At 39.3% G+C, this 66238-nt stretch overlaps 3 protein-coding genes across 3 annotated transcripts; 2 read left to right on the forward strand and 1 right to left on the reverse strand.

Moving 5' to 3' along the window:
- Positions 1 to 2486: 2486 nt before the first annotated feature.
- Positions 2487 to 8523, forward strand: RBM11 (RNA binding motif protein 11). Its single transcript, XM_088539367.1, has 6 exons — positions 2487 to 2612; positions 3108 to 3168; positions 5563 to 5706; positions 6602 to 6680; positions 7769 to 7862; positions 8163 to 8523. Exons 1-6 carry the CDS (start codon positions 2487 to 2489, stop codon positions 8490 to 8492), a joined length of 834 nt encoding a protein of 277 aa, XP_088395493.1. The 3' UTR covers positions 8493 to 8523.
- A 2381-nt stretch (positions 8524 to 10904) lies between these two features.
- LOC104580975 (ATP-binding cassette sub-family C member 1) lies at positions 10905 to 42184 on the forward strand. Its single transcript, XM_088539330.1, has 28 exons — positions 10905 to 10958; positions 12811 to 12872; positions 14299 to 14440; positions 15172 to 15329; positions 16168 to 16345; positions 17722 to 17976; positions 19164 to 19229; positions 19852 to 19989; positions 21581 to 21727; positions 22447 to 22531; positions 22647 to 22713; positions 24176 to 24302; positions 25342 to 25518; positions 26013 to 26180; positions 27156 to 27342; positions 28213 to 28282; positions 29086 to 29146; positions 30174 to 30393; positions 30878 to 31032; positions 32126 to 32281; positions 33270 to 33469; positions 34308 to 34434; positions 35008 to 35109; positions 36016 to 36159; positions 37742 to 37900; positions 40243 to 40409; positions 41347 to 41541; positions 42019 to 42184. The coding sequence occupies exons 1-28, from the start codon at positions 10905 to 10907 to the stop codon at positions 42128 to 42130; spliced, it is 3879 nt and encodes a 1292-aa protein (XP_088395456.1). The 3' UTR covers positions 42131 to 42184.
- A 4112-nt stretch (positions 42185 to 46296) lies between these two features.
- Positions 46297 to 52910, reverse strand: HSPA13 (heat shock protein family A (Hsp70) member 13). The gene is made up of 5 exons (XM_088539364.1): positions 52864 to 52910; positions 51792 to 52132; positions 49606 to 49819; positions 49095 to 49262; positions 46297 to 47586 (listed from the first exon to the last, which is right to left on the reverse strand). Exons 1-5 carry the CDS (start codon positions 52886 to 52888, stop codon positions 46916 to 46918), a joined length of 1419 nt encoding a protein of 472 aa, XP_088395490.1. The 5' UTR covers positions 52889 to 52910; the 3' UTR covers positions 46297 to 46915.
- Between the last annotated feature and the right edge of the window lie 13328 nt (positions 52911 to 66238).

A 66238-nucleotide genomic window follows, 5' to 3' on the forward strand; every position in this document is an offset into this window, starting at 1 on the left:
TGCTAGAACCAGTAATGAGATCTACTAAAAGACTTACCACACTTATCAATGAACCAATTACCTGATATTAGAAGAAATTCTTATATTATATATAATTATATTATAATATATAATTACATATAATATCTAATCTAATTATAAATAATATCTAATTATATCTATATAATATATATAATATATATCTAATTATATTATATATAATTCATTAGATATAATTCTTATATCTAATGCTAATACATGCTAGTACCTGTGAATAAGTTGCTCATGCTTGCTTGCTCTTTCACAGCTAAAAAAGGAAAAAAAGAAATTTTAAGTTCCTTGTGGAACTGAAAACCAGTAAGCCCATATCATATATGAAGTACTCTGTCACCTATTTTTATATAGCAACCTATGAAACAAGCATGATTTAAACCCCACTGAAACCAGGATCAGGTAAAAATTTGACTCCTAACTAAATATCTAGAGTTTTTTGTAATCAACCACCTTGTCAAACGAGTACTTAATACCACACTTCAACAAAGGAATTTTGCTCTGTTTAACAATAGAGGCACTTAATGTCCTTTGGAAATTCATAGATCTTGACTGTTAATGCTCAATCTATGGTTTCTACCGACACGCCACTTTCAGGCAGATTCACTGCTGTGTTTGTGAGTTGCACGTACCACTGTCGCACACAAACCGGAGACCCTGAAAGTTTGGGTACTGCCTCTTTGCCGCACGTTAAGATTGTTCTGCCTACTGCTGTTCTCGCAAGGACGAACCAGGGTCATGCTGAAAGTCAAGAGTTACCAGCTCCTGACGTGGCTTGTGCAAACCAGTGGCGGCGGATCACCGCACTGCCTGCTGAGCAGCCTGTGTCCCACCGTGCCCAGAGCCATAGGGGTGACACCCCATGGATGAGCCATGGCTCTTCCGGGGGAGCCCACAGTCCGTGACGAGTTATGGGAAAGAAAACAAACAAACAAGCAAATTAACTAACAAAAAAGAAGTAGGAATAGCCAAGAATTCAGGTTAAAAAAAAAAAAAGGCAAGTTTATTACACTGCAAAGACAAATAAAGGTTACTGTGATTTACAGGCAGCAGAGTGGCAGTGTTACACTTCCGTTCACCTTCCAAAAGGTCCTGGTAGCAAACATGGCTGAGAGGATTTAAGAACTCTTGCATGGTGTTTCCAAAGTCAAGATCAAATCCTTGTGCAAGACTCTTGTTCTTGATATCCTAGTCCGTAGTAATATGCAAATGTGTTATTTACTCTCCCGCCCTTTTCTCTCTACCCTTTAAAATCTTCTAACCCTGGGAAATCCCCCTCTCTTTTTTTTTTTTTCTTTTTCTTAAGAATCAAGTTATATCCTTTTTTCAGAACAAATACTCATTGCCCTCTAACCACCAGCCTTTGAGCACTGCTTCCTTTTAGGCAAGACTCAATTTTAGCAACACAGACTGTTTAAATACGGGAAAACCTTTTAAGGACTACAAAGGAAACAATCCTGACTGGCTAGAAGAAAATTCAATCTAACTGCTTGCTGCACTGAAGCTCATAACTCATGTTAATTGATAATCCCTTCCTGTAAATACATACAAGAAAAAGAAACAGTTTAATACTAGTGTTTAACTGATACTTGATCAGTCAGTAACCAAGCCTCCATTGGAAAACAACAGGCATGGTGGAGATCTTCAAGGTCCGCCTGGACGCAGCCCTGTGCCATGTGCTCTAGGTGACCTTGTGTGTGCAGGTTTGGACTAGATGATCTCTAGAGGTCCCTGCCAACCTCAACCGTTCTGTGATTCTATGATTCTATGGAGGCAAAGCTTAGAAAAGGAGGCATTTATGCTTAGGAAAAACAGTTTATTTGAAAACTATTTACATTGCTGTTAGAAAAATGTCTTCTAGAAATGTGCTTTTTTTTCCAAAATAAAACTTTTAAAATACATATGGAAGGTGCGCATTGGATAGGTGATCCAAGTGACCATGAAGCAGTAGGTGGGAATGCAGGCTAAATTTCAACTTTAAAGACAGGATTCACACTCCAGTTCTTTTAAAAATATCGAGAAAGGTAAAATTTCCAACATTCCGCCTTTGCATTTATTAGTATCTGAGAAAACGCTTTATCATATTGCTGACTACAATCCTGAGTGCCTCGGAGGATTTTGAAGCTTGTCACTGCCAGTGTCAAGCAGCTGCAGTATTCGATTAGCCCACAAGGCGGCAAGCAGAGAATAGCGCTTTTTAGATAGCTTATTTTCATAGTAGATCTGAAACTCAGAAAACGAAAATCTCCTCCCTTTCCCGCCCGCCCCGAGCGCGCGCGGGTCTCCCAGCAAGGCGCCCCGTCGCGTGGCGCGCGTCTCCCAGCAACGCTCCCCGTCGCGCGGCAACGTCTCCCAGCAACGCACCCGGTCGCGCGGCAACGTCTCCCAGCAACGCGCCCCGGCGCGCGGCGCTTTCCGGCCGCGGGGCGGGAGGGGGCCGCCCGCCCGCCGCCGCCATGTCCTCGCCGCGGCGGGCCGGGGCCGGGGCCGGGGCCGGGGCCGGGCAGGCGGAGCGGACCCTCTTCGTGGGCAACCTGGAGAGCCGCGTGCGGGAGGAGATCCTCTACGAGCTCTTCCTGCAGGTGCAGGGAGGGCCGGAGGGACGGGGGGTTCGTTCGCCGGCCTCTCCGTAACGGGCAGCCTGGGCCGTTGGCTTTCCCCTTTTTAATGCTGGGTACTTGAGAGGCTATTAAAATTGTATCTGTCATCTTTGCCGGGGGGGGGAGGGGGGGAAGACTATATTAAATAGCCAGAGCTCCTTTTTTTTTTTTTTTTCTTCTTTTTTTTTCTTTTAATTGGAATTTAAACTGCTCCTTTGGAGGTCGAGTTATGCAAGGAAGAAAGACAACAGCAAAGAGGAAGTGTGTCCTATGCTATCTCTTCTTATGTTGACTACTCTCTCAGACACTTGAAGAAAAAAAAAATTCTTAAATGCCCTTGAAATATAGGAACTTGCTTCAGGGTTGGGCTGACTTAAGATACTGCCTTGGTTTCAGTTCTGATCTCTGACATTTATGGAACCTTTGTTTTTTTCCTGATTTTTTTTTTCTTTCTTTTTTCTCCTGGTCTGATCCTAGACAGTCTTTGTGAAGCTTAAAGTACTCAGACTGGACAGTTCAGCCAACAGGATGGTGACAGGTTTGCTTTCACAAATCTGTTTCGTTCCTACAATCTCAGAATGAAGCTTGCCTCTCTCTGTTTTGTTAGCAAACTAAAAAATACAAAAAAAAATGTTTTCTTCATTTGCTAACCAAAGCTTTTTCTGCTAACTTGTTCTATTCAATTAATTAATCTGGAGGTCATCTTGTTAATTAGGCAAGATTGCAAGGCATGAGTAATATTATACAAATCTTGGCACACAAGTGATAAAAACAGATGGATACTCTTAGAATGCAGTTTTGCATGACTATTCCACATAATCTGCCTCAGTTCATCTAACTGCTTATTTCTGTCCATGTCTTTAGGCCATCTCAGTAACACCTAGCTATTTTCATCTCACTCACACTTCTCTGATTTTTGTGCTGCAACAGCCTGTGCTTCTGTTTGCAGTGTTGTCCATTCTTGGAAAATATACTCTTCAGTCTTCTTAGTACATTGTAGGCTTAAAATGTGCTTCTGAACGCTAGTTTTCTTCCTATCAAATGAGGAGAAAATATTTATGATTATTACTTATTTAAATTATTAATATTTTTATTTGTGAACAGGAAGACTACATATTTAAAAGATTGATCTGCAAAGCACGTGAGTTTGTTGCTTTTAGTTCTTGAAGAACCCGATCTTCTTCACTAGGCAAATAATAATCGGAAGACTAGATATGTCATTTTTATAAAAATGGCAGAGTAGCACAGAACACCAAAAATGTCTTAAACAAAATGTTTATTTTTCTTTGGTGACTCTTTTTAAAAAAAAAAAAATTCAAGATGCGGGGAAAGACAAGACCAACATTTTGAAGATTCCTGCGCAGGGGACTTACTTAGGTTTTACCCACTGCTGTATCGCCTGATCATCTTTCTTCACTGAAAATAAAAATGGTACATTGTTTTCGATCCTTAGTGTTTGTCTGTATTACTGCCCTATTTTCCCCCAGAAGGCTAGGACAAAAGCAAGGAAATGTTGCTCATATTTGAGAAAGAAACATCGTATTTAAAGGAATAGCTTATACTCAGATGGCAAGAGAAATGTATTGCTATCAGATGTTGTTATCACAGATAAAGATCTTTATCATCTTCAGTCTAATAACTTGGAAGAAGAAAGCTCCACGTCATCACTCTAAATGCTCAAAAATGCAGAATAATAAAGTAAATTACTTTCTTCTCTGTGCTTTAAATTTTACATCTGAACATATGCTCTGTATTTATTTTGAAGCTAATTGTTTATGTACATTTTAATTGTTGTAAAGCTGTTAATCCGTAAGTTAAATTGTGTTTTGCCTAAGGTAAACCATGTCTTAACAAATATGAATACTCCATCAGTGATTTAGACATTTGGTAATGCTGTTATCATATTTGCAGGATTACTTTGTAACCTACGCAGGTCAGCAATGAGGTGACATGTTGCATCCTCCTAAATATAACTGTTGGGTCTTACACACTCTTGGCCAGAAGGAAATTTCCTTGGGCCTTCTCTTTTCACGCTGCTAAATCAGCCTTATGGATGTGACTAATTCAGTGACTAATATTCAGCCTTGATAAAAGGAGATCCATCATCTTTTACATGTGTTATGAAAATGACAGTTTCTTTGAAAATAGAGCCAAAAAATATGGAATATCTCTGCTTTAATTTGGCTCTTATAGAAATACTAACCTTGGATTAAAGCATTACAAATGGGTAGTGATGGAACCCATTTCAGTGAAGATATTTCAGGCTAAGTTTCCTTTATTCCCCTCTTTCTTATGAGAAAGCATATGTTGAGATAAATGGTCTCTTGATTCCTTGCAACGCATTAATGTTAGTACTTAACAGAAACTTGTTTTATATGTGTTTAGTGTTTGTTCTGTAAGTACTACTCTGTATTCAGGTTTGCTCTTACAGTTTTGATACTGCTCATTTTAGAAATTTAAACAAGTGAAAAAACAGAAGTTAATGAAGTAGGTCACTTCCAGCCAGTGGTATTATCAGCTTGTGGAGTTATATTAGCAGCATGCAAACCTGTATAGCAGTTGTGCTGACAGCTATGTATGTGCCACAAAGAATGATAATTTAACCTTCCCCATCCATATAGTCATAAAATGGATATATATCCATTATCTATATAGCTCTCATAATTTTGCTTTAGCTGATTATAGAAAAGTAAAGAGGATATAGCTGCATGATTGTAAGAGAGAACAAACACAGAATGATGCTTAGTCCCCTTTTAATAGAGAAAGCTCAGAAATAGAGGTCAGGGTGTGTGGAGACAGACTTTCAAAATTAAGTATTGAAACTTATACTCATCATTATGGAATACGTATTCAAAGCCGAATGAAAAGACACTCTGCGAAGTTCTGTGAGAAAGTAATACAAGTTTCTTTCAGGCTGGACCGTTGACTAAAGTGACCATTTGTAAGGACAAAGAAGGAAAACCTAAGTCTTTTGGATTTGTCTGCTTTAAGCACACCGAATCAGTGCCTTACGCAATAGCTTTGCTGAATGGAATCCGTTTGTATGGAAGACCAATTAAAGTGCAATATCGGCTCGGTAGGTTTAGTAGCTTCAGTAGTTATGTTTGCCTAAGTAGTAGCTAAAATTAAATTCTAGTTATTTGAAAAAAAAAGGTATCATAGAGTTTTTGCATCCTAAACTCTTTTAGAAAGATAATTATTTATAGTACACTTTAGTAGTATACATAGTATACATTACAGTTTGTTCTTTTTAAGAAATGGTAACCTTTCATGGCTTTTGCATAGAGAAAGATTCAAATTTTGTGTTTTCTTTATTTAGAAAGAAGCCATAGGTTGGCTTAGAACAGCCTAACTTATAAGACAGCTCAGGAAGCGCCCTATGGAAAGCATTTACAACTTTGGCATGGCAGTTTTTCATGCCAGGTTACACTTAGGCTGACGATAGGCTTTATACTAAGGCCATAGCAGAGCTTTTAAGCAGGTGGGACTGTAGGGAGAAGAATACAATCAAATTCATATGCTTCATTTTATGTTTATAGAAATAAACTTGCTGTAAAACTAATTATCAAAGCAGTGTTTGCTGCCCAAATATTTAGCACTGATGTTCACAGTGCACACTGGACTACTCATTCCTTAGCAGCTGTGTAGAATAGCTCCTGTTTTCACTTAAAATGGCTGAGATTCCTAAAATCAGAAGCATGTGCCTGCAAATGGGAGGAAATTATTCGGTTTTTATTATTTCAACACCCCTGATTTATGCTTCTGTAAATAGTTTTGAAAAAAAATTATAAATGAACATTTTCATGCATTGAGATGATGTTATAGACTTCTGTCTGCCATAATATGGCACCTTGCCTTTACAGCTACTTTAATACGCTAGCCCACTACTCATGACAGCAGTTTCTGTGTTTTTGACTGGGTAATCAAACAGTCATAACTGAGTAGTTATTATGCTTTCATCTTATTTATAGGGAGTTCACACTCTTCAGAATTAAACAACCCTGCACATGGTTTTGACAACGCTGTTGACACATGTTCATCTTCATATAGGTAACAAATATCACTTGTGAGTTTAACTGCATGATTGCTTTTTAATTGCATTAAAAAGTCAATTGATGTGTTAGAATAAGGTATTGTGTTACAAAGAGTAGCACTATGCTTCAAAAGTACCATGTATAAAGTGAGAAAAAATATCCTTTCTGATATTGTTTATAGGAAAAGAACAAGGTCCTAACACAGGAAAAATCAGAATATAACAAGATACCCAGGGTTCTCTTCAAATGGTTTAAGAGGAAATATTTTTAACGTAACATATTTTAGCATGTTCATATTGCACTCCTTTTTGTCCAAAACACACACATTTAACACAGACACTAATGTGCCTCCATTCTAAGGCGCATTAATTGATTTCTGTTGTCATAATGGATTCTTAATGATTGTACTATATTGTCACAAAAGGTTCTCTTTGATTTTAATGTGTTGTATTTTAAATTTGCAATATGGAATCAATCTGCAGATCCTTCATAAAAACAGCCATAAGGACCCTTTGACTGCATCCAGGGGTTCAAGCAGCATCGGCTTTTCAGTCTTCATTTGTTTTTGCAAGATATAGAAACACGAAAGAATATTGAAGTATAGTGTTTGTACTAGAAATGTTTTGATTGATAGTTCTTAGGGATTAAAATCTGATGATGGAATTGAGCTTTAAAAATACCTGTAATAGTTTATATTCATAATGGTGTGTATTTGCACAAGCAGCTGTCACACATATAAAGGCACAGGCACAAACTACCAAAGGAATTACAAACACCCTAGTTTCAGTATTTTGCAATGCTGCAAATTCAGTATTTTTGTTCACAAGTGTGACTGAACCCTACACAGAAGCTAAACTCCAACAGTCAAATTGGAAACTCTTTTGAGTTTGTGACCTCAAGTGGATGTGAATATTATACACAGACTGAGTCTTAGGATGTATTTTATTTGTTTTACTGTGCTTTTTTTTTCACAGAAATTCAGTTGTTAGTATCTTGATCCTCCTCATGGACGTACTTGTTATATCCCAATAGTTAGATATCAGTGCTACAGTAAGCAGTATTTGGTGAAAGTCTATCCTTTGTTTATTTGTTTGTTTTACCTAGGTATCAAGAGCCTTGTGGAAATCCTCCATTTCCTATTCCTCTTTTTCCAGTGAACAATAATTTACCTCAAGAATACTCAGTCTTTCAAAAAATGGTGAGTTTGTACTAAAAGTTATAAAGGCGGGGAGGGTGGTGGTGCATGGTGGTGCCATCTAATCCCGGTGGTGCCTGGCTTACCCCTTTACTTGGGGCGGGCAGGCACTTACTTGGTACTTAGTTCCAAGTACTCACTTTGGGGTCTGCACATAGGACATACTGTACTAATCAGTAGAAAGTCTTGCTGTCAGAAGAACACTTGGCGTCAGTATTTTTAGATAGACGCTGTAATGCATGGAAATTTAAACTCTTCAAAACCTTCTCTGAACACTATTAACTTTTTTTTTACTTCTCTTAGATGAACCATTTTTTAGGACAGCAGTACACAGTACACAGTCCAGTTGGTCAACAATTTTCTTTCAATCAGATGATTTCACCACTGTCTTCAAATTCATTCATGCCTTCCTGTCAGAATCAAGTTGCAAATTTTAAGCCCGGACAGAATTCTTTCAAGTGGACCCTGCCACACTCAAGTGATTCCAAAGGGTACCAGAATGATGAAAGCACCCTCAAAAGAAAGAGAGAACAGCTAAGTTGTGACAGTGACAGTTGTATTGAGAATGAAAAAAAGAAACAAAGAGAATGTGATCAAAATTACAAGTGCAAAGCCAAGAAGAAAAGCCATTAATACTGTGAAATGGATTCATTCTTTCTGTGTCTTAATTGCATTTGATTTATTTTTTGTGGGGAGGGGAGGAGGAAAGGAGAAATTGTCTCTCATCCTTGTGCTTTGTTAAGAAAAGTAATTTTCAATATTTATAATATTATATTTGAAATGTGCAATACATTAAGTATCCTGACACTGTAGTACTGTTTAAGGTATAGAAAAAAATTTAAGAAGATGAAGTTTTTGTAATAAAGGGAAAAAAGTATTTATTTTTATTTTTCCCCAAAAAATTCCCCATGGAGAATTTTTATTTCACTATTACAGAAATTTAATGGAAATGCATAATTTCAGCCATTCGTGAAGCGCAGGTATCACTTCTGTCGCCAGTGCATGAATCTTGAATGTATTATTGTGAACGGTGTAATTGTCTGAAGGTGTTGATAAAGTCAAAGCAATGAGCAGGACGGAGATTCTGAATGTCACATCAAGGTTTTGTGTTTGGCGCTAAAGCATGAATGGCTATACATTCCCTTCCACCAAATATAAGAGTCTTTACCGATTTAGCCGTGGTGTTATTTATAGTTAGGATCCATAAATATTGTATGTTCACTAGAGCTGATTTTTTTTCCACTAGTAGTTTTGGAGTAAAATAAGGTCACTTTCACGAATTACACGACTTACACATATATCAATACTCAAATGAATTTGTATACTTTAGAACTTCCATAGGTACTGATAAGAACTACATGAATATATGCATCTTTCTGTAAATTTATTTTCTAGTGCTTGTTTGGGAATCGCAGAAATATTAAGGTTGGAAAAGATCATCTAATCCAACCCCCCTAGAGCACGTGGCACAGGATCACTTCCAGGCAGGTGCTGAAGATCTCCAGAGAAGGAGACTCCAGAAGGTCTCTGGGCAGCCTGTTCAGTGCTCTGTCACCGTCCCGGTTAAGAAGTTTTTCCTCATGTTCAAATGGAAGTTCCTGTGCTTCATTTTGTGGCTTGCCTTTTGTCCTAGACAAGGAGGAACACTGAGTATTATTTGTAACAAATGGATGAAAAATGTAACGGAGTATCTCCATTAGAGTTTTAGTTGGTAGCATAAGGGCATGAGTTAAGTAAATTACTGCTGCCTCTTAAGAAGAAAAGTCTTCTACCTGTATAGCAGAGGAAAAAAAAATAAACTTACATGGTGGTGAATCAAGATAGTGAAATGATCTATTCTATATCTTTCATAACATCTAATTCTTCACAGTTACCATCAACACCTGCAGACAGATACAGATGTAATACAAGATCAAATATGATGAAATACTTGTATGATACTATTATACGAGAAAGTGGAACACTTAATTTTCCACTATTTATTACTGCATAAAGTTAGGCCTACCATTTAGATTCCAGAGTGGCTCTCACAGAAAAATGAGTTCAACCATCTCCAGAAGGAGCGTACAAAGTCTTTAAGAAACTCCATCTGCCTGACTCGTTTTCCCTTTTCCCTGTGCCCTTCCACACAAATGACTGCACCTTTTGTCTTTTTTTGTATCTTTTTATGCTTGCAACTTGCTTGGTGCTTGTATCCCACTAGTAACTTTAGCACTATATTATGTAGATATTATCCAACTTCCGATAAAATATATGACTAATATTATACCAGTCAGTTGCGGATTACAGAAGCTGCCAGGATGACAGATAAAGTTAACAAGTGAAATACACGCAATTTCTTTAAACTTGTGTCACGTATTAAAGAAATACAAATATAGCCAAGTAGAGGAAGAATATGTTAACATTATCTTGATTTTGTCTTCACCAGACAAAAGAGAAACCAGATGGACACCCAAACCAGAATTACCTTAGATAAAGAGAAACTTAAGCCCATGATAGTATGTCCTTAACACACTTCCCCACCTGATACGTTCAATAACCTGCTGTGCGCACTTTTATGCTAAAAAATGAATGTCACGTGATCATATGTGTGTACATGATAAAGTAGCAATCCTATTGTAGAGATGATTTTTCTTTGCCACTTTCTTCCTAGTCCTTTTTCTTTTGTTCCCTGTGGGAAGTGTGGGTTTGTAGCACCTCTCAGTACTGGCTGCAATACCCGTCAGTGTGTTAAGAGCACAATTAGGGATGGTGTGAGTGTGACAACAGGGGCGTGTGGGACAACGCCGAACGTACTCTTGTTTACACGCGATCCGAAAATACCCACTAGCGACCACACTGCGGTGCTCCGCTTCAGACAGGAAACCGATATATACTTTTATATGTATTTGTACAGGTTTGTATGGGCTTGGCTACGGCTTTAACGGCCGTTAACAGTCCCCGCGAGCGGCCCTCGCGGGGCGGGGCTCCGCGGCGGCCGCCCCGCCCCCCCGGCGCGACGCGACGCCACGCGAGGCCGAGGCCGAGGCCGCAGCCGCAGCCGCCATGGGCGCCTCCCGCGGGACACGGCGCCGCCTGCACGAGCGCCTGGGCCAGGAGGTGACCTGCGTGGCGGGGCCCGGGGGCGCCGCGGGGATGGTTTCGTTATATTACATTGCATGCAGCCTCGTTGTAAGGGATTCAGGTGTTATTTCACTGCATGGTCAGGGTTACTGGGATGCTCGCGCCTGTCAAGGACTGGGAGAGGTGGAGAGGAGCTGGTGGGACGAGGTTTGATAGGGCTGGATGTGGCAGGGCCTGCTGGCACCTGGAGTGTCACTGTCAACAAATCCAGACCAGCGTGGGTTCCTGTCTAAATAAATATGGTCATAGCATCCCATAAATTGCTTGCTATAAGTGTGCTCAGGCTGTCAAGGACCCATATAGCTGCTACAGGAAAACAAAATTTTCCATCAGAAAGCTGTCAGACAGTGAGGGAGTGCCTACTTTCAATTGGATTTCCCGAAGATTTTTTTTTTTTTTGTCAAAATGTGCTTAAGAAGAAATGTTATGTGTTGCAGGTATGTCCTGGGATACAGACTTTGAATTTATAGGCAGGAGAGAATATTTTTAAGACCAGAGTTTTGTTCAATGCATCTCCCTTTTCTTCTTGCCCAAGCCACCCCCTTTTTGTTTTCTAAGGAAGTTCACACTTTTCTAATGGCAGAAATGGGAGCAAGCCTTGACCAAAGCCACTAGATGGCCATGCCCACACTTCTATTGTTTTCCATTGGTAAAAGTTAATAGTTAAAAAGACTATAACTGTGTATGGATTTAACACTTAGTAATGTACAATGACAGACACATAAAACTGATATCAAAGGTTAAGTTTTTCCATGAAATGCACAGCAAGGTGTGCTTTTTGGTACAGAGACAACCTTGTGTGTGTGTGTGTATGTGTATGTATTTAATTTATTTCTGAAAATATACAGGGTCTGAGCGCACCAATACCATATTTTTTGACAGGTGGGTTTTTATGCCACCTACAGCACAGGTCTGTAAGTGTCTTTCTTAAACACTTAGGTTAGAAATGATTTCAGGGTGATACTGAGTTTCTGAGCCACAGAAATTCCTCCTTGGGTGTGCTGAGGTGTTGGGCGTGGATACAAATTCCCCAGCAAGTGTGGGAGAGTTCATATTTGTTTTCCTCTCTTACACTTATCTCCACTGACAATGTATGAATTGGCAATGACACAGTCTTCATATTCCTCTACCCTTTATATGTACTTTACACATTAGTAGTCCTTCGTATCTTAAATTACCAAGGGAGTTTGCTGTTCTCCCAGTAGCTAGGTTCTCCAGTAAGTAATGAGAGAAAAAAAAATTACTGTCAGGCTTTTAAGGAAGGTTTGCTTATATTGTGTATAATTTACTGTTTGTGTTATCGTACTCTAAAGTATGTGCATACAGTGTAAAGTCAAGCTAAGGTGGTGGTTTATATTCTCTTAGAGAGAGAGACATAGGCTCTTTTATTAAGTCTGGTACCTGCTGTAGGTTCCTCTTGTGCTTCATACCTTGTGTTAGAGAGAAAGAGCCTATTGATAGAGCAGGTAATGAGAAGAGTTGCATGAGCACAGACATTGGGTTGGACTGGATACCAGCAAGGAAGGAGGAGGAAAGGGCAGAAAAGGGCAGGAGGAGGAGACAGTCTGGTGGGGCCAGTGTGAAGAAAAGGATGGTAAATACTGCTGTGAAAAAATATTCCGGTAATTCTGCAGTTTAAAATGCTGAGTAAAATTGTAACTAAAATAAATATATGTAACATAATATCTATTTTTTTTTCATTTTTATTTCCACTAATAACTCATTATTATAGCTCAGAATTAAATAGCTCCCAAGAACTATATTTCCTGTAAAAGACTTTTTGTAAGTCTTTCTAGTAGCTTTGATATTTTTCATTTGTTTTTAACAGAAACACAGCCCTGAAGAAGATGTTTTTGTCTTTAGTAAACTAACGTATTCCTGGTTTAGCAGGTGAGAATTTAATAAACTGTTTGCTAATGTTCACAGATGTTCACTGAATTACAGAGCACACACCTACATTCCATACCTTCCTTCAGACCTGATCTAGAGTCTGAGCCTGCAATTGCTGTTTACTTCCTGTAGCCAAATTAGGCTATCCTTTTTATTTATTATCTATGTTTATAAGTAAGATTATTGTCCCCATATAGAGCCGTAGGTGTTATATAGCAATTTTCTAGATCTGCAGCAACAAATATTCATTAGGGAATCTAAGGCATTTTCCAAGTAGCTGATTTAATGCTTGATCTCCTCCCTTTATGACAGGCCATATGTTCTTGTTACTGTAGATAACCTGTTCGCAAGCACTGCTAAAGTCCTTCTGCTTCTTGGGAATTTTTTCCACCCAAAAATAGGAACTGAAGGTTCGACTGCATCAAGTTAGGCAGCTTCCCTCACTAATGAGTGTTTCAAAACACAATGGTGTTTCAAACAACTTCATTTTTTTGTCTCCTGACCATTACTCATTCTTGCTGCTTTTCAATCAGACACATATACTGAACAATTCAAAAATCCAAAAATGAGGGGAAAAAAAAGTGCTTAAGAGTATTAGAACTACTTCTTACTTCTTGTAGTAGTTCTTCAATTCAGGTATTCAATATAATTAATTTTAGTGAAAAACTGAAAATATTATTTACTATTTACTATTAGTAAACTGAGGCAAAACAGTAGGATTATTCAAGCATTCAGAGTTTCTGCTAAAACTGTGGCCCTACTGATGTTCAAGTTCTCTGTCAGTTTCAAGGAAGATATGATTTTACTAGTTTCATACATTGATAGAGCATAAATATAATTTTTCAGTTTTTCTGCAGAGATTTGGCAGTATGCTGAGTGCAGCACTTTTATATTGCATTTATTTGTTTATTTTCTTTATTTTACAGTGTTCATCTAAAATGTCAAATGTACGCTCTTTCCAGTCACAAGCAAATAAAGATAATGAATTGTTAAATATATACTTTCCTTAACTGCTTGCACTCTAAATGCAAGCAGTTATTATATAATATTATATAATTATATAATAACCTATATCCTCTTTCCTTAGCCTTGAGGTGATTTGAGGCAGCAGTGGGTTTTTGGAATTGAGTTGAACAGAAATCAAAAGAAATACAATATTTTCCTACAAAGAAATGTGGACAGACTCCCAGGTGCAAGGTTTCCTCAGAATTTTCTGTTCAGGGTCTTCTTACTTCAAGTGAATTTCAGTATGCTGACTATACCTAGGTACCCCTATTTAATCTGCAGCCTTTTATAGAATTACATAGATAAGGTTGAGTATAGAGTTCATTTGTATACTATACATGATATCATTAACTTTTTGAGTTAGAATTTCTGCTTTTGTGTGTTGTATTTTATTCTGTCTGAATTAATTGCTTTCTTTTAGGCTAATATCAATAGGCTATAAGAAGCCATTAGAGAGAGATGACCTGTTTGAACTGAATGAAAGTGACTCGCCATACAGTGTGTGTCCTAAGTTTGAAAAGCAATGGAGGAAGGAAATGAAAAAATCAACCACTGGATTAAAGGTAGTGATAATTCTGACAACAGGCATAATTCTTTCCTAAATTTAAGGAGTCTAGATTTTGGAGAAGATTTCTCAAAACTAGTTGTTTATTCAACAGCCCACATTTTATGAGTTATAAAAGCCAATCAGTATTGTAATCATTCTGTTGTGGCTGTATTTTTATTTAAATTGTTTAGATTAAATTATTTCTTAATTGATTAAATTAAACATTGTTTTGGGAGCATCTGGGACCACAGGTTGCATATGAACACAAAGCATATTAGAATAGTAAGTTTAAGACTTTATTGGGAAAACAAGATTCAACCAAAAACTATAATAAGATTTTTTTTTTGCTTGAGTTTTCCTGTCTGATTTCTAAGTAAATCCTTGAAATTTCAGTTACAGTTATTTATTTTTTATTTGTTGTGTTTATTTGTTAAAGTGCACTGTGAGCTCCATAATGTTAGGAAGGTCATGGCAAAGAGGGCTTAACTAACCTGTAAAAGATTGTAGTTCAAGAAGAGTTCAAGAGACTCTTGTAGAGTTTGGCTTTCCAGCATTTCTTTAGTAACTCCGCTTTATTTCTTACATAAAAGCTTTTATTCCATTTCCAGTGTGGGAAATTAAGTTTTTTTTGGATTGCAAGGGCAATGTTTGTTATAGATGGACACTAATCAATTTTTATTTCTGTGTATAGGGAGAGAGAACATAATTTCTTCTCTTATTTCTGTACATATTTTTGTAATTTCACAGGCATCTTGCATGAAAAGAATGCTGTTTAGGAAAACAAGTTCCTCTAAACCATCTTTGGTTTCCCCACTGTGGCAAACATTTAAATTTTTGATGATTAAAGTTGCCTTTCTGAAAGCTACAGCCGATATTCTGGCTTTCATGGGTCCGCAGATAATGAAGTAAGTTTTTTATGATGTGCTTTACTATATTTTCAAAGAGTAACAGAAAAATAATGGTAAAAGATTGCCAATGCCAAAGCCAAGCTTAAGAATTTTGCCAAGATAGTTTTACAATAGTCATCTCTATGTGATTCATCTTCATTACTGAAGGAAAGCTCAAAGAAAAAGAACTTTCTTAGCCAAAGGACTGAGGCAAAAGCAGTAGGAGTTCCACTTCACGGTATTATACTTAAGTATTTAATATACTTAAATGTGAAACAAAATATAAAAACAAATGCAATGCAAAGATATTTATCTTCCCTGCTTTTTTGTGAGTTCTTTTCATCTCTGTTTTTCAACAAAGCCCTTAAATATACAATAATATCTGTAGCTTCATCAGTTAATGGAAAGCCTCAGTGACTGTGTTGTTATATTGCTGGTACCATGCATGGGATGGAATTGATTTTTATAAATCATTGTTGCCAAGGAGGTGTTAAGCATTTCTCAAATACAAATGTGTTTACAATAGCTAATAAACATAATTACTGTTAACCACCATACTATACCAGTTATCAGAGTAATCTTCTACTGTGCTTGGTTACAAAACTGTTAACAATAAAATCTCTAGGAATACCCCTAAAGATCCCCCCACACACACTTTAGGAAGAGAATTTTTAGCTATTTAAGAAAATCTATTACTAGCACAAAAGTAAGAATTTTCTTCCAGATTCTTTCTTGCCCTCTTACCTCTTTCTCTCCCCGGTATAGTAGGTAGATGTGGCATCTCTAACTAGAAATATCTCTCTATATATATGTATGTTTTAACAAGATTTTAACATTTATTTTGTTTCATTTCCAGAGCACTGATAGCACTGAGTGAAAGTCACCCTGGTTCACACAGGAGGGGTTATGGCTATGCTATTGCCCTTTTTTTTGTGGTTCTATCTCAAACTCTCATCCATCAGTTATACCAGCGTCACAACATGCTTACTGCAATCAAAATCAAGACTGCAGTTGTTGGCCTGATATACAAAAAGGTAATTATGTATTCTCCTCCTTTCCCTTCAAATCAGCCAACAAAATAAACCCTCAACTTTAAAAAAGCACTAGATTTATCAGCATGTTCAAAAAACCAAGATGTTTTAGACTGCTGATTACTGGCTAACAGATTGACCTTGTTTGGATGATTTGGAATAATTTGGAATTTCAGCAGTGCTTCTGTTCTAATTCTGCAGTCAGATACTTTGGTCAGGTATCTGTACAGAAAGAATACTAGGAATACATGAAGAAACTGGAATCTTCCTATTGTGACTAGGCCTGACTTCCCCAAATTTATTCAATGAGCTTGGAAAACTTTATAGGCTGGATGTCTGGATAAAAGGAATCATGCAGATGATCACTGTCTTTCTGTATAATAGTAATGAATAGAAGATGGTAAAATTGGCCAAATTTTCCCCTGTGGAGAATGAAAAATTTCTCCCCTATTTTAGTGAAACAGATTTTCAGTTAGTTTAGATATTCAGTAAGTTAGATTCTTTTTTTCTCGCTTTATTAAGTGCTGCAGAACTGTACATTTACTGCATGGGATGCAGGCACTAATAGCGCAGTAATAAAAGTAATTGTGTTTGAGCTGCAATACATTTAGACATTTACTATGGTGTTAATATATACTATATGAGGTGAAGCTAGTTCCTTTGTGCTGCACCTTTAGTGTGCTTTGTTAGGAATGAGGCAAGGATGGTACAGCTCTCTTGTGTGTTTTCTGAAGTAGTACATGAGATTGCACTTCTCAGTTATGATGCATGAGGAAGAGGAATTCCTTCTTCCAAGTTCCATTGCAAAGTGTGTTGGGAAGGGAGGGAACAGGGCAGTAGTACAAGGCTCCTGTTGGGGTGACTACAGTTCGTTCCTCACCCTGAACAGTCAGTCAGTGACCAGCAGATCAGGCTGTATTTGCCATTTGGGATGAAGAAGTGTGATGCTGCAGCTCTGCCCAAGTGGCTGCAGGAGTCGCAGTTGGCACAGTGGAAAAATGCCAGGCACCGACTGGGAGGGAAGAGAAAGAGATGAACTCTGTGTGTGCGTGTGTATGTCTGACTGTGTCTACTCCATACGCTGGGCCTTTCAGTGTCTGCCTGCTGCGCCGTGCAGCTCTTCGAGCACTTTCTGGGAAACCTGCCATTCCCCTTGTGCACTGGGAGCTTCCAGGCTAGCCCAGAGCTGAGGCTTTCAGGGCTTTGCTTGCACTATGGGGGCCTGTGTATCAAGAATTGTAAGTCTGGTTCAGTGAGTTCAGCTTTACTATTTGTTGTCCTTTTTTAGTTCCTCCTGAGCACCTAAAGACAGCAGTTCCTGAAACCCATCAAAATTGCTGCATTCTGTGACTTCTGCCCTGTATCATTTCTGGTCGCAGGCCTTAACTTTAGCGAGTTCCTCACGTCGCAGCTATACAACTGGGGAAATCGTTAACCTGATGTCTGCGGATGCTCAGCAGCTCATGGAGCTGGCTGTGAACCTCAACCTCCTGTGGTCAGCACCTTTTCAGATCCTCGTGGCTGTCATCTTTCTCTGGCAAGAACTTGGCCCCTCTGTCCTAGCGGGTGTTGCAGTGCTGCTTCTAGTCATACCTATAAATGCGCTCATTGCAGCCAAAGTAAAAAGTCTGAAGGTGAGACCTGTAAATAGGCAAAGCAAGGGGAGGTTACATTGTCATGGTATAGGAAGGATTTTTTTGTTTGTTTATTTTATTTCACATATATGAGAATCATTGTGGCACATCTTAATTAAAAACAATAAGCAACTCTAAGCCAAGGCTGTTTTTCATTGAAGAGGGAAGCGTAACTGCAGTAAAAAATACTTAAGCGAAACTTGTACTGAGATTGGATACCTACATTCTCATTATACTAAAAGAATATTTCTGTAGAAAAAATTATCATATGACTCAGTCTAGAAAATAATTACGTTTGAATATGTTACAACAGTAATTCTATCAAATACAGGATTTGGGAGGCCTCTTTCACCTCTATTATCCAGGCTAAACAGCTCACTGAAAGTTACCACATTCTCTGGAGCTTAGGCAATTTCCTCAGAAGTGGGGAGCTACATGTGCTCTGTCCTTTCTGCTTCTTTCATGCAACAGTTCTCTTAGACCTGCATTGTCCACATTCATCATTGACAATTATTCTGCCTTTGGTAGCACTACATGCAGTGAAGACTCTGGATATTTAGAGCTTCTTTTATAAAGCTGTGATGGTTCAGATATATGGCACCAAAAGCCCGCAGCTCTTTTGCAGGTGCAAAAGTTAGATCTGTGCTGTGAAGAGCAGAAAGATAGAGGAGATTTACTAAGTATAATAAAATCTATCCAAAATACAACATTTGTTGTATTATTTGAATAGGATTCAAAACTTAAAAGAGGCTGTTTATTACTATTTTGAAATTGAAAAGCAGAAGAACCTGAGTATAGCAGAGGAGTGTGAATAATTTTTTTTCTTTCAGTAACAATGTAGTATTGGTAGCAGAGAGAACTTTCTTCCTAACTTCCTGAATATGTGCATATATCTATCTATAGTTTTATCCTTGTACGGTGTTTCAAATACATAATGGAAGCCTGTTAAGAAAGGAAAGGACAAAGAAAGGACAAAGAGCTGATATCCTTAAGATATTTTGGCAGAAAATGATTATTACAGCATATTTAATAATTCTTTATCCTATAAAATGAATTATATGAATACAAGCTTATCTGAAAATTATGTAACTGCAGTGGAAGTGTGGTTGTTGTTGTTGGGTCTTTTTCCCTTCCCTTCCTGACCAAATAACATAAAATATATTTATTGTATTACTGTCTTTTACCAGAAACGCCAAATGAGGTATTCAGATCAACGAGTCAAGCTACTCAGTGAAATGTTACATGGAATAAAGGTAAAATAAATGATACAACTAATGATTTGTTTGTTTGTTTCTCTGTTACCTTGTGAAGATAGAATGTATGTTATTTATCAAACTAAGGTTTTGTGAATATTCTTTAGCAGAAATTAGGGGGAAAAAGAAAATGTTTTAATATATTATATTTATATATATTTATATGGAGAATTTATTTTTAAAAAAAGGTTTAATTTCATTTACAAAGCTTATTAAACCTAATATGCTAGTTTTGCAACCATCTTATTTTTAACAGGAATATAAAATGTGTTAATAGATGGCTGAAAACCATCACAGTGGAATGTTCATGCAGAGGGGAAATACATCAAAATTGACTAGTTTTATTTGTTACTTCTGCTTCTATTTTGAAATAGACCCCTCTCATCATTTATGATCTGTAAGGGCATGTTGAAATGCATAGAAGACTACAGCATACTTTCCATAAGAACAATCTAGTTTTGAGTTATCTTAAGTCTTGATTTGATTTATAAAACATCAGATTTTTTTCAGTTTGGGATTGGAGAATATTTGTCAATGAAATTTGGTGCTTAAATTTGTTTTCTGATGCATGATCAATGTTTCTTTGCTTTATTTAAGTATCTTTCTTGTTTGATTTCTCCAGATTCTCAAACTTTATGCATGGGAACCTTCATATCAAAGAAAGGTCATGAGCATTAGAGAACATGAAGTAGATGTTTTGAAATCATCTGGGTATCTGGCGACTTACTCCATGCTAACATTGACGTGTATTCCTTTTATGGTCTGTTTTATGAAAACATTCATCCATGCAGGACTGATAGTTTACCTATTGCTTCAGAAGTGAATGCTTTACAAACATTACCTCACGATGTATCAAATATATTAGGTTTATCGACACAATATATCTGAATTCATAGGTTCCAATAGTAATATATGGCTGGAGAGGAAAGATAATAGAGTGATTATCAATGGATCCGACTGGTTAGAGAGCTCTGCTAGAAAGTCATGAAGTAAATCCAGGTCTTCTGAATCTCGTTCCAGTATTTTAATCTGACTTTTCCTATTGCATGGACAATCAAGTGTCTTCTTTATACTCCTCCTTTTTGAAATTTTAAGAGAACGTCCTTTCCATTTGTAATTTTGGCATCACCTTTCTATGTACTAAAACTCTAATATAAGAAATAGAATAAGAAAAAGTATGAGCCAAATTCATCCAAATCTGTTTCAGTGAAATTGTATCAGAGAGGCAATCCAAATTTGGAGAATGGAATTAAATCACTCTATTAAATTCCATCAGAAAGTAAATGGATCAAATTGGAACCGTGCTTCGGGATGAATGACCACCATTAACTTCAGTCACACAAACTGGCGCCTTGTTTGTGCTTAACTTGAAGCATACGGGAGGTGGAGAGCAATAGTCATTAGGAAGAGTGAGAGGGAGGATCATGCTTCTTAAGTCTCTTTGAAACAGTGAATGAGAGCAACTCACAGAGATTAAACTGAGTGCAGTGAGACAACCAGCTCCTAAACTCAACAGAGATGCCACAGGACGGGAATTAACTTCAGTCTTGTCTGGGTGATTCTGCAGACTTGAGTAAGGGTTGTGCAGGAGCCCAACTCACTCTGAGGTGCACAGAAAGGAAGCCTAGGGGGTTCAGCCACTGTGTGTGCCCACAGGGCTGGCCAGGGGTGCCACTCCAAGACAATCTGAATGATCTGGATTATTGAACTTGACTGCAGAGCATTCAAGTGAAAAACAGAGGACTCTTTTGGTGTATTATATATTTAATTCCCATCAATAATAATTTGGTCATAAATACATCAGGCAACTTTGGAACACTGGGAAAAGAAAGGAAGTATTATCTTAATCTATTTTGCCAAGTAAGTTGAAGATAGTGATTTGCAGACATTTTGGAAGAAAAAATCAGGTAGTCACAAATTTAAAAAACTGTAGTAAATAGCTTTACTTTATGGACATTGTCACTGCAATGTTTAACAAGATAAAGAGAGAGAGAGAGAAAAAATGAATTGGCTGTTTCAATGATTCAATTGTCCTGTTTCAATGTTTTCCAAAAAAAAAAAAAAAACCTATTCCTGAGATGGGAAAGCTATTTATGTGGTTTCATGTATATGTAGCTGGGTAAAAAACTGGCCACGTATTTTGCTTACTAAAATTAAAGTATTAGTGTACTCTAATGGAACCATGCAGTAAACTTCATGTGCAGCAGATACAAAAGGTTCCTGTTTATAAGTGAACAGAAGTAGGATTTCATAATTCTCAAGTGCAAAGAAAAGTAACAGCTAGATATAAATTTTAGTTATAATGTGATTTTGCTTGCAGATAAATCTCTTATATTTTTTGAACTAACAAGGTCTCACTGGCTACATTTGGAGTCTTCTTTTATGTGGATGAAGAGAATATTTTAACGGCATCCAAAGTTTTTACATCTATTTCTTTATTTAACATCCTGCGACTGCCATTGTTTGATTTACCGTCTGTCATCTCTGCTGTAGCTCAGGTAAACAAGTTATGAATTGTGAATGCTGAGTAAAAGGCTCAAATTTGCCCTGATCTTGATCTTCTGTGTAATGTTTCATCTATTTTCAGGAATGATGAAGTCAATTATTTTAAGTTATACTTTATTGAGATGATATTGCACAGTCTCTTCATGCAACATGAAGCATGAAGGCTGTTTATGTCCCAGGACCTTTTAAGCAGAATGGCCCTTCATTATCATGCCTGGCCTTGACTGGGAGCCTGGTCTGATTTCATTTATGGTCTACATGCTGCAAGGCCAAAAACTTTTCTTAAGATTTAGTTCTAATAGCTTAAAACTTAGTGCAAGTATATGTTCATTGAATTTAATATCACAGGAATGGACATGTCATCATAAATTCAGAGTGAAATCTCTCAACTTCATTTATTAAAAATAGCATGCACAGTTTCTTTTAAAAAATCAAATGTGTTTGTTACCATTTTTTTGAAAACAGTCTCATTATGTCATTAAGAAGAATCAGCTATTCAAAGATGTGCTATTTATTTTAATATTAGATATGTCAAGAATTCTCTGTTATTTTATAACTACCAAACAGAAGATCCTCTGGAGAACCTGAACACCTTTGTTATTAAATAAGACAATCTGTTTTTTCATATTATTTTAAATTTTTAAAATATTATTTAAAATTGCAAATAGTATAAACATGTTGCAAGGGCTATATAGATTTGTTCATCTTGCAGACCAAAGTTTCTCTGAGGCGTTTAGAGGATTTTCTGTATGCCAAGGATCTTAATCCTGAAGATGTCAACACAAACTACAGTGGAAGTAAGCCGTAGTTGTTTATTTTTCATTGCTTATTAGTTTATACAGCTTATGATTAAGAAACTGAACTGAGGGAAGGCATTTGCAAGTCACTGCTCTTTTTTCTTTATGTCAACAGATCATGCTGTTGGATTTATTGGTGCTTCTTTCCACTGGGATAAAAGTGGTCCACCAGTCTTAAAAAAGTAAGATATTCTTAGTTATTTTTATGACTTCCTTACAGAAGTTGAAGCCTATGGAGATGCTGTTTGGAGTCGTTCATAACGGTATATATCAATAAGAACATACGGTATTCTTTCCAGAGTAGTCCATGTGATCAGGATGTCTGTCCAAGAGAAACCAGAGAGGAAGAAAAAAAAAAAAAAAGGAAAAAAAAAACCCACAACTTCATTGCTTCTTTCCTTTCCCCTACCTTCCCAGTTTGCACAAGGGAGATTTAAGAACTGTAATATATACGTCTTTTTTTTTCCTGAATTGCTTCCTATGGTGCTCTCTCTGTTGCTGTACTAACTGACCCCACTGAAAACATTTTAAGTTGCCTACAAGTACACTGCTGGAATTCATGTAGCCTTAATGTTAATCTTCTATTTAGATTGTGGCATCCTTTAGAAAGAAGAAAGAAGCAAAAAAAATGCTTATCTCATAATGGTATCTCATGCTTGAAAAACGATCTTTGTTGTGCTTTTTGTCCTTTCCTAAAAAGGTATTTTCTTAGGTGTGAAATGCTCCATGCTTATACTACTAAATGCGGAACACATTGGGGGGTTATTAGGGGAATGAACGGGAGGGACCAAGCTCCAGAGCGGCAGGAAGAACCTATTTTGATAAGTTTCCTTAAGTAACAGCTGAAGAGGTTACAGCCCACCCAACCCACATCCCTCAGCACATGGTCTGCCCTGGTCCTTCAGAGCGTAGGGTATTCCTTCCCATAACGTGGCACTGGGTTCCGGAGTTTTGGCCACCATAGCCTGTATGAACCGCCTTCAGCACCGCATACAGACCTCATTGAAGTGTGGTATAGTCTCTCTGTAGTTTTCTTTCTTCACCTTATTCATGCTCCAGACTCCAGTCTGAAGGAACTGTGTCCATCTTGACGTAGAGACTTCAAATCAGAATATGCGTCAATCCACACAGATAAAGCAAGTGGCTCTGCCTGTGTGCTAATGTTTATGAGTACAAGCTGTTCCCTGAATAGGTTCATATTGAAAACACAGCTAATTTTGACAGTAGTCTATGGAGGAGGAAGTCAGACTTATTTACTCAACAGTTATTTTTTTCCTCATTTTTTTCCTTTCCCTTTATTTCTTCCTTAATGGCTACAGTAGATGCTGTTAACAGTTAACATTATAAGACGTCTAGCAGTCAATTAACAGAGGAAGACGGAAATAAATCACATGTCTGAGAAGAATAGTATTGCTTACTGGTCAAACTGTCTTCCATTTCATTCTGTTTGACCAAATGAAAACATAAATTCATAACTTTCAAACAAATAAAAGTATTCTTAAGGCTACTGCAAGTGTCTAAAAGTGCTATTTTTTGATTGCTGTTAGGGTAAAATAGAATTTTCTTTCTTAAATTAATCACAACCCGTACCTTATGCAGTATCTACAGAGAGGGTAACTCATTTGTCTTCCTCAATGTTTCCAGCCTGAGTGTCAGCATTCCGGAAGGCTCTTTAGTTGCTGTTGTGGGACAGGTTGGGTCTGGAAAGTCATCTTTTCTCTCTGCTGTTCTTGGAGAAATGGAGAAACTGGAAGGAACCGTTCAGAGACGAGTAAGGTTGTCTTGTTTTGTTTTGTTTTTCCATCATAACAAAATAAAGTGAAATCTAGTTTTGGAAGTGCATTTATATTGCTCAACTATTTATGATAGTAGAAAGAAACATTACAGCAATCTAGGCTTCAGTGTTCAGCTTCTTAATCTTGAATTTGCGAAGAAAACAAGTAGCATGGTGTCATTTGGTAGTGGTGCTAAGTGATTGCATAGTTATTCTTATTTTGTTAGAATCTACTCTAATTCAGTGCAAAAATCCTAAGTCATATATTGAGCCTAAATACTCAATGTTTGCTGGTTTTGAACAACTGTACAAACTTGGCCCACTTGGAACAGCAGTAAACCTATGTAAAAAATGATTATCTTTCTCAATGGCTTACAAGTACAGAAACTGCAAGATATATAAATAGAGGGGAAAGGTTGAGCTTTAGGCAGTTGGAATTAAGATACTGGCTGTCTCAGCGACTGGAAATGCTGTAGCTTAACTCTTCTGTTGTTACATGGAACAATGAAAGTGGCCATCACAAAAACAAATTAGATTTGATTATTTTTTATAGATTAAAAAAAAAACTCTATTTACAAACTGCAGTGAAAATAATCAAATCACAGTACTCAAGGGGATAAATATCAATTTATAACAATAATATAAATTAATGCAGCAACATTAAAAAGTGACAGCATTGAAAATATGTTTAGAATAGGAATCTTCATTTTTGTGCAAATCTAGTACACTGTTCTGTTCCTGATAGAGTTGGAGGAGAGAGGACGACATCAAAGTGTTCCAGACCTGAGAACAGGAATTAATGGCAGAAAGATGAACTATATAGAACCTAATAAGGAAGACTGATGCCCAACATGTTTATCTACATTATTGATTTGTAGTAAAATTAATACCCTTTCAAAGGGTATATAGCTTAATATAAGAAGGGAAAGATGACCAGTTACTTAAGATAAAGCTGGAATAGCAAATATTTTAAAATGGTATCTTTTTCATGTGTAGACTGACAAGTAAGAATTTGTTTCCACTTCTCTTTTTTTAGGGGTCAGTGGCTTATGTTTCTCAGCAGGCCTGGATTCAAAATGCCACTTTGCAGGAAAATATTCTCTTTGGCTTAAATCTAAACAGACCATACTATGAGCAGGTTTTAGAGTCTTGTGCTTTACTCCCAGATTTGGAACAGTTACCAAGTGGAGATCAAACAGAGATTGGAGAAAGGGTGAGAATTTGAAGTGTCATAAATGATACAATAAACTAACCTATGTGCTCTTATTTTTTTATATCTGATCCGTATGATAATTGACACTGATGACTTATCAGGGCTCAAACAGCTGCTTAGCTGTCTTTAAACTTAATGAGTTAATGCATTCAAGCTCTGAACTTCTATTACTTTTTACATGGCTCTTAAAAAAAAAAAAAAAAAAAAAAAAAAAGACTGTTTTTCTGAGTCAGCCCTGTCCTCTTCTCCAAGGTTCCTTTGCTTACTGTATCTGTAAATAATATTTACTTTCTAAAAGTAACTTGCATTAGTTCATTTTGGAATGGTAAGTTAATCAAAGGGCAAACATCACTCTTACTACTTGAAAATCCAACTTTTTACCTTTCTTTTTTCATATCTATTCTAAAATTTACTTTGGTTACCTGAACAAACTGGTGAAGGGATTGAGTGTGATACGCTGGTTGCCTTTTGAATTTAAATGTGACTTTTTTTAGGGTGTCAATATAAGTGGAGGGCAGAAGCAGAGAGTGAGCCTGGCCAGAGCTGTATACAGCAATGCTGACTTGTATCTTCTGGATGATCCCCTCTCTGCTGTAGATGTACATGTGGGGAAGCACCTTTTTGATAAGCTAATTGGGCCATCAGGTCTCCTGAAAAGCAAGGTAAGGTAGGAAGACTTCAATTTGGGGGTGAACTCCTTTGTATGGTAGAACAGCTACAATGAAAGATTTGGTCCTGCTGCAAAGGCTTTACTCTTGTTATACAGATACATTATATAGATGCCAATATGCTGAGTAAAGAGACTGAATAAGAAGCATTGCTGATTGTGCCAACTTTGAGTTCCTTGAGGGAGACATAGCAGAGACCCCAAAAAATATATCGAGTGCTGGGGTGACCTGGAAAACTGACAGAGTCATATAATATTTGGATTTTGCTGTTTACTAGTAGATGTTAAGGACTGCCGTGATTTGTGGTCACTCTCAGTGCCTCAGTACAGTAAGTAGATGACACAAAGAGTGGTTTTTTTATTGAACAGAGAAGTTCTTGAGGGAAAATGGAATAAGAGAGAATCTATTTTCCCAGATAAAAGTGTAGGAAGGTAAGATAGATACCTGAGAAAAAAAAATCTCTCGGTGTTATAAATTCACGCAGGTTACTACTGCCGGCTTATGACTGGAAAACACATGCGTTATTTCTTAGATAAATACTTGCCCTCTCATCTTTCTCCTTTTTCTTAATGTATTTGCTCTGCAGGTGATATCTGCTTCATGGCAGAAATAACAGCAGTAATGGTAGACTGCCAAGCAGAATTAATGATGAGACTATCAAACTAGATGTGATGCATTAGACTGCAATGGGGAGAATTAGATTCTATAGCTCCTAATTTAAATTATTTCTGGACAAAAGATGCTCATTAAGGAGGAAATAAATAGAAGCAACATCAAGGAGTTCTAAGAGTAAATGATTTGAAATTAGGATCGGCAATTAAAGGAGAAATGTAGTAAAAGTAATAACTGTAATAGCCAAGTAGGCAAAATTGTAAAACAATCTGTCATTCAAGCTATCCTATTAAAATGTCAACTTCTAATATATGCTTTGTTTTTATATGGAAAAATGGGCAACATTCTGTGTTTCAGACTCGTGTATTGGTGACACACAACTTAACCCTTTTGCCTCAAGCTGATCTTATAATAGTAATGGAAGAAGGCAGGATAAGTCAAATGGGGACTTACCAAGAATTGATTTCAAAGAGAGGTAACTTTGCTGAGCTTACTCAAGCTTTTGCTACAGAGAATAGAAGTGAAGAGACAACCTTAGGGAAAGGTGAGAGAATTTATTCACTATGTTTTCATTGCAGTTTTCCTTTTCATTCAAACTTCCAAAAAATTTCCTTCTCCCCTTCCTTGAATAGAATGATTTCTAGATAATGCAGAGCAGTTTTTCTGAAGGAGTGAAGATAGGATGTTGACCTGAAAGGAAGCATGTGTTATGTCTGAAGGGAGTAAAGAGAGGAAAGGGGGACAAAGGAAGTGAGGAGAAACAGCATGGGGTGTGTTCTGATATAAAAGTAGGCAACAGTATGTTCAGCATGCTGAATGTATGTAGAAAATATATATTTGTCTTTAATGTCATCTAAGTTAACAAATCTTTAATCTACCCTATTCCTGGAAGAAAAAATGTTGGTTCCTTTTTGTTTATAACACATAAGGAATAGCAAGGTCGTGTGCTAAGTTTCCCAGCTATGACACAATAATATTTTGAAATATGTGGTAATGTTAATATTTATGGAGTATTATAATACTTTTACTAAGGAAGAACAGAGTTCCAGAGAGATTCTGGGCTGCTTTGCTAGCACAGTTATTTCTATTCCAGTGAAGATAAATGCGGAATTCCTTTGAAATGACTTTTGCAATATCTTTAAGAAATTTTAATTCTGACTCACTCCTTTTGTATGTTCATACCTATATTGTTTCAAAGTAATTTAAAAGTTATGCTTACTAATTTCTTCCACATCATGAAATTTACTTGCTATCAAAGTTCTAGCGTCTGGGCCTTCTCCATCTTGTGTAGTACCTATCCCAAGACTAGGGAACTGGCTTAATAGAATTAATAAATTAAAGTATACCTATTCATCATGTTGGCCCTTTCTATTTCTAGCTTCCCGTACTGTATTCTTTGTTTTTTCTCCTCTAGTGAGTTCCAAAAAAGAAGAATGTCAACTAGGAAAGAATCTGCCACAAAGAGAACTTTTGAAACATAAAGAGTAAGTATTAAATTTGGCTATTACCTAACTGAGGTAATGCTAGAGTGACCCTAAGCATCTATACCAAAGAGTGCACAGTTATCCTCCATTCTGTAAGTATGGTTTAAATCTGAATGCACATTAGCAGTTAGATGCAGCATGTGCATCTGGAGCTCATTTTCAGGCTTAATTTTATACCAAAGGAGCCTAGTTAATGTCCTTGAACTCTCCCTGAGTTCAGAGGCTCCAGTTCATGGGCTTCTTCGCACATTGGTGGGGATGAAAGGGAGTTTTACTTCAAAAGATCAGCTGAAGTCAGTGATGTTGAGCGCTACATGCAGCAGCTTAACTTCTTGCTGCATTAATAAGTAGTTTATGCTCTGTGTTTTTCTCTGTGTCATTGATTTATCGTTTAAGACAGCCTCCAATCTGACAAATAGTTGGAAAACAATTTAGATCAATTAGATCAATTTTGTAAATCTCTAACGGTGTATCTGCAGTGGGGATCTCTAAAGTAGTAGAGACCTCAGAAGCTCAGACAATGCAAGACATCTAAACTTTGATCTGGAAGTAGTAGAATTGCGTGTGTCATATACTAAACCCAATTTCTGGGCCCAGACCAGGTATGAGAGATGAAAAAGAATACTTAGTATTGCCTTTTGACAATAGAGTTATTATAAAAGCATAAATCAAACAGCTGACTTACTTAGAAAAAAATCACAAGATTTTATAGGATGCAGTTCTACTTAGGAATGAATGGATATATTCTTTGTATAATGATTCACAAGAAGATCTAAGAGTGTATTTGGCATTCTTGCTTGCAGTCCTTCATTTGGTCAATGGAGAACAGACTCAAAGAGTAAAGAAAAGGTCGCCACAGGAGGCGTAAGTATCTCTAACAGAAAAGGCTTTGGCATTTTTTTTTCTACGTAGAAGAAAATGTTATTTTGCAGTTGTACTTGCCTAATTCTTGTTAAGGTTTTCAGATATCTAATTACAGATTTTTAAATCAGTCTTTATATTTTTTCAAGGTTTTAGGTGTTTAATGTGAAATTCCTTATTTTGATAGTATGCTGTAGGCTGAATTTTTATATTAAATCTATGTTCAGTCTGATTCAATATCTCAGAAAGACCAAGCTTAAGAAATCTTTTACCTCCTTTAGAGGAAAACAAACAAACAAACAAACCCCAAAACATTCTGTCTGCCTCACCTCTAGGAAGTTTTAAAACCTATGTCCTGGAGCAGAGACATGAAATTTTATGTGATAGTACTGCTGCAGCATTGTTTTATATTCAAAATAAACTTCTGTCTCCATAAAAAGATCTGCCAGTTGATAGAAAGATGCAAAAGAACAGGTAAACCGGAATGTGGAGAGGGCCAAAACTTTACAGGATGCTATATCTAAATTAGAATTAGGAGCAGGAAGAAAACAGTAATTAGTTTCCAGCAAGAGGATAGGGACGGACACTTGAAGAAACTGAATTAGCTGAAGGGAGACTGAAGAGTCTGTGCCAGCTAGCGTTTTCTCACAGACCCTGTAGTGAAGTCCAAGAATTCTGGTGCTATCAATTCTTACCTTTCAGCTTGTTTAGCTGAGTTTCTCCCCATTAGTTTGCGACTACACCAAAGATGAGAATTTTCCTGCTGTCACGAATTCTCTTGGCTCCGGTAGCCCAGAACAGCCATTCTAAATTTCCTAGCTATTAATGAATAGAATAATATTTGCTTCAAACAAACTGCTCGCTCTATTTTTTTTTGATGTACTTATAGTTTACATATATAGATTCAGATTTATTCTTATTCATGAGGCATGTAATGTATGCAATTCGTATTGTGTAATCTATACTTGCCATCGGCAATGGTAACGATTTTTAAAGAGTAACACTTTGTGTTCTTTTTTATATATTTTAGGTGAAAATGGCAGTTGTTTTGAAATACCTACAAGCCTTTGACTGGCGATGGGTGTGGCTAACCATAGCTGCTTATTTAGGTCAGAATGCACTAGCTATTGGGCAAAATCTGTGGCTTAGCACCTGGACTTCAGAAACAGCAAAAGTTAATGATTTCACAGAATGGAAGCAGTTGCGAAATTATAAACTTGGTATCTATAGTCTTTTGGGCTTCATACAAGGTAAGGATGAGTATCTGTGACTAATTTCTCTTCATTTGGATATTCGTTGCCAAAGAAATAATGCTGGTTGTTTCAAAAACAGAATTATGTATTGCAAAGTATAGTTGTTTAACCTGGCAGAGGGTCAGAAGGGACACTCGGCAATGTAGAAAAAATATGCCATATAGTTTTTATGGGCCTTCCTTGAACATCCACAACTAATCTAATGAAGTTGCTATCTTGGTTGGGGAGGACATCACTGTTGGTGTCTAGTAGCATGTTAGCTTGAGGGACATGGAAAAGCAGGAAAGACATGCTTATGAACTAGTAAGATGTGCCACCAAAATACAAATATGAGCAGTTGTAAAACAAGAGTTTGTAAAGCAAAAGTATGAAGTAAAACTACTGGACTGGTCACTATGGTGGAAGACAGGGACAGAAACGAGCTCCTTCTCCTTCCCATCCCCAGTGAATCATACAGTCTTTTTATTTATTTGTTCACGAGGTCTTCTTGTTTGCTGTGGTGCATATGTGCTCATCAGGGGATCGCTTGCTGCTTCTCGGGCACTGCATCACCAGATGCTGGACAGCGTTTTGCACCTTCCTCTTCAGCATTTTGAAACTAATCCTGTAGGTCAGATCATCAATAGATTCACAAAGGTATAGAGAAAACTGTTGCTTATATTTGATTTTCAAGTGACTGCAGTTTTAGTTCCACTTAGTGTTATTTAAAATTAAAAACAACAAAGTAGCCCAATGCAGTGTTGAGAAATGGAAAGTTACTTCAGTGCATAAAACGTTATAGAACTGTCTCAAACTATTTTTTTACAAAAATTGTCAAAACATTATTGTAAGTTGAAGTTACATTAGACTCTATGATCATTAGAATCCCATTCCTCAAAAAACATTTATTCAGTATGACCAGACCTGATCTGTGTTTTTCTTTTCCCTTTTTTCTTTTTTTAATTTATATATATTCCTCATTGGTGTTTTATTGTATATCATAATTAAATATTATTTCAAAAAATACTTAATATAACAAAGCCAAGTTCTTAGGTGTATAAAGACTTACAGTGAATAACATTTTCTATTTTGTAGTGTTTTGACTTTAATTGGAATCCTTAACACACGAGCAGATGTTACGAACGAACTTAATACTTTCCATTATCCTCATAAGTAGATTGTTACACTGCATTACAGACCATTTCAAGTACTATATATTGGCCTGTAGGGTTGATACGAATATTCTGTGAAATAGATTCTGGAGTTATTGTGTTATACACTGGAAGAGTAGCTGATTGAGGCTTGGCTTCCGAGTCAAGTCTCCTCTTTGGTTGCAATATATTATCAACTGGGTTTGAGAAACCTTTATGCTGTACAATAAGGAATTAATAATATTTTAGTACATTGCTGAATCATTAACAGAAACTCAAAGAAGAGATAAGCACTAACCTCCCAGTCTGCTTTTCAATGAAGTAAGCTTTCTGTAAACTAAACAAGTTCATTTTTGTCTTTGCCAGCTCTGAGTCAATTCTTAGGCATATTATTTCATTTGAAGATATTGTATCTATTCCAGTATTAGGCAGTAACAAAGGCCTATTAACATCTATTAAGATCTATTATTAAGATGTCATTTTTTCTCAAGTAATTGTTATTGAAGATATTTTAGTTTGATTCAATTTTTAAATGATATTACTTTGAAGTCTTCAGTGAAATTAACTCACAAAAGTAATTTTTTTGTGCATTGTTACAGGACTTATTTGTAGTGGACATACGTTTTCATTACTACCTACGAACTTGGTTAAACTGTACGCTGGATGTTATTGGAACCATTCTAGTTATCACATCTGCCTCTCCGCTATTTGTAGTAGTAGTTATTCCTCTGGGGTACTTGTATTTTACTATCCAAGTAAGTTCATTAAGCTTTTATAAAAATTTCTAGATGGATGTGCATGAAATATGCAAAATGATCAAGGGTGCAAGTATAAATTATTCCTTAAACTGAAAAACATACAGAACACACCTGAACTTTTTTTTTTTTTTTTTCCTTCCTGGAAAAGTGTCCTGGCTTTCTAAAAAGAAATTAGAACACTTCTTAACTTGAACATTGTATATTGTTCTCTTTGTATTTTCTTTTTCTTTGAACAATACAGCATTGATACAGCTGCTACCAAAAACGTTGATCAAGCTATCTCACAAAAGTGGGGGCATAAAATGAAAAGTGACCCTGAAACAGCATATGTAAAAACGTTTAAATAAAACGATGGCTAACATACTTGTGCTATTTATTTTTTGGAATGTCAGCTAAAAAGAGAGTGTTTGAGAAAGACTGATGCCTGCATACCTGTTGCTTGACACTCCAGATCTGTGATTAAGGGAATCTGAAATAAAATAAGATTATAGATGCAAGATGCAAGTGTATTCAGTTTTACTTAAGGAGTTTAAATACAGCCATCATTACATAAAGAAATAAAAAGCTAAGCTTTCCTTAGCTTTCATGTAAGGAAAAAAACAGCATTCTGATTTAAAAGCTCACAAAATTTTATTTGGTGGTTACACACCTCCAGTGGTATGGTATATTGTTTACAGTTGGAAATAATTTGCTCTTATTTCAGCTTTGTTGAATTACTGAATTTAGCTAGATCACCATATTGCACTTATGTCAGCATTGCAATGTTACTATTCCCAAACAGACTTTTTTCCTGTGATGTGCATAAATAACTTTTCTATCTTGTAGATATTCCGACTTAGATGTTTCCAAGTTTTTCATATTCAAAATTCATGCGAATAACTTGGATATTTTCAAAAATGGAGAAAATATGGCAAATGTTTAAAACAACATAAAAGAAACTTTAGAATTTTAAAACCTGCTTCTCTTTTCCGTGTTATTTTATTAGCGCTACTACATAGCAAGTTCACGACAGATTCGACGACTAGCTGGAGCATCACATTCTCCTGTGATCTCCCACTTCAGTGAGACTCTCTTAGGGGGATCAACAATTCGAGCATTTGGCCACCAGGAAAGATTCATTAGAAAAAATAATGATGTGGTGTATGAGAACTTGGTTTACTTTTACAATAACGTCATCTCAAACAGGTACTTTTCAGCAGTTCTGCAACTCTGACGGCCCCCTTTCTGTACACTTCCATAACTAAGCATTTATTTCACCCAGAGTAAAGCCCCTGAGAAACAGAAGAAAGGACAAGTGCAGTTTCTACATTGCTCTTTGTAAGGAACACATAGATTATATTTAAGCATTAGGATGAATTCTTTATGTACCGGAAACTTTCACATTTATGGAAAATGTGAATGCACTGTCTACAGGATGAGAATGTGTCTAAAAAAGATAGACGTTTACAGATAGTTCCTAGACAAGAACTGTATTACATTTCAGCTAGATGTTCCTCTTAGAAATTTATGACAAATCTAATTTATATTTCAGTAGTTCATGTAGAAGTAACTTGGTGTCTCTGCCTACAACATAGATATATCTTGTGAATTAACTCCCAAGTCTGAGGAAATAAATGCATTTCCCCTTCGTCTTTTATCATGCAGTATGTTGAATCTCATGCAGTTACAGGCAGAGGTTTGTGAAGGGGGGATTTTCCATTCTGATTTTCATTCATATACCTGAATTTTTTTAAGGTAGGAAGAGTAGGAGGGCAGTATGACTAATGAAGGGCAGACTGGCCAGGATTTGAAAGACCTGCATTTTTTTTTCCTAGCTCACCTAGTAGTTCACAAATTACTTTAAATCTGTCATATTCCCCTTCCCTAACCCTCAGTAACATGGGAAAGGTTTTTTCTCATTTTATGAAATAGATTGAGAGACCAACGTCACGGGGTCTTTATATTCACTACTTTTTCACTATATTGTGAAAAAAAAAAAAATGTAGGTAATTCACTTTTTTCCCCCTACTTTGCTTTACTACAGATGGCTATCTGTCAGGCTTGAATTTTTAGGCAGTTTAATGGTGTTCTTTGCCGCAATGTTTGTTGTGCTGGCTGGAAATGCAGTGAATTCTTCTACAGTGGGTTTATCCATATCATATGCTCTAAATGTAAGTAATGGTACAGTTTTGGTGTTCTTGTTCTGTTACATATGAAAAGGGAAGAATACAGTTGAATAGATGAATAAAAGCATCAGCGAAATTGAATCCTGTGGGCAGAACAGAATTTTTCTTTGAATACCATTAGTCTCAGGAAGCTTAATTCTTTTATCCATTTCTTTTGAATATTTATTTAATTTTTATTTAATGAGTATTCATTAAAGGTTAATCAAACCTGTGTGGTTTACTTTTAAGTATTTTATTAAATCGGAAACAGGAAAGAAATTTGCTCGTGTTCAAATGTCATTCATATTTGATTCTTGCTAACTTATCTAATGCTGTGTGGGAAAGCTTACATAAAAAAATTACTAGAAACATTTATATATGAGAGCCAGATTTGGAAGGTATCTTGTAATACAGTAATATTTACTGGTGAAAAGGTATTTAAAGCATAGCTTGAATATACACAAAAAGTAAGTGATTAAGCATCTGACCCTATGAATTGAGTAAATTCAAGGTATGCTTTGAAATTTACTATTTTTTTCTTTTTTTTTAATATTCTACAATGCATTTTTTTTCCCTCAGATAATTCAGAGTCTTAATTTTTGGGTGCGAAAAGCATGTGAGATTGAGACCAATGCAGTTTCAATTGAAAGAGTCTGTGAATATGCAAACATGGATAAAGAGGTAAGCATTCTTTTTGAGAAGATAAATATTCAATTTGCATGCATAGAAAATGTTTAATGTGTATTGAATTTAATATTAGAGAGTAGTAATAAGTTATAATTTGCTATTACATATTTTCTCAAAGTTTTTACATGAGAATAATATGTAGCTTCTTCACTATATTTATTGTACTTGCAGTTTTATTTCTGTTTTGGGAAATTTCTTGGCATCCTTCTCAGCCTCTCTACAGAAGTGTTTGTTGGCTAGACACAGCTCACATGAACTTTCTTGGATTTGTGCAAGGAAGAGGAACATTTTAAGGCAGGAAGACAGGGAAGAGAGGCCTGCCAGCCCCCTCATGGCTGAAGAGACGTTTCTTGCAATTTTCCTTGGTTATTGTCCTTTTATCAGAGTAGTGTTTCTATTAAGTACAGAGACCAAGAGCATTGGTTTGTGTCTGACATTTTCTTCCTCTATTTCTTTGTTCTCGTTTTTCCTCCCCCAGTTTTTCCTATTTCTTTGCTTCTGTTTGCATCTTTCTGTTCTCTCCTTCTCTCCTGTTTTGGGAAGAAAAAAGGTTTCTTGTAAATTATGCATTGTAAACTTCTAGGAGATTAGGCAACTGTTGACATTCAGTTCTAGGCTGTGAATTGACGGAATGGATACCAGGCTATTAGCAACTACCCTGTTAAACTTTTTAACTGAATATGTATGATGATGGTTTCTGAGGGAGGAAAAAAAAAGTTTGAATGTTGTTGATATCCAGTGTCTGGTAAAATAATTGAAGTCTTCCTCCCTTTAATTGCGTTTGGAATTATTCTAAGTCTGCTTGGACTTTCAGAGTTTCGTATAATTTGCCTAATATCTTTAGTTAATTTGTAATATTTTTGCTGTCATATACTGAAACATCCATGATTTTAATTCCAGGAACCCTGGATTATGTCAAAAAGGCCACCCATGGGATGGCCCGACAGAGGCATTATAGAATTTATTAACTACAAGGCTCAGTATAGACAAGATCTTGGTTTAGCCCTGAATAATGTCTCTTTCCAAACACGGAGTAAAGAAAAGGTATTGTATATAATAAGAAATAAATCAGGCATAAAAACTTCTGTTTCTGAACTTTATACTTAAAAAAAAAAAAAAAAAAAAAAAGGTGAGAGACTCTAATAGTATGTACAGCAAGATTATGCTGAACAGGGAAAATTTTAAATGCAGATGTTAAAGAAAGACAAATGGAAAGTGGAAAAATATTTTCCTCTACTCACAGTAAGAAACTGGGATAATATTTTATTTCCCCTGCAACGCTGACTGTGAAGAGCCTCTATGAATTAGATATAAATGTTTATATAACTTTCAATTAGTTGAAAAAAAAAATGCCTAGGGGAAAGGTGTTACCAAAAAAAGTCTTTTTGTAACTTTCACTACATAAAAACCAAGGCAAGCCAAGGTTGAAAAATTCTTAATTGGTATAAACATAAGCTCTCTAATTTGCTATATTAGAATTGGTCAGACCCTACATTTGATATTGCAGGAGAGCAGACGCCTGTGCACTCCTTTACAGTTAGCCCTGCTGAGGTAGAATTGTAATCACAGAAGCCACCAGTTGGGTCAGTTGCTGTCCCCATACCATACCCATACCGACTTGTCTGCTCGACCTTGTCAGACTCTAATATCTTTGCCAGTGTTACTCTAAGTGTAGTTGTGTTCCTGACCTTCTCTGCACTAAGAGAAGTTTTTTTGATAATTCATTGCCAGTTTATACCTTTTGGTCTTGCAGTAAAGTTCCACCCATTTATACTGACTCCACGGTTAAATTTAGAGTAACTGTCTTGGAATTCCAGTTAGAACTTGAGACTGATTGTCCAGTCCTGTAGAAGATCAAGTACCTCAAGTGCTGAGCTCATGCAGCCAAGTCATTTTTAAGAACAAAATGGAAAAACATCTGCTGTTTGCTTATGCCAACGTGTTGCATGTTTTAAGAGGAGGCTAATGGCTGCAGTAACACAACATCATGGGCGAGTGAGGCTCCTCATGAGAATGGCAGCTCAGCAGTGTTAGAAACTGGCAGCTTGAGAACGTTACATGAAGGGAAACGTGAACTGCTCCCGGTCCATGCTGCTTTAGTGCCTGTGTGAAGAGGTGACCTTTAAATCTTATGATGCTTGTGAAGAGGCTTTCCTCTCAGAGGAGTGGATAGACACATTCCCAATTAGATTTTCCAGCTGAATTTGGCAGTTTTAAGGAGGATTCACATTTAAAATAGAACTTGTTGTTCACTGTGTTAAATACTTCTTTAGAGAAATATTTTGCCAGAATAGTGCTAATCCACCTTGGGACCAGGGAACACAGCATGAGACCTTGGTGTGAGCTCAAGAGTGTTTGAAAGAAATGGCTTCCCTCTGAACCAGGTACAGCTGGTTCAGCTTCTGAAGGAGAATTGGGATTCTGAGCCAATTGCCCAAAAAGTGAGTTTTAAACAAGCCTCTGTACCAAGATTTTTTTTTATATAGTTTTATCTACCTATAATATTGCATATCAGGAAAAAAAAAAGTGTTTAACGGAAAGTGGAGACTGAAATTACAAATCATTTTTCATGTATAATGCATAGTATAGGACATTATAGTCTTTATCAGAATGTTTCCTGTTCCAGGTTGGAATTGTTGGAAGAACAGGAGCTGGCAAATCAACACTCACAAATTGCTTATTTAGAGTTCTAGAAGGATCTGGAGGCAAAATAATTATAGATGGAATTGATATATCCACTATTGGGCTCCATGACCTCCGTGGAAATCTTAACATTATTCCCCAGGTGAGATCTGTTTTTAGAGACAGCAATTATAATGTTGACTGACGCAAGACATCACTGAATGTTTTGTGAGAAATTGTAAGTCCAAAGATTGTCACAAGGTGGGCATAAAAATCAAATAGTAATTTACTGATCTTTGAAAACAGATTGTGCACTAGCCTATCAAGTTTTAGAACTAAATATTTGAGTCTTAGCTTTAAGATTAGATTAAATCTTAAGTACTGGTGGCATAAAGCTATCCTGAAAAAGTTGCATGTTTGTTGGCATTAATGTGAAAGAAGCCTTGAAACAGGTGAGACCACGGGTGTGATATTAGGTCTTATTTGGCCAGACTTAGTTTAAGAGTCTTAGCTGTAATAACGTGTGTGTTTTCCAGATGCTGTAGATTTATAGCTACATGTGATGTTTTTAGTTTTTAACAAGAGCCAAGGATATTTAAAATAACTACACGATTCTCTGAAGAATAGAGGTAATAAAGTGAAAAATAGATTACACGAGTTGTGTACCTATTTAAGTTAATCCGTTATTGTCTGTCATGTTGAGTTGACTCTGCTTACTTCAAAACAGGGTTGAAAACTTAAGATCTGTTCATATATCGCTAGGATTGTTGTTATTGTGCTAATCAAACTTACTTATGAAATACCGTAATAGAAGGTAAAACCTAAAACATAAATTTAATGGTCACCTAGAGACACCTCACATGTTCTCACAGTTCCACTACGGCAACTGTGCCTGTGTGGTTGATGTTGGTGTAACTTGCATTAAGTTTATATGACTCTTTCCATAGGAGGAATTTCCATAGAACCCTGTTAATCTGTTTACTGTGTCTCTACCATAGACTGCGCAGGGAGAGGAGGCTAGGGGAAGAATTTTTAAACCAAAACGGTTTAGGTGTTTCAGTAAATTAGTTGATTAGGATTTAGTTCTCCCATCAGCTAATGAGCCAAGAATCTGCACAACAGCTTGTGCAGCAGTTGTAAGCTGCTCAGTATTTCTCAGCTGCAGGTTGCGGGTGTGATTTAGTGTGTGTGATGTTTACTGAATCCAGATGAAGGCAATTCAACTGCAAGCAGGTACAGAAAAGTTTGAGTTAACTAACAAGCTGGCAGCAGCTAGCACACTGATGGTGTGTGTGTGTGTGTGTGTGTGTGTGTCAGCACAACCTGAAGTGTGGAAAATGGAAAATTTCAGCAGGTAGATGGAGTCCAGAGTGTGAAACTGTGTAACAGGGAGAGTAGAACTGGATGGAGAGGGAAGTCTGAAACAGAAGAAAGGGCAAGGCTGGAAGCCAGAACTTTCAGTGTACACATACTTATTCAAATCCTGTAATATAATCAAATATATCTCATGCAATTTGAGCATTCACAATGAAGTATAGATTAGCAAGTTACTTTTATGATGATCTAATGCAAGTAATATGAAGGGTAAATTAAAAGCGTTCACAAGATCCCATCCCATGGTAACTTAGTCATTTTTAGGCCTCTATTAAGTTATTACTTCTCTTTCTGCACGTAACTTGCTAACAGATAGTACTAGCCTTTTACAGTCTATACATTGGGTTACAATCCACTATTACTGCCCTTTGTCCATTGCCTCCAAAAATAGCAGTTTTGTTTATAATGTGTACAGGTGTCCATATGTTGCCAAGCACTGATGTTTAAAATTTGTCTTTTTAAGAAAAATATTTTGTGTATACAAAGGTGTTCAAACACGACTAAGACTGTAGACAACAAGCTTTCACTCGTTAGGAAATGTTGGAGGTGACCCATATCCTCCTCTGTATACCTGATGGGGGGTTACTAGTCTGTATATCACTTTCCAGATATTCCCTACGTTATTTCATAAACAGAAGCACATGATGCTCATTGAGTACACATCTATACAATAATTGCTGTTGTTTTCATTGCTGAATACATCACCTTTCCCGTAGAAAACTAAGAAAATTTAACTCAAAATCATAGCCTTTCAATTTTTCTTAATTGTGATCGCGAATGTAGTACCTGGTATCCAACTTTATAAACTTGCCAGTATGAATATTTTCATATGTATGTTGTCTCAGTTACCACATGCTGGGCAGATCTCCAGTCAGCCTTTGAACTGGTAGCACAAAATACATTTGAGAAATCTTTGCCATTCACTTTTCACACTGATAAAGAATGGGGCATGCTGAGACCCCGTGTACTTTCATCTTTGTCCACCAGCTCCAGAATACAGTATTTTTTTTTTTTTTTGCAAAGCTTCATTTCCAAAGTGAGTTTTTCCTGTCCCAAAAGTTAACAAAAATTTATGGCAGATTTCTCAGGGGTTGTGTTGGAAATCTGTACTCAAGATTTGTTCTTGTTTAGGATCCCATCTTGTTTTCTGGGACACTGCAGTCAAATTTGGATCCACTTGGGAAACATTCTGATCTTGAACTGTGGGAGGTGCTGGAACTGTGTGACTTAAAAGACTTTGTTCAGTCACTCCCAAAGAAGCTGCTTCATGAGATTGCTGAAGGTGGTGAAAACCTCAGGTATAGCAACAAGCAAGTGCTCTCGCACTGTTTCCTCATAGTGCTAACCTTCCTCTTCGTTGACAACTGTGCAGTGTCCTATGGCCAGAGCTACGTGTGGGGTCAGTGAAATGGAGCCTTCTGGCTTCAAGTGTCTAAAAGGTGCTGAGTTTGTGAGGGGCCTCATGCACCAGCTGATGATAGTGTTGCCTCATAAATATCTGCAGAGAAGGCACAATTACAAAGAGTTTGCTCCTTTGCCTTAACTGCTTAAGCAAATTAGCTTAGTCTTCCAATTGGAGCAACATGACAACATGGATATGCAGGGAAGGGGAGACTTTTAACATAGAAGGACTCTGAATGCTAGGAGATGCACATACTCAAGCTTTCAGCAGCAAAAGGGCAGACCAGAATTTAACAGTATACGAACACTGTAATGATAATTACAAGAGTTCAAATATAGCAGGCTATATGGAATATTAACTTGAATTTTTAGGACAGATCATTTCCGGGAAGAAGTTTCTAGGAGGCATACACCAAAGTAAACATTTGTAAGAGTATTAAAACTCTTACCCTGAACATCCTTTATTTAAGAAGTGGTTTAGCTATCCGTCCAGCTTATACAGAGTCTATATTAGAATGTGAACATAGAAGTTGAGGGAAAGACCAGATTTATCATAAAAAGTTCTGCAAGTATAAATTGTTTTTTAGAAGTCACACCTTAACTATTACTGGTATGCTGAAAAAAAAAAAATCAAAATTTCCCAAATGAGACAAACATATTTCACCCATCATTCTACATGTATAAAGTGTGGCTAATGAAGACACAACAGATACACTCCCTCCTAGTTTCAGCTTGATATCAACTCAAATGCTTGGGTTTTAATAGGGAGGAAAATAAATTGTTCCCCCTTCTTCAAACTGACTGACCTGACCTTCTCAAATGTATTTTTTACAGTGTAGGGCAGAGGCAGCTGGTCTGTCTTGCCCGTGTTTTGCTGCGAAAGACAAAAATCCTGGTATTAGATGAGGCAACAGCTTCTGTTGATACAGAAACGGATCACTTGGTGCAGTCCACCATCAGAAGAGAGTTTCACAACTGCACAATACTAACTATAGCCCACAGGTTGCATACAATCATGGATTCCGAGAGGTAAGGTTGGACAGACCTTTTGAAAAACACATGCCTTCCTTTGGACACATCAGTTTTCAGACCTACTAAATTTGACAACCTTAACACTTCTTTCTTTACCTCAGTGACTTGTGACCCATTCAGTTCAAGGTATCATGAAAAACTTGTGTATGATATTAAATACTGCTAATCTGTGTTTTAATTCTCCGTTCTAGCAGAGAAGGGAATTAACACTTTCCCCCGAGGTACATTAAAAAACCATATAACTCACTAAAAGAGATAGACTACATTACGGAATTTTCTCCGAGAAAAAAAATCAATTTTCAAAAGTTTTTTTTAAAGGTAGAAATTCCTAGCTTTATGAACAGATGAACTGCCTCATACAAAGAGATTTCTTCCAAGTAAGAGTACCAGTTAACAGATACTTTTAGTTGGACTGGACAATATATCCGAATGGCTCATTTGTCCTCTCATAATTTTTCTACTTTTTCATTGTAGAGTGCTTGTTCTGGACAGAGGAAGAATTCTAGAATTCGATACACCCCATAATTTGTTGCAACAGCAAGGTACTTTTTCTGAAATGGTCACAGAGGCTGGGATAACCAAATGAAGGAATGCAACGAATGAATTCTTAATAAAGATGAGAATTCTTTACTCCTGTAAATGCTCTAGGGATATGTGGTATTCCTGATGTTATGAAGCAGACTAGCTTCCCTGAAAGCTCTTCCCATTGCTATTTACTAAAGCTAAAATTTGTGTATATTGATCAGGTTTCTTAAAATAACTTTTTTTATCTCTTTTATACAAAGCACTTATTTTGATCATACTGGCACTGGAATAATGAAATAATCATCTTCGAAGCATGTTTTAAATGCTGTACTAGCAAACACAGACCACAAATAAATCTGGCAGTTCGTGTGAGTCACTTGTCTCTCTCCTTGCTTTTAAGAAGCATATAATTAATTTGTTTGAGCATTATACTGATTGATTTAGTTATAATACAGTCTTATCATGAGCTTATCAAAAACAAAAATGTTTGTTTTAGTGACATACAGGCTGATATAATTTGGTTCAGAGTTTCAGGACATGCATAATTGCATCTTTTTTGGTGATTATTGAGAAAAAAAACAACAACAAAAAAAACTTGCTCCTTAAAGTTGATTTACTTTTGCAATCACCGGGTTAAAAGGAAACTGAAGAACACCTCGATGTATCCCATTGAACATTACAAATCCAGATGGTGAAAAAAAATCAGAAAAAGAGTCAGTTGGGGAGATTTTTTTCATAGTAGATTTTAGTACAAAGCTTAATCCACTAATTAAATTACAGAGAATCACTGATTTAAATTAGTAAATTAAATTAGTATTAAAGAAGAAAGCAGAATTTACTGACAGTGTCAGTTAAACCTACATGTGTATATCTACACCATCCTGTAGGCCACATTAATTTCTGTTTTTATTATAGCTCCTCCCTCCCTTGAAAGACACAGTCAGCTTAAGGCACCTTCCCCTCAGCCCAGGGAGGCTCCTCTCCAGTTTCCCAGCCCTGGCCTTCCTTTTGCTCCAGCCTCTCCTGGCACCATCACAGGACCCAGCCAGGGCCCCCAGGCCTCCAGCCTTGCCCTTGACCAGCCCAGCGGGTGGCCTCACCTCGGCCCCTTCCTTTTCCAGCCCCAGTCCCACTCCAGCCCCTTCACTTCATTAACCCGAGGCCCTGCCCAGGTGTCCCCCACCAGCCAGAGGCACCTGGCGCTCACAGGAGGCAGGAGGCCCTTTCTTGTCTCTGGGCTGCCCTCAGGAGGTCTTCACTGCCTCAAGAGCACTGTGCTGCCGCCGCCTGCTAGGTAGAGGTTGTTCATGGAAATTCTAGATTGGGTTTAAGATGCAGGGGGAAAAATAAATATTCCCCATGAAACTCCACCATCTTCCAGATTCTCTAGAAATCATTTTTCTCTGCCTGAGCTTTACCCTGCCTTACATGTGAGGAATGACTTGCACGTGGAAGCAAGAGGAGCTGCTTGGAAACCACCACAGCCACCATTCCTGCCTGCAACTTTTCAGTGAGCAATTTGCTCCTGCTCTGCAGGGGCCTGACCCCAGCTTTCCCTTTGCATGTCTTTGGAGCCCTTATGAGAGGCTGCTGTCTCCTCTTGCTCTGCCCATGTCCATCCAGCTGTTGACCAACAGCAGGGGAAGGTCCATAGCAGCCCCACGCACAGAGGGCTGGGAGCTCCCTAGGGGGCCAGAGCTCATTGCTGCTTCTGCTTGTCCCTTTCCCTCTCTGATGAGAGATTCCCTCCCCCAGCCCTGTTTCCTACCAGTCCCTCCTTGCTTTTCCATGTACCAATGCACAAGGTTTTTTGCATTTTCAAGTCCCTGTCCCAGTAGTGCAGCTTGAGAGTGCTGAGTTCTCTCCTTGCCACGGCTGTTTCTAACACTCCTCTGCACCAGTCCCTAGAAAAGATCTCACTCCAAGCTAGAGCAGCGCCTTGGCACAGTGGGGCGCTACAACTTTGTCCTCTCATCCCCCAGGAATTCAAGGAGTTAACAGGACTGGTTACCTGTTCCAAGTCTTTCCCTGAAAAACTGAAACAAGATATGCCCAAGGGACAGAGAAATTACTTTTATTAAAAACATTTTAAAAGGTTACTTATAAAATGCATTTTGTGTTCTGCGTTTGAAAACAACTCAGGAACATACAATTATGGAGGCATCTTATACTTTCAGAATTTCAATCCATGAAACAAGCATGGGCTATGTAAGTATCTGCATTACACCATAGGCAACATTACTCTGATTTGAAAAACGGGCTGTAAAAGTCTTCAACCTTCAAATAGCTATGTGTAACAGAGACTTCTTCCAGTAAGCAGCACACAGCTATACCTGGAAAGATCCCTTTTGTACAGTGTTCCACTCATCTTTGAAATTCAATGTTTTGTACCAAAACAGTACCAAAACGAAAGATACAAAATAAATAACTGTTCTAAGAATTCTGCCATCAAGTTATCTAATAAATAAGGATGCATTGTGAGATATCCAATGTACAGTAACTTCTCTATTAAAAAAAAAAAAAGTGGAGATATCTGAATAAATACCCTTTTGCAAAGTTCAAGTAAACAGTAAGTCACCCCTCCTTTACAATTCCCAGATTAATACTGAAAGAAACTTCACTGTTTAACTCTGCTAACAGTGCTACAAAGTGGACATATGTCATTTACTTGCACTGAGAGTTTCACATTATAAAGTTGCTCTCAGACTCCTCCAAACTTGCCATATGGTTCTGATTTTATGCAGGTCTGCTCATTTCACAAAGTGCATTAAAAATTAAGACTTAAGACCTGCTGTAATTCCAGCATACTTGGAGAAGAATTTACAGCAGGGCAGGAGGAAAGGCCACAACAACTGAAGACTTTAAACACCTACAAGGCCTGCAAGGCAAAGACAGCAGCTGCGTGAGAACTGCTCTGTATACTGGCATTCATGCCGAAGCTCACTGAAGCTACACTTCTTTCAAGGGAGGAGTTACAGTTATATTCACCTCAGTCCCTCACCGCTCACTTTTGTAAGTGTGAAATATTTTCTTTTGAATACATTATCTCTTTTTACTGAAAGCTCCACACAGACTTTCAGGGTTGATTTTGAAGAGCTACAAAGGAAAAAAAAAATCCTATATTAAAAAAAAAAAAAATCACTTTGGTTTTCCACTCAGTGAAATTAAATGGATGCCTAGCAATATTTGGGGAATGTTTTGTTCAGCTAAGCAATGTTGGTGGAACATTGGTGGTTATGTGAAACTACGATTCAATTTAAGAGTTTTTGACGTTGTTATTTTTTTTAAGTTGGATTACTTTCAGAGACATGATTTGCAGTGCAGCGACCCAAAGAGCTGAATCAGCACAACTAAAGAGATGGCGCCATCAATCAAGTCTACCACAGAGACAGTAAGTCCACACTATAGGCGTAGCTGAGACCATGAATCTAAACCCCAAACTTTATATGGGCAACCTTAATATGAAGGGAAAAAAATAATTTGAGGGTCAGAGAAAAGTTCTTAGTACCAACTGCCACTAGCGCTTACCTGGCTAGGACTGGGGTTTGTTACTGAATGTCTACCTGAGAGTCTTGGCTGGATGAATGTTCATTGCAGCAAGCCAGATCTACTCAAAAAAGAACGTATCTAGCCTTTTAAAAATTGCTGTAACTCTCTAAAGAGAGCAGAGCTCAGACACCAAAATGAGTATTGATTTCTCCTTATGCATTTGCTAGATTATTAGACACATAAATACTTGCCTAAAATAAAATCCCAAGATATGTTACCTCAAATCCCTGGGTACAGGCACCATTTTCATCCCAGAACAACAGCTGCAATCTCTAGCCTTGGAGAATAGACAAGAAATGCAAACCAGAGATACTAGCCCAAAGGTACAAAAGAACTAGGAATTTTTCATTTACTAAAACTTCAGGAAAACTTTCTCCCTGAAGAAAAAAAACAAGTGAGGCTGGGGCAGAGGACAGGGAAAGAGGTAACGTGTAATTGCACAAAAAAGAAATTTGTGTTGGTCAAATTCAAGGGAAGATGTACAGGCATAACTTTAAAAGAATACATAAAGTTTATACAGTTTTCATATGAAGGGGATTATAAATAATTGGAGGGAATGCTATTGTTCTCTGGTAAGAATATTAGTGGTATGAAAGCAGCACCTACAAGTAACAATTAAACACACACCAGGAACGCAGCTCTTGCGGACACAGTAAGCAGCACTGTGCATTAACAAGAGCTAAATTTCTTATTATGGTTTGACTGAACCGAGACAAGAATTTGCCACATAGTCTCAATAAAATGCTGTTATGAACAGCAGAAGAATCAAGTGAATGAGTAAATCTCATTCAAGCTGCAACATGCCTTTTAGAAAGGTGCTTAAATGCTCAAATGACTCAATTTAATAAATAACTTTAAGCTCATCACTGCAAGTGCTATGTGCGCCAACATTGATTCACATTTCTTAAAGTAAATATATTAAACATGGGAATGGTTATAGCACAATAACATGTTACTTGCAACCTTTGGTCACATTCCCTTTATATTTTCATTTTAAAACAAACACTTCTTCAGGATTTGCTAATAATCCCGAATTAGAGAATGTGTCTATGCATGATTAGCATTTTCATCTGATATTTCCATCTATAAGTCATCAGGGGACACTTCAGAACTTAAAAATCACTCATACCTTTAAAGTAACATTTAGCTTTAACAAATCTAGATGTCCAGCAGCACCTAATTGGTATAGATACAAAAAAGAATATAATATGGCTAAGATTAGGCTTCATTGCCAGTGAGATAAGTATGCACTGCCATAGTGCACTGGAGAAATGGAATGCAATGGGAAAGCTTATTTTCAGTTAAAATTAGTTTTCCGTAAATGCCTATTAGGAATTTCTACAGCACTAACTTGGAGAGGCCAAGACCCCCCAACGATTCCTGCTTGGATGGCTACACCCGTTACCACAGCTAAATCAGGATCTACAGAGGTGTTAGGTTCCTTTCCAAAGAAATCTCGAATAACTTTGCGGATCTGAGGAATCCGTGTGGAACCTCCAACTAACACAATTTCATCCACTTCTGCTTTGTGTAGGTGGCCTTCCTTCAACACCTGCTCAATGGGCACAAGAATCTTCTCAAAAAGGTCCTCATTCAACATTTCAAAGAGCTTTCTAGAGATTTCCATTTCAAACACAACTGTGACAAAGTTGTTCTGTGCTTGTGGGTTTGCTCCTTCAAGATTTTTCTCTTCTTTTGTTATTTGTGAAGGCTTGTCTTTAAACATGGTATTTTTGGTCAGCTCACTTTCTGGAAGATCTTTTGTAATCTTTTCTGGGATAGTCAATGCCACTTTTATTGTAGAGGTCTCGTGCACAGTCAGGTTTAATTTAACTGCTTCCACAGCCTGCCTGAGTCGATGTATTTCTTCTTTTCTTGATGGTAGAGAACCATACCTTTGATGGAGCTGAGCATACAAATGCTGCAACAACCTTTGATTAAAATCCTGACCTCCAAGTTTGTTGTTACCTAAAACATCAGAATAGAGTGCATCAGGCATCATAAAAAAATAAAACTTCAGAAAGCAAAATACATCGTTTCTTAGTTAGAGGTGGTTCTCGAGCCAAAACAGTGATACTAGGGCAATAAGCACAGAGAAAGAGCTCACAATGCTGGAAAGATTGATAAAATTATTACTCACTGAAGAATACAAGGCAGATAGCCCTTTTCAAGATTTTTACTTAGCAAGTAACTGAAGAATTTCCCTTGCACGCAGGAGAGTTTTGTTACTGTGCAACAGCAAAAAAGTCACGAAGCTCTTTTCTACACAGAATGAGCAACGCAGAAATTGTAGTAAGGCAAAATTCTAGCCAGAGTCCTGTAGCTGTATTCTCCAGAACGTCTTATTTTTGTTTTTCAGTCTCAAAGCAAATTTCTCTTTGCCCAGGGTAGACCTTTCTCTCTGCATTTTTGCAGTACAGCTTCAAAAGGACGACTGCTTTAACATTTCAAGCTAAGGCCTTCATGCATTCACATGCAAGTTACGTGCTCCTGACGGATACGCACATACCCTGGTGAAGGCAGAGGTGTGCAATGCAGATGGCAAGCTCCAAGCTCTAATATCAAACAGACACATCTTAGCCACTAGAAAACAAGTACCGTCCATTCCCAATTTCTTCTCAAAGGATATTCCTGAACAACCTTCCCAATAGCATTTAAATAATTACTCTTGCTTTCCTTTCAATCCTAGAAACGGCCTATAAATTTTCATCCATGTTGAACAAGACTCCTCCTATTTTCCTCCTTTTTGTTTTGTTTGAAAGCAAGAACTCAGTTTAATGGACACCCATTCAAATAAAGCAGGATGAAGCTGTTAAATGCTGCTTGGTGCCCTATGCTCAGGCAAAGCAGCAGATCACACGAAATTCATCCATTTGAGGCAAAGCTAAAGGAGGCACCACCTCTTACATCTGTCTGAGTCCAAGTCACCTGCAAAGCAGTTGTGTATCCACCACAGTGCTACCAGAGGCTGCTGCCAGGGCTCTCTGCCAAGTGATGCATCACTTTGGCACATACCTATTACAAAACTAGTTGCTGGGTTAACAGCAGGCCAGTCCCCTGCCCATCTGAGCAGGAGACAAAAGCAAGGCAAGGACATCTAAAAACTCTTCAGTCTGGTTGATACTCTCAGCTCAGCTACACAAAGGTGATAGAAGGCTTTGTTATATCCTCTCCTCTCCCCCTCAAACTCGTTCTAGTTTAGTCAAAGTATTTTAACACATGCTACCACTTACACTAGGCATAAACATCAAGAGCAATGGGCAAGATTAAATTATGCTCTTACTTTGGAGTCATCCAGAACCTGAGCATCTCTCAACTACTGCAGACAGCTGCAAACCTAACTTTCCATAGAGGCAGCAGAGAACACTTTCAAAGGGCACCTTGTTACAAGAGCAGTGTGTTTCAAGGCTTTTTTAACAGTGACTTCAGGAGCAACGCTCCATCCCCCTGCTGAGAAAGCAAAGTCTTATCCTTACCTGCCATGGCTCGCGTGAGGAACATCCCTCCCTGCTTGTTCAACAGGGAAACGTCTAACGTTCCTCCACCCAAATCCACCACGAGGACATTAAACACATCAGCTTTGTGGAGGCCGTAGGCCATAGCTGCAGCAGTGGGTTCGTTTATCACGCGCAAAATTTCTAGCCCTACAAGAGCAAAGAAATTAAGTCACACTCACAATTATACAGCCATCACTAATGTTCAAACAAGTTTACCTCTAGTAAAACATCATATCTAAGTGAGACAGTTCACCAAATATTACTGCTTGGAAAGCTTTTTTTCTTATTTAAGCTTTATCAGCTGCATCTCTCGCAACCCAAGAGTTCTTTGGTGTTCTTCACAATTGCTAATAAACTATAAAATTCCACAGTTTTCTGTTGGTGATTTGCCATTTAACTCTGTATCAGTCCCGAAGATTTTACTGTAATAAAATAAACCTAACGATAGCCTTAGTATTAACAGGAAAACACTGGAATAAAGAGACATCACCTGCAAGATTAGCTGCCTTAATGGTAGAATTGCGCTGCTTTTCATCAAACTCTGCTGGTACAGAGATGACTGCCTTTGAAACAGGCATGCCAAGAGAGTCTTCTGCCATTCTCTTCAACTTCAGAAGCAGCTGGGAGCCAATATACTCTGGAGTGACATGAAAGGTTGTGTTGGTTGTCACAGAAAATTCAGCCAATCCATTCTTGTTTAAAATCTGGAAGGAAACAGCAACAAAATCCAGATATGTGAAATCTGTTTTTTGTTACAAAAAAAATACATCCTTGCTCCTGCCCTGCACCCTCAAAAAGCTGTATCTGTATATGGTCTGCCAATGTACTCTGCCACCCAAAACCCACTTTGCCGGAAACACTTTTATTTCTTGATTTTGAGTAGCATGCAAAACCACTAAAGGGTTGGAATACATCAGAAGGATTGTAGCCCATGGTAGCCAGATACATTAAAAATAGTTGAAAACCTGGCAACTGTGCAATTAACTTCAACATTATACGTGACAATATCACAGTCAGAAATGCAGGAAATCCTTTTCATGGTTATGTCCCCACACTGAAAAAGCATCCCACAGGTTCTTCTTTCTTAAAGGAAGCAAACAAGCTGGTACAAGAACACTTCTGACAGGCAAAGAATTCAAAAGACTGTTCCCGATACCTGGGAATTTGCAAATAAAGCTTCAGCAAATACTACACCATGCTAAATTTACACAATACTTTAAATAAAAAGTATTTGATATTTGGTATTTGTCCACTTAGCGCTAGGAAAAAAGTACTAAAGGAGCTAAAATACACTGGAAAAGAGGAATCATGACTGACTTTTTATTTTAGGTTTTAGTCTCAGGACAAAGGTGAAGTTTCAGTGATGTTAAGGTATAAGCTTCACTTTCAAAGCTAGCTCAAGAGAAGTTACCTGGAAGGTTACCCAGAAAAAAACATCTCACAGTAAAGGAAACTGTCTCTGAAAAATCATTATCAACTCTCATGCAGAATCATAGAATTCCTAAGTTTGGAAGGGACCTCTATAGGTCATCTAGTCCAACCCCCCTGCACACGCAGGGTCACCTAGAGCATGTGGCACAGGACAATGTACGAGTGGGTCTTGAAAATCTCAAGAGAAGGAGACTCCACAACCTCTCCGGGCAGTCTGTTCCAGGGCTCTGTCACCCTCACTGTTAAGAATTTTTTCCTTAAGCTCCTGTGGTGGTGTTTCAGTTTCTGGACATTTTCTCTAGTTCTGCCGGTGGTCACCAGTGAAAAGAGGCCAGCACCATCCTCCTCACTGCCCTCCCTTGAGGTACTTATAGACACTGATCAGGTCCCCTCTCAGCCTTCTCTTCTCCAGGCTGAACAGGCCCAGCTCCCTCAGCCTCTCCTCACAGGGCAGATGTTCCAGGCCCCTGATCATCCTTGTAGCCCTGCGCTGGACTCTCTCCAGCAGCTCCACATCCCTCTTGTACTGTGGGGCCCAGAACTGGACACAATACTCCAGATGTGGCCTCACCAGGGCTGAGTAGAGGGGCAGGATCACCTCCCTCGACCTGCTGGAGATGCTCTTCTTAACGCATCCCAGGATCCCATTGGCCTTCTTGGCCACGAGGGCACACTGCTGCCTCATGGTCAACTTGTCGTCCACCATGACGCCCAGGTCTTTCTCTGCAGAGCTGCTCTCCAGAAGGTCAGTCCCCAGCCTGTGCTGGTGTCTGGGGTTATTCCTCCCCAGGTGCAGGACCTTGCACTTGGCCTTGTTGAATTGCATGAGATTTTTCACCACCCAGTTGTCCAGTCTGTCCAGGTCCCTCTGGATGGCAGCGCAGCCCTCTGGGGTATCCGCTACTCCTCCCAGTTTCGTGTCATCAGCAAACTTGCTGAGGGAGCACTCTGTGCCTTCATCCAGGTCATTGATGAATAAATTGAACAGGACTGGACCGAGGACTGACCCCTGGGGGACCCCGCTAGCTACAGGCCTCCAACTAGACTCTGCACTGCTGATCACCACCCTCTGAGCTCTGCCATCCAGCCAGTAGTTTCCTGCTTCTACAGCTTTGTTTCTCCTTCTCATCCCCACATGTACAAACTGCATATTATGGTTTTCAGGCATATCAGATTTTGCTGAATGACTCCCAGGGTCAGAAAAGCTGGTCACCCATCATATGGTTCAAGAATACAGCAATTTACCTTAAATGGATATCTGCTACTTTCATTTTTCAGTTCTTCTGGAGTGAAGACTTTTCCAATGAATCTTTTGGCGTCATATATAGTGTTCTGTGGATTTGAATCGGCCAGTTCTAGGCCATCGTAGCCCACATAGACCTCTCTGTCTGTGAAAGACACTATGCTTGGAATGCTGTTGTGACCATTTTCGTCCGCAATAACCTTCACTTGCCCCGTTCCAGGGAGGAAGACACCAACAGAGCAGTAAGTTGTGCCAAGATCAATCCCAATTACTTTCGGTGTTGGCATTGGTAAATACTGCTGCGCTAAATAGCCAGCTAACAGGAGAGCCAGAACTGCCGAACCTGAAATACAGGAATCATAAATAAATAAATAAGCAAGCACTGCAGTAAAACCACAGGGTTGGAGAATCTACCATTGCAAACTCAGAAATCAGGGCAAACAAGATCATGTTGTATTTTGCACCTCATGCGGAATTATTTTGCTCTGTGAAGCCTCACCAACCACCTGTGTAGTTCTCAGGTTCTTCAGAGGTCGTCAGCAAGTTCAGGTCTCTGAACTGTGCCGTTACAAACCACTGCTAAACTGTTACCTGCCTGGTTTGCAGAGATGAAACTCTTAGCGTTAACGTCTAAGCTGGCTCATAAAAAGAGGTGCAACACAGGTAAAAATATCAACATCCTGTGCTAATTATTTTTCCAGCCACAAAGTGCTTCACAAATATAGGTTAACTGCCAATCTCCCGGGGATCGCCTATGAACAGTCCCTAAGGGAGAGCTGGTTATTGAGGTCATGCAAAACCAGGATGAAATGAGCACTCCCATTAGAACTCCTCCTTCGATCTCACTCAAAGCATCTAAAGAAGGAAGCAGGAAACCCCAACTCTGCCCGCCGCAGCGCTGGCTCCCGAGGAGCCCCCCTCCGCCCGCCAGCACCGTCCCCGCTCACAGGCACCGCTACGCCGACCCGCTCACGAGGGGCAGAGCGGGACAGCGAGGGCCCCGCAGCCCCCCGGCGCCACGAGCCGCCCACGGGCGCCAGAGCCGGCGCAGAGCCCGCCAAGCCCCGCGCTCACCCAGCACCGCCATCTGCCCGGCCATGGCGCCCCGCGCCTTCGGCCAGCGCCGGCTGCTGACGGAGCCTTCCGGCCGCGCGGCACGCCGGGACCTGTAGGGCGCGAGCCCCGCCCACAAGGGCGGCCTGAACCGGCCTCCCGCAGGGAGAAAACTACAACGCCCAGCAGGCCGCGCCCCACGCCTTCTTCCGGGTGCGCTCAGCCAATCGGCGGAGAGAGCGCGGCGCCGCCGTTGCAGAAGGGAGGGAAGGATGCACGGCGGCCCTCCGGCAGCGCGTGCGCAGTAGCGGCGCGCGATGCCTGCCGGGAGCGGTAGTTCCGCTCGCCGTGCCCGGCCGTGGCGCCGCGGTGCCGCCAGGGGGCAGTGAGCGCTGCCTGCCCCCCCACCCCGCCCTTTCCCCGCATCCCTGTAATTATGGATCTGCCTGATTTCTTGTTTGTTTGTTTTTCTTTTCCATATTTCATAACCCAATCGAGGTGTCTTTAACTTGTCACCATTTTAGCTGTAGTCATCGCGAAGCTGTTTGCATGGGGGGAAAATTTGTGGTTGCTGTTTACGGTGTTTCTTCACCCCTAAGCTCGAGAGCAGGCATGCGTGTTTTGATGTATGCACACACTTATGCACCTTTCAGGGGAAAAAAAGAAAGAAAAAAAGGTTTATTGAAGTGAAGACAGAGTGTAATTAAATTGGGTTTTATTCATAAATGCGATGCTTGACAGCAAGCACGTGCACATGCAGAAATGCACATACACGAGGCTCATCTGAAACTTCACGCTTCCGTAGGAATGCTGTTATCTATGGATTTAAAAAAAAAAAAAAAAAAAAAGAACACAAAATACCATGACAAAACCTCACCTCGCAGTTCTTATCCTTTCCTAAAGCATAGGCCTGGCACCGGTTTTATCCTCGAGGTTAATAAACCTCCAGGCGCCCTTTCCTGCACGCGCTGTCCTGCTTCCCCACACAAGGGTGCCCGATACCGTCGCACATCCATTGAGCCTGTTTGCGACTCTGGATCCGCAGGGGCCCTTCCGCTCCCTGTAGACGTACTGAGCGTGGGCCCTCTGCCTGGGAGTCCAGAAGGGTCTCATTTTTCTCCCGTCTCTCCTCCATGGCGCCTCAAGGCCTGCTCATGGGTGTTCCTGAACCCTGCAGAAAGATGCCTGAACTCCTGGATCTGCAAAATTAGGAGAGCTAAAGTTCAGGGTCTTGCAGGGCTTAGTTTGTTGGGCATTCACGGAAAAAAGGTCCATTCAATCGAGTCCTGCACAGCTGCAGTCCTAAAAGCATCTTCTACCTACTCTCCCAGGGGTGCCTTCCTTTCCTTCCGTTGTTGGAGGGGATGCTAGCCTTAGAAGAAGGTTGTTCAGCAGTGGAAAGGTACATTCAGTGTTTCTTGAGAAAGCAGTTTTCAGTTTTTCATAGAATAATTAAGTCTTTCTTGCTCCAGAGAGAAGGGGTTTATTCAAGAGGGAAGGGAAAGGTGTCCCTGCCCCACTGGCTGCCTATTGAGGAATACTTCAGCATTGCTTGGAGCAGACTGGAAGACAGGTCTCATTTTGGGGGGAATAGAGTGCTTCAGCCACATTCCCATAGCATCTGGCAAGGCCACTGTCTTCAACAGCTCACCTGAAGGTGGCCATGCAGGCGCACACCCTGGCAGCTCTCTTAAACAGGCAGTCTGTCACACTGTGATAAAGCGCCAGCAGAATGTTACACCTCTTCTAGCTTCACTGGGTGTAGCTAAATTATGATAAATTAGGATATACTGGAATATGGGCTACCATGACCAAGCAGTTTCTGGTACCTACAGTAATTTGGATACCATGGCTGCACGGGCTGAGCAGCATTGATAACTTCTTGGTGACCATGTGCCAGACTGGGTAGATTCCAGCACTTACCTGCCCTTGACTTTCATGTAGACATGTAGCAACTACCTTTGAGGTAGGTGCTTATTTATGCTTATTAGTACATCTCTGGTACTCTGGTAGTAATCTGTTTAAAGATTCCAGAGAGTTTTCATGGATTAATTTCTTTAATGGGATATTGTTTTCCCCTGGTGATTTGATAGGTGGAGGCAAACGTGTTTTTGTCTGCAGGTCCCATAAGGGACCGAATCGTTCTGCTAAATAAGGAGCAGACACTGGTTTAGGAGCAGTCTCCATTCAGACAGGAGCTGGTCTCTGCGGTGACACTGGGCACTGTCACTGGAACCATGAACGGGGGTGATGTGCTAAACACAGTTCAAGTGTTCACTGCGAGTGGAATCAACAAAGGCTTGTTTTGATTTACAGGACGTTTTGCATCAGCTGTATTCCAGCACTTCGAGAGAAGGGAACTGGGTTCGCAAAACATCCCTTCTTCCTGCCATTGTATGACACAGGACGACTTCTCTCTCCTCCTTCCTCGGGATGAGTCAGTGAGTATCCCGTGCACTGGCTTAGTCATTTTCAAGCTGATGTCCAAAACTGAAACACAGAGTGCAGGGGGATGGTTAAAACGTCTTGGTCCCAGCAAGACACTACGACCAAACTCTGTTTTCCCACAGTCAAGGAGGAAGGGGGAGAGGAACGTGGATCCACTTATTAGGAGAGTGCAGTTAATGACTCCTTGAGAAAGGAGACAATTTATTTAGAGGCTAAAATCTGAAATCTCATTTGCAGCTCTAAATTCAGGTAAAAGTGGGTTCTTCGCCTTGGTGCAATCACATCATCTGAATTACAGAAATGCAGGGGACTTCACTCATAGTTCCTTTACCTAATTAAAACATTGATCTCCTCCTGCTGCATATGGCTGGGAAAGGGAAGGATTTCATTAGCGCCCAGTCTTCCTGTGAGAGACAGTTCAATGTCAGGCAATCGTAAGAGATAGCATAACCTTCAATTTAGATGCAAAAGTGTCCATTTAAATTCCAGAATATAGCTTAAAGATTCCTCGCTCCCGTTGACTGGCGATTGCAAAGGAGAAGTGCAGCGAATCCTTAATTAGCCAGAGCCCAGCGCCTCTCCAAGAGGAGGCACTGAAAATAGCTCGGAGCCCCTTCCATGGGTAAGAGCCAAGGCGGGCTGCACGGAGCGCGGCAGGGCGCCTGCAGCAAGCGCCCAGCAGATGTCTCTGCTCTGCAGTGTTGCTCCCGGAGAGGCCTTTTTTAATATATATTTTACAGTTACCTACTTGCAGATACATATAAAGCATATTAACCTTTTGCAATCTTTATCCAAATTCTTGTAGAGGCATAACTCATGAAAATGGTGGCTCGTTTCTCAGTACAGTTTATGTAATTCTCTTGACATATCCATTCCACTGAGTCCTTATGAAATCATTTTGAGGTTAACAGTGAAATGACTATTTCCTCTTTCATGGATACAGCTGTGACGATAATAGCACAACGTACTCCAAAAGAAGGCCAGGGAAAGCACTCTGCAGCAGAAGTGAGCTTTGCACAAGTCTTCCTCACACTTCTCCGCTTGAATTTCAGCTGTTCTGCACACTGATTGCTGTAGTATATTAAAAAAAAATGCAGAGACCTTTCATGTAAGAGATGAAGCAAGCTTGGAAGGTGTTGGCCTCGTAGCTGGGAGTTTCTTTTTCTGATTCCTCGCAAGGCCAACGGCAGCTGAGTGGCTGCTGGGAGAGTGGCTGACCTGCCCCCTGCCACCAGCAGCTGGTCTGGTGGGTCTGGATTTTGTCTTGGCTTGGATTCACGTTGTGTCCTGGAGCCCGCCATTCAGCTTCTGCCAAACCCGGTTATCGCGCATGGAAGTAGGGGTGGCGGTACCACAGGAGCTCCGGGGGAGGCACGGAAATGCATCGCGTGTTGGGTGAAGTCGGAGTGCTGTAAAGTACAGTCTAGAGCACGACGAGGAGGGAGAATGGGCGTCTCGTAGTCTGCATGGATCATGTTAGTGATAATGATGATGAACAACAGTCCCAGGAGGCTCCCAGGAGGCCTCTTCTCCATCGCGCGGTTGCTGCGTGCATGAAATCCATACGGATGTCAGTCAGACACATCAATTTTATCTGTTGGGAATGACAACAAAAGGATAAACAGAATAATATAGTCAAGTATAGCTGCTTTAACTCCATGCTTTCCAGGCAAAGGAAAAAGATTTTGCAAATATTTGGATGGAGAAAGGCCTTGCTTTTCTTTTCTGTAGATTTTTGGGGGTAGGTCTCACAATATTTATTTCACAATTACTTTCTGCTTTTCCTGAACACACTGTCTAGAGCACTAGACTAGACTAGAGCTCTAACTAGAAAAGTTAGTCCCTGGCTGATACTATTTCTCATCCAAGCATATGAGAGAATACTAGATAAGTGATTACATTATCTCTCTTTATACAGTGTGAGGAGGAGGAACACAGGAATTAAGTGACTCGAGAGCGCACATCAAGCCTAAAGACAAAACACGGTTTGAAGCAACGTATCAAATACCATTCCAGAGAGCTAACTACAAAATCAGTCTTCTTCCATTTTCTACAAGAGTGAAATTCATGTTGTGGATGGTCAGCAAAGGTCTCGTGGGAGAGGGTCTTCATGTATACCTTGCTCTTTGGGCAAAGTGCCAATGGCATTTCCTAATTACCTTTATACTGTCTGTCTGTCCTCCCAGACAGAGTGGTTAATATCATTATTATTCAGCAAACTTCAGTTTAATTAATACATAGTTCAGATATGACTAGGATGAGCAAGACTCATCTAGTACTGTGCAAACGCAGTTTATTTCTCTTTGAGTGACCTCTGTGCAACCAGCCTCACTTGGCAGCATAAGCCACAGTGTCACTAATGTTTGCTAATCTATGTGAAATAGAGAAAGAAACTCAGAGAACATGGAAAATGAAAACTTCATCTTATCAGCCTAAGTCAAGGTCCTTAGTGTCACTTCCTACCTTCCTAGGACCTCTAGTCAATTGGCATCCGCTTTGCAGTAGTCAGTGCCTATGCCAAGGCTTGCAACGTACCTGGAGGGGTCTTAAACCTATTTCTGACAGTCCTGATGGAATCATTTCGACATTAGTCAGATTATTCTTACAAGACAAGCAAAAGTGTTGGCCACGGCACGTCTTCTTTTCTCAGCATCACTCCCACATGCTCTGTCATGTGAGTAGCAAGTGTCTGTTTAGCCTGGAGAAAAGTTTGCTGGAAGCAGATACTGTAAAGTTAGAGCTATTCTAGAAAAATGGTGCACAGCTGCTGAAAATCATCCATCCACAGAAGCAGAAATGAGTCTTCCTGTGCAATCACAGTGAAATAAAAGGCCCACGCCAGCTTTCTATCTGTCTTTGAACGATTGCGCTTTGTAGAGGTCTGCTGGCCTGCACCAATACCCTCTTACAGCCCATAAGTCATTCCTGTGCTTTTGGCTCAGTGCTGCTGCTCAGATATGCAAGTGCACGCTCCTGCCTGCTTGAAAAATCAGCTGCTGCATATGCACATAGCAGCACGGAGGTGGATTTTACAAGATACGTGAAATCTGCATGCCAGCATATTTGTGGGCACTGAGCCCTTAAGCTTCAGAATATTTTTACAGAATACAAAATACTGTTAAAAATGCAACAGTATGTTTGTGTCATGGTTGTAGGAAACATTTCTGAATATGTGCAAACAGTCTCACTGGGCAGGGAGTTGTCTTTTTTTTGGATCTTAGCACATAGCGCAGAAGTGGCAGTCAGCAAGCTGAGGTGCTCCCACAGTAGCAATATTAAGAACTAAACAGTAGGCTAAGGGAGGGATTCTGCGGTCTCACAGAGAAATGTAATAGGAGTATGTTAATTTCTACTGCATTTTTGGGACAGAGAAGGTGTCTCTTCCTATGCTTTGCAGGAGCCCAGAATGCTGTCCATCTCACTGCAACAGCTCTTTTCTTGCTGTCAGTCAGTCCCAAAGTGAACAGAGCTGACAGATTTTTTCAGGTTTTCCTTTTCCTAAGGACCTTGAAAGACTCAGCTGCAACAGAATTATTCCTCTTTCTTTTTTTTTTCCTCTCTTTTTTTTTCCTCCCTTACCTGCTTACTCCCACTGTAGTTGTCTTCCCCCTCACAAAGAGACATAGATTCAGTTCACATCATTGCTACATCAATATTTTACCATCACTTTGCTGAGAAGGATCTGAGGAAAAATACGATATGCTCCCTGCCCTCTCCCTGCTGTATGCTGGCTAGCCAACTTTCAAGCTTTCATTTGAGAAGCACTTAGATACCAGGATGGCAGAAAACCATAGGATACAGGTAGGCATGTAGCAATATGTTATGTAAAAAGCCTGCAGCCAAGCTACAAACTATAGGCAATATGACCATCAGCAAAATAGAACAGGAAGCAATTGGCAAAAAAAAGGTTTGAAACTTCAGTCATAATAAATAATTGGCATTGAAAGACCTGTGTCTACAGTCTTGTTACTATTACATTCATTTTAAAGCAAAAAAAAATTCTATAACATGCATTATGGACACAGACAGCAATATTCAGCCTTTTGCTAAAGTCGGATTACGCATTCTGTCTGAATCCAGGGAAAATGTGTCACATTGATCCCAGATAGTACCAAACAGTACATGACTAGGAGCCAAATAGCCAAGATCCTTCTGTAATTTAATTTTGTGCAATATATCTTCCATAACACAATATTGAATTAACTCTTACCTGCAGTCACTGAAGGCAAGTAATTCCATTTCTAACTTCAGATTTCTATATTTTGCTTAGGATATTCAGGGTTTCTGGGATTAGTTTTTATGTTTTAATTTTGAATTGTGTGACCCTAAGACCTGACCAGGACAGATTTATCTTTATTTTCCAGAAAGTTCATTAGGAGGTAGCATACATACAGTCCAATAGTATGCTGCAATAACAGTGTTTTCTTGCCTCATTTTGGAGGAGTTTATTGCTCAGTGGTTAATCCAAAAGTCCCTTCCACAGCCATCTACTTCCCCCTGTTTAGAGCTAAACAAAATTACAGCAGTCAGCATCAGGAAACGAATTGTTCGTGATGAAGGATAAAGATGCATTATTTTGGGTAATGCTTTAGCTACTGGCTGGTCCAGCCAGCTCTAACCACTATTGCGCCTTGCCACTTCCGTTTTCTCACTCTTATTTTTAAAATACAGAATCAATGTTCTCAATCTGCCGTTACACTGAAGTGATTCTGTCTGAATATAATATCCTGCTTTTCTATCCGAGCAGACACTGTGCCATCCAAAGGGGTAAATGGGCAGAGGATCATAGCAGTTAGAGAAGAAAGAACCACATTACACTCGAGTCCATCATCCTGCAGGAGCAGGAAATCATAGCATGATGGAGGCCGTTATCAGGTATTAAATTGCTGTAACACACAAGCACTTTATCTGAAATGGTAGCAAGCGCAAGCAGCCCTGGAGTGCATTTTTCATGGGTGCAATAGTTAGGTAATCCCAGAAGCAAGAGGCAATGCCCAGGCAATTGCAAGCAGCAGATTGCCAAGCAAAATTTAAGCAATCAGATTTACGCAATTCTCCGGTGCCTGCCCCAAACATTTTGGGTTGCGGGCTCCCGAGCAGTGAGCGTTTGCACAGCCGCATGCCGGGGAAAGGGGGCAAGCAGCTCTTAGAGCTTGATGTGAAAGCCATGGAAGTCACATTTTCCTTGGATTTTGGGGTGAGTTGATTCCAGCCTTGGAGCCGGCCGCCTCAGCAGGTGGCAGTCTTGCCCAAGAGTGAGGCCTGCTCCCTCCCCAGCGCCCGAGCCGGAGCTGGGAGGGTTTGCTTGGCACTTACAGGCAACCCTGATGGCTTGCTGGCAGAAAGAAGAAAAAAATCCCCTGGCAGGTTTGCAGAAGAAGGGGTAGGAACCCTTTGGCATCCTGGCCGCATCCAAAATCAGGTGGATTTATTCTACTTAATTCAGATTTCCCCAGCAGTTTCATCTGATGCAGTTTTGACTGATGGCTTGCTTCTTCCAGGCCGAAGGAGGCTTGAAACAGCCATTTAACTGCTGCCTTTTGCAGGTCAGAGAAAACATTGCATTTAACAGTGCTTGTTAAATTTGTACCACACATTAATGCTGTTGTGAAACCTGGAACTATAGAAATACCCACTTTCATAACTGTTTTCTGTAGATCTTTTCAGGCTATAAAGCTATAGAAAATAAATGTTTTTTACACTCCGCTGCTGCTGCAGATGGATTTATGAGAAAAGCAGTATCATTAGAGCACTGCTTAAAATGTTCACAGTAGTTTATTTGCTAAAAATACTTGTAACATACATTACGCCAGGTGCCCTGGTTTCATTTCTTCATGCTCTCTTCACAGAGGTTTCACACAGATCAGAAGTGGAAAGTCAAACTTCACAGCATATATTTGCAGCTGATGGGCATATATACAGGGGTAGACGAGGAAAAATACCACATTTCTCCTTAGTACAGTGTGCATTTTCAGTGCTGAGTAAATACTAAACAGAAAGGCTGAAATGTGTTGTCACTAAGGCAACTAACTCCCATGTGATCTTTAAATATATATAGATATAGATATTTATATCTATATATGTACAGACATTTATTACTAATGCTATTAAATAAAAAGCACTGGGGACTCAGGCCTGAAAGTGCCTGCTAGGGTTTTGTGGGCTGAGTCCTTGATGATGCCTATCTTAAAAAGGGCCAAAATGTTGTGCTCTCCTCAGACTGGACAGAAGAAGCAGTAGGAAGGGGGATAGGCCTTCAAGTTGTAGGCCTACTTGCCAACTTGTACAAAACTTTTCTAGAGTGTTTTCAGTAAGTGCCTTCGCAGAATTCATACAGTCTGTAAGTGCATGGTCATGGTGCCTCTTTCTGAGACAGTGCTTGCCCACGATATTGGCCTGGTATGCTGATTCCTGTGACAGATGACCACAAGTGAGGCAGTCCTCAGGGGGTCTGGAATATGATACATAGCCTCTAACCCTGCTCTTAAGATTTACTTCCACATAGGCATTTTCAACATTAGAATATATCGTATAACATCTGAGCATGTATAACTCAGTTCAGCTCCGAAAGAGTGAAGAGTATAATTAAAGCACAGCTTACACATGAACTCGTTTCTAGCTCTTCTAGCTGTCTTGGCTATGACCCATTTTTTTGTTATACATGCTTATTTTGAGGGCCACTCAACTGTACTTTATACTCAACCAAAAAAGTAGAGTACTCTCAGTAGGAGTTTATTGTAGTCGTGCTTATGGTGGTACAGAGTCACTTTAATTTAGAGTTGAGAATTAACTCAACTACAACATCCCAGCAGGGAGGACTTTTAAAAGCACAGTACTTCATGAGTTGATCTAAATCATCCCTGGAGGCAGTCTTTGATTTCATGGGAGATGGTCTAGCCACGGCATGTGCAAAGTGAATCTTGAACTGGACAAATCTGCTAATGCTTGTAATGTGCTGTGCTTTCAGTTAAGCGCTACCAGTAACAGAAAGGGCCACATTCGGGTTTTAAGAGGTAACTTTTTTTAAAAAAAAATAAAGAATATTTAAATAACTCCAGCTCAGTGGCTTAACCCAGCAGCCTGAGACACTAAAGTCCCATAGAGTGTTATGCAGTTGTGCGTATTCATTGGTAGTGCGTGTCTCTGAAGAGTCATTTACTGGCAGGCTTGAAAGGGGTCACAAAATAAGCTCCAGAAACAGGATAACACACTCTCAGGTGCGACTTCCTTCTCTGAGGGAAGTATTAATCCCAGTCCTTGAGGCAGAACTCTCTCTCACAATCTTTTTTTTTTTTTTTTTCCTTATGAGCAATGCCCGTCCATTCTCTCCATTCATCAAAGGACACTTGCTCTTCTTCAGGGAGGTCCTTCCCATGTCCCTCAGCTAGCTTGCTCTGTCCCTGTGGCTTGAGTCCAAATATTTTCAGGTCGTCTTGACATCTCAAAGGTGAAATTGCTCTGTCCCTATTTACAGAAAATGCCAGTGTTACACAGAGACTGAGAAAAATCCTGGCTGCTGGAGAAGCTATTCCCGAAGAAACTTTTCTTGTCTCCCTCTTGTTCTTTTCTTCTGGCCTTTTCAGGGGCTTCCCTCATGTGGTCGTGTGCTTGCAATTAGAGTAGCTCTTCGTTCCAAGTACAATTGATACAGTCCTTTCTTTTGTCAGTTATTCCCCAACAGGGATAATAGTGTTTTATTACCCTTAAATCCAAAGGTTAAATGTGTTTTAACCAAAGTGCCCCAAAACGATGCATAACTGCAATGTAAATGAGGCCTGGCCTATACAGTCATTTTCCTTGCTCACCAGCAGATGCTTGAAAAATGCACCCTCCCCTCTGAGGCCTTCGGGTCCGTCTGGAGTCTCCAAGCTGCCCTAGGCTGCGCTTCTCCCTTTTCATCAAAAATAACCTCCTTGCTCTCAAAACCTTCAGGGAATGTGTATTACACATGCATGGAAATGGGATTTTTAGTAACAAGTGGCTAAATCCTCAGACGTCTCCTCTAAAGACATTTGTGCTTCTAGTGAGGGGAAAAAAAAATGCCTGGTCCTGATAAGAAATCTATTTCTAAATTAACAATCATTAAAAAAAACCTCAAGTCTGAAATACATTAAAAGACAAGGTGACATTTGAATATGTACTATGGGTCAGACTCTGATGCTTTAAGGCACACTGAGTACTGCTTTACTTGCAAGTAGTTTCATTAATTTCAGTGACCCAGTTACAAAGTAAGACACCACTCAGCACAGAAAATATGTTAAAAATCTGCCCACTGCATTTGATCATAATTTGATTTCTGTACTGTCTCCCAGGCTCAGTCACCCCTCTCTGCTTTCCCCACAGTGCAGCCTCTCTTTCACAGATGCTGACATCTCTAGACGGCTGTCAGCATTTGTGATGAGGATGTTAGAATAATGGTGTGGCTGTGTCAATAAAGCAGATATGCATCCATTCATGAGGAGGATGTTCTTTCAGTGATTCCTGCAAAACTCCCTGCTTTTATTTTTTATTTTTTAATTTGATACTCAGGTTTCTGTGACTATGGTAACTTGTGTGCATTTGCATATTGAAGGCTGTGCAGCCGCAATACTGCATTGGAGATAATTGATTTTCTCCCTGAAGTAATTTGGTGCTCTTCACTTCAGAGATCATCCTTTGGATTATCGACTCCTTATTATTAGTCATTTGCAAAATTATTGCTATGGCTATGAGGTTCACAGCTCTGTCAGACTTTTGGCTTCTTTTCCTCAGGGTTTGCTTCTTGACCAGGAAGGTTTTAATTCTCTTTCACTTGTTAAAAAAAAAAAAGAAAGAAAGAAAGCTAGCTTGCTCTGCTGGCACCTTGTCCCGCAAGGCTGACGTTTCAAATCAGTTCTTTATCAACACATGCCTCTTGCTTGCCATTACGATAGCCTCAAAAAATGTTGCAGAGAGCTTGGTCTGTGCCGATAACCTCTGCAGTGCGCTGACCTACAGCAAGGAGAGGAGTGTTTCCAAATGACTACAGTATATTAGCAAATAAGTAGTTTGCACTTCACTACCCTGTCACCATTTCCAGAGCTTCATGGTTGGGTTAATATTTGGTTTATAATAGCTCCACCTCATGTTTTTTTCTTTCAAATGAATTTATATCATCATCATGAAACCTTGCTGTAGGCTAGATGGTATATAAACTGTCTGCCTGAAATTAATTGTATTATTTAGTCCAGATTTCAAAATGATCAGAGTAGCTTTCAAAGGTCTGGGGTGGGCAGGGTGTCCGAAGCTCCGTGGTTTGGTTTGGATGGTCTTTCTGTTTATTATTAGTCCTTCTCATCTGTCTGTGAGGGATTCAAGAACATCCCCCTGCACTGGGGAAGGGTTTTGAATTTCATCACTCTTAAACTAGCTCTGACAGATGAGTGTTTAATTTCAATCATATAATTCTCTGTTAATGGCAATTCTGCAGTCATCTCTGTAAACTTGTTCCATTGCCTAACTTTTCAAATAGTTATAACATTTTCCTAATATTAAATCTAAATTCCCCCTTGCTGCATCTTAAACCCATTACTTCTTGTTCTGTCCTTGTTCTCTAATGAGAATAATTGGTCTATGTCCTTTCCATAACAACCCTTTACATATTTGTAGACAGTAATGCTTCCCCTCAGTCCTCTTTCCTCTAGACTGAGCAGGCCCTGTTCTCTTAACCTTTTCTCAGAGGTCTTATTTACTAACTCTTTAATCATTTTTGTTGCTCTCGTATGAACTCTCTCCAATTTCTGTGTCTGTTTTAAAATGTGGTGCCCCCAAATGAAAGCCATTCTCCAAATGAGGCCTAGCCAATGCTAAGTAGAGCAGAATAATTATCTTGCTTGTTTAACATGAGATATTCCTTAACGTGCCACTCACCTCTTCGGCGAGAGTGCAGTGCTCTCGACTCTTCATTATCCTTCACAATCCCACAGAAGACAGGACTTTTCTAATGCAACATTTTTAGGGCAAGGAAAAACAAGGTAAGTGCCAACTTCTTCACAATTCCCCGTTCCAGAGGAGAGGCATCTCCCTCGCTGTTTGCTTACAACATTAACCAGCATGCAGCAGCTCAGCTGTATGGTCTTCTAGAGGTCCAAAAGGCTTTGGGGCAACACAGATGCTGCCCCTCGCCACAAGAGTTCATGCTCCTGCCTTGTGTTTTTCCTGCCCATGATGACAAATCCCTTCTTGTTCCTGGGGTGCATTTTTCTCATTTGCAGCGTGTGGCCTTGCTCAGCCGGCACATGCCGCTCACGGCAGCACCCGTAGGCAGGACACCTTTCCCATGTGCCTGTGACAGATACCAGCTCCCCTCAGGGGCACCGCTGCGCCCAAGGCCTGCAGGAGCTGCCAGTCCCCATCAGGGCTTGATTGGAGAGAGTTCAGCTTGACTTTAGGTCTCGTGTAAGCATGAAGTTGGCAATTTCACTGTTGTCTCTCCACATCAGCACACAGACTCTTTTCAGGTATGGTCAGCGATAGGACGAGAGGCAACAGCCACAAACTAAAGTTCCACCTGAATGTGAGGAAAAACTTGACTGTGAGGGTGGCAGAGCCCTGGAACAGGCTGCCCAGAGAGGTTGTGGAGTCTCCTTCTCTGGAGATCTTCCAAAGCCGCCTGGATGCCACCCTGTGCCACGTGCTCTGGGTGTCCCTGCTGGAGCAGGGGGGTTGGACTAGATGATCTCTAGAGGTCCCGTCCAACCTCAACGATCCTGTGAGTCTCCGATTCACCATCTCTGCTCAAGTAAAACCAAGTTTTTAGCCAAGGAGAACTGCTCCAAAACCAAGTCACAGAGGCAGGAGTGCTGAGGGCCCACTTGCAGGTGAGATAGACCCCTACAATTTTGGGGAGGGTTCATCAGTATGCTCTGGCTGTTCTGTGTCCCACTAGGGATACAAAACAACCATAAATCCAGATTAGCCAGATAGGTAA

This window comes from Tinamus guttatus, unplaced genomic scaffold (genome assembly GCF_059628265.1).
Source record: "Tinamus guttatus ecotype Peru unplaced genomic scaffold, ASM5962826v1 Tinamus_guttatus_pri_ptg001602l, whole genome shotgun sequence".
In the NCBI taxonomy this organism is placed as follows: Eukaryota; Metazoa; Chordata; class Aves; order Tinamiformes; family Tinamidae; genus Tinamus; species Tinamus guttatus.

Coding starts and splice junctions, on each gene's coding strand:
- RBM11 (XM_088539367.1), top strand. CDS start 2,487: ATGTCCTCGCCGCGGCGGGCCGGGGCCGGGGCCGGGGCCGGGGCCGGG. Junction 2,613..3,107: donor TCTACGAGCTCTTCCTGCAG/GTGCAGGGAGGG, acceptor GTCTGATCCTAG/ACAGTCTTTGTGAAGCTTAA. Junction 7,863..8,162: donor ACTCAGTCTTTCAAAAAATG/GTGAGTTTGTAC, acceptor TACTTCTCTTAG/ATGAACCATTTTTTAGGACA.
- HSPA13 (XM_088539364.1), bottom strand. CDS start 52,888: ATGGCCGGGCAGATGGCGGTGCTGG. Junction 52,133..52,863: donor CGGGCAGATGGCGGTGCTGG/GTGAGCGCGGGG, acceptor CCTGTATTTCAG/GTTCGGCAGTTCTGGCTCTC. Junction 47,587..49,094: donor CCTCACGCGAGCCATGGCAG/GTAAGGATAAGA, acceptor CTGATGTTTTAG/GTAACAACAAACTTGGAGGT.
- LOC104580975 (XM_088539330.1), top strand. CDS start 10,905: ATGGGCGCCTCCCGCGGGACACGGCGCCGCCTGCACGAGCGCCTGGGC. Junction 24,303..25,341: donor AAGGAACCGTTCAGAGACGA/GTAAGGTTGTCT, acceptor CTCTTTTTTTAG/GGGTCAGTGGCTTATGTTTC. Junction 41,542..42,018: donor ACAATCATGGATTCCGAGAG/GTAAGGTTGGAC, acceptor TTTTCATTGTAG/AGTGCTTGTTCTGGACAGAG.